Below are 72,089 nucleotides of genomic sequence, written 5' to 3'. Positions count from 1 at the left end.
TCAAAAATCCAGAGGAGGTTTTAAAATGATCTAGTTAGGTTCTTGAAGAAATCTGATCGACTGATGGCTTGTCGATTTCTATGGGCTAGAACTCTTAAAGCAAGGTGAAGGAAGAGTGCTGTCTTTGATCTAATTTTTATGTGAATCACTATTGGAGGGCGGACACTTGGACCCCTAGTAAAAATTAAGATTAGTGCTATAGGTATTCTTCTTATCCAAGTTTAATTTAATTATGCTTTGATTATTATAGTCAAGGATTCCTAGGCATTAAGATTTTCGGTGCGTCAGGTATTTTAAATGAAAATTTTAAACACCTAACCCTTCCCACTGCAGCACCAAAATCCAACAGTGGTATCAAAGCCTACCTTTATTTATAAAATCAAAGGTTAGAATATTTTCTTAATTATGATCAAACTTGGATTTTTGATTTGGTTCAAGTCGGATCAATGGTTGAACTTAATTGAACATCCAAACCCTAGCATGTCTTAGAGATATGTTTTAGATACATAATATTAAATACATAATGTATATATAAAATTTTTCTTAGTAGCCTAGTACTCGAATTGGGATTCATCACTAAGCCGTCCAATCATAAGAGCAAGTAGGGTTCAAAGACCCTCTCTTCCCATTCTATGGGATTATGTAGGGGTGCCACTGTGATATCTCAAGAAGAAAAACTGTGAAAAAAGTATTTTACATTAGTGCATCATTATGATTGGTTGAATTAGGATGTGTATGAGACCATTAAAGCCCTCATGAAAATCATATTAAGTCATAGTGTTGTGAGCTAGTAGCTGACCTATTTTCTTGAATCGATTAATCAATCTAAGGAGTGTTTTAAGTGCGGTAGTTCTTTAATTAGTTCCATTTGCTGGTCTGATCAATTTTATTGATGTTGAAAAAAAGTAACGGAGGGACTCCCACCAATTTTAATACTTTTTTAGTCAATTAGATTAGTTTGAATTTTGGATAAAGGTTGCTCACTGTTTTGAACACTACATATGCTTTCCTTCATGCCTAGTCAATACCCTGTCAAAGTTCATAGTAGGTTTGTTGTGATATCCATAATGCTTACTATATGAATTGATGTGGGATTGTTTTGGTACATATTATATGCTTTATGACATATTTGGATATGTTGCTTTATTGTGATATCTATAAGGATAGTATTTTTCAGATATGGCTGTATGAAAATGAAAGATCTGACTTAACTAGAAAATACTATAGTTTGTTATGATATCTACAAGGCTATGAGTGTTTTTAGAGGCAAGGATTATATTGAGAATTGCATGAAATACAATTGGATAGGTTTTTCTACCTTTAAACTCATTGAGGTTTATTATGTATTCACAAGATTTTATTGAGTGATTAGAGTCTCAACCCCATTAAAAAACTAAATTAGGATTTCTCGTTTATCATAGGAGAGGGCTATGGTATCCGATAAAATAGTGAGAGACATAACTAGTTAAAAGATCTCATCTAGTTATGCATGTCAAATATAAGTGGTCTGCTTATACTGTTATTTTTATTTATATAAATTTAAATCTGTATTATAGCTTTTTTATTTTCACTTTATGAAATCATAAATAAAAATATGTTGACATACCTAGATCAGTCAGTAATAATGTTTATAAAAATAAGGAGGCAAAACAGGTCTACTTGGATATTATCTGTTCATTTTGTGGTAAATTTAGATATTGGAAGAATAATTACAAGAATTATCTTGTAAGATTGAAGCAGAGTGCAAGTATAGTATCAAAAAATATGTATATGATACAGACCTATTTTTTATTGAGTGGCTTAGACTCTGATCTTGGGTACTGGATACTGCTTGTAGATCGTATATTTGTAATTCATTACAGTGACTATAGAATATCAAAGATCTGAAAAGAGGTGACCTTGAGCTTTATGGTGCAAGTGGAGAATCCATTAGTACAGAGACTGTGAAAACCTGTATGCTATATTTATCTTTGGATAAAATTTTAAAATTAAAAGACTATTATTATATGTTGAAGGTCTTTAGAAACATTATTTCTATACCTTTGTTATTAAAGTAAGGTTATGAATAAGGCTAATAGGAAACGAATGCTCCATTTTCTTTTTTAATGAATTTTATGGTAGTGGTTATATTGATAACAATCTTTTAATTCTTGCACTCAATAAAAATATTTTTTATATTAAAAAAATATGAAAAGAAAGAGAAAATATGTGAATATCATATATCTCCGGCATTACTGCCTTGATCATATTAGTGAGTCAAGGATAAATAAGTTATACAAAGAAGAATTTTTTAACCGATATGATTATGAATCATTAAGAACTTATGAATCTTATCTCATAGGTAAGATGATCAAGACTCCATTTTCTGGACATGAAAAGAAGGCAAATGAGTTGTTAGCCTTAATATATACAGATGTATGTGGACCAATGACAACTTAAGCCAAAGAAGGATACTCCTATTTTATCACCTTTACAGATCATCTATCAAGGTTCGAATATGTGTATCTTATGAAACATAAATTTGAAGCCTTTGATAAGTCCAAAGAGTATGAAAGTATGGTCGAGAAACAAATTGAAAAAAGTATTAAGGTTCTTTGTCTGATCGAGGAGGAGATACTTATCCAGTAAATTTTTTGATCATCTTAAGAGTAAAGGTATTCTCTCTGAATGGATTGCTCCTTATACATCCCAGTTAAATAGTATAGTAGAAAAGAGAAATCACACTTTCATGGATATAGTGCGGTCCATGATATGCTTCACTGATCTCCCAATGTCTTTTTGGGGATATACCGTAGAGACTGCCGCATATATTTTAAACAAAAAAAGAAGCCTAATCTTAAACATCTTAAGATTTGAAGCTGTCTTGCTTATGTCAAAAATATTTTTGGATATAAGCTTAGTGCTAGATCAGACAGGTGTAGGTTTGTAGGGTATCTTGAGGAAACTAAGGGATACTACTTCTACCATCTTACCGAATAAAAGGTATTTGTTAGTAGGTATGTCACTTTCTTAAAAAATGAATTCATCTAAGAAGGAGGCAGTGGGAGGAATATTGAACTTACGAAAGTTCAAAATCTACAAATCGATCTAGAAATACCTGTGATTGAACTACAAGAAGATCCTCAATCAGAAGTACCCAAGAATGAGGTACATCCATAATACACACATCTTCTCTGAAGATCAGATAGAGTGTGTCAAGTACCTCTGAGATATAGTTTTGCCATTAAGAGTGACAATTAGATCAACATCATTCTGGATGATGATCCACTGACCTATTCAAAAGCTGTCATAAATAGAGACTCAGACAGATGGCTAGAAGTAATAAAATTCCAGATGGACTCGATGTATACCAAGTGTGGACCTTGGTTGATATGCCTGAGGGTGTGACCCCAATAGGATGTAAGTGGATCTTCAAAAAGAAGATCAAAGTAGATGGCCAAGTAGAAACCTACAAAGCTAGGTTGATGGCAAAGGGTTTCAGATAAAGGTAAGGAATTGACTATGATGAAACCTTCTCAGTGGCTATGTTCAAGTTCATTTGGATTTTGCTTGCTATAGCGGCATACTACGACTATAAGATCTGGCAAATGGATATCAAGACCACTTTTCTCAATAGTAATCTTGAGGAAGAGGTCTATATGACTCAGCCAAAGAAATTTATCTCAAGTGGAAGGGCAAATCAAGTATGCAAGCTAAAGAAATCCATCTATGGATTGAAGTAAGTTTCGAGGAGTTGGAACATCTGATTTGATAAGACAGTCAAAGAGTAGCTTTATCAAAAATGAGGATGAATCATGTGTGTATAAAAAGTGGGAGTACTGTTGTCTTCTTGGTTCTGTATGTTCGATGACATACTGCTCATTAAGAATGATATCTTAATAATGCAATCGGTCAAGACTTGACTATCGAATAAATTTTTCATGAAAAACTTGGGTGAAGCATCCTATATACTGGGTATAAAGATCTATAAAGATGGATCTAACAGAATGTTAGGCTTATCCCAGTTACGATACATAGATCTAATATTAAAGAGATTTAATATGGAAGCAAGTAAGAGATGTTACCTGCTTGCAAGTCATGGTATACGTCTCTCTAAGAAAATGTCCTCAAACACAAGAAAACAAAAAGAGGATGAATGAAATCTCTTATGCTTCGACTGTGGGATCAATTATGTATTCCACGCTATGTATCAGACCTGATGTAGCTTATGCTTTAGGCATAGCTAGTAGATTTCAGACTGATCTAGGAGAGGATCATTGAAAAGCTGTGAAAAATATTCTGAAGTACCTAAGAAGAACTAAAAATATTTTTCTCATATATGGAGGAAGATCAAAGTTGAAACTAGAGGGATATATAGATTCTAGTTTTCAATCTGATCTGGAGATAGCAAGTCAATATCAGGGTACATGTTTATCCTAAATGGTGAAGCAATGAGTTAAAAAAAATTTTAAGCAACAGATAGTAGCTGACTCAACCACTGAGGCAGAATACATCACTGCTAGTGAAACCGCTAAAGAAGCTATTTAGATGAAGAAGTTCATCATAAAATTAGGAGTCGTTCCTGAGATTGAAAGACTGGTACCACTCTATTGTGATAACACTGGGTCGTTATTCAAACTAAGAAACCTAGGTCTTATCAAAGATTCAACCACATCCTCAGATGCTTCCACCTCATTTGAGAAATTATGGAAAGACAATATGTTATCCTTAAACGAGTTGACACAAAGAACAATGTAGTAGATCCATTCACTAAAGTCATACTACAGTAACTATTTGATCACCATCTTGATTGTATAGGATTGAAATACAAAGGTGATTAGCTTAAGTGCAAGTGGGAGATTGAAAGAAGAGTGTCCTAGAGCCAATCGAAAGTATGTTGCGATGGAACTTTTCTTTATAATTTTTCAACTCATATAATGATATTTATTATTTGATAATAAAATGAGATATTGATTCATCATTTTAGCTATATCTTATTATGTCTAAGATTATAATGAATCACAAAGATTAGGGCAATGATTTTAAGAGACATGAATGGGTCACGCTAGTGAGACCTAAAACTCTAAAATCTTAATCTTAAATATTCTTGATCGTAGGAGCATTGAGTTGGAGATCAATATTTCGGATAGACTGGCACATCCTTTGTATGCTCGATGGCAAGGGTGGCAGATCTCACTAGCCACTTGTATGTGGGACACTAATATAAGGATGTGTGTACTCATTTAGAAATGATTCCACTGAATTGACTCGATGACAGAGAACATCTTATGGAAGCCTTACTTGTATGTCAAAGATGGTTCTCTAAGTAAGAGTTGTGTACGTGATCCTTAGACCTGAGATCATCATGACATCTTGTGCACATGAACCCATATTTTGATTCATACCCAGATATGGCATTAAGATATATACGGGATGTTCTGAATACGGTGGAGTGTGTATGAAGGTTATGAGTAGATAAGCATAGAATCTATCACTCCTAGTAAGAGAAGATCGCATCCTGTGTATTCTCATCCCTAGATGACTCAAAAAAAATCTTTTGGCCAAAAGCAGGAAGGAGATTAAAAAGAGTTTCTAATACTTTATCATTGGAGTCATCATTGATTAATCAAGAATCAATATGTATATATGTTTGGGTTTGACATAATTCCATACTCATAATATATTCAGGATGCAGGGATGATTGAAGGATTGAATTGCATGGTAACTTACTACTGAAAGATATATTTGACATTTTCATCAAATTTTATATCTTCTAGATAGTCATGATATATTGCTAGACATCAATCTTGACTTGTAGGTTTGATCGAATTAAAGAGTTTATTTCGATCGTTAATTAGAAAGGATTCTAATGGTTTAACTTGGGTTAGCTCAATTGGATCTAAATTGGTTAGATTGGAATCTAATCAAATTAGATCAACTTGTACCTAAATCTACTGCTAGCTAGATGTAGAATTTAATAGGTCACATATATAAGAAAATTGATCAAGGATCCTTTTGATAAGATTGATTGGAGTTTTGGATTCAATCAGGATCTCTGGTAAGCATGCTAGCATGTGTAGAAACCCTAGCTCTTACGGAGATCAATTTGGTCTCAAACCTTGCAAATTAGCTAATCTAATTTGGTGTGTACTTAGGTTAGGTTATGCCACCTGGAGGCAGCCCAAAGTGGGGCATCTGAAATCTTCTTAATGCCAAAAACCAAAAGTCCAAGTTGTGAAGGACTCTTGGTGCAAAATTGAAGAGCGCACGTGCTCATTTATTTTGGCATGCAGAAGGACCAAGAGTCCTTCTGCTTTGGGTCTCTAATTCATATGGCAATGAGATCTTAAACTCTCTTGCACACTATTTAAAGTATGAAAAAAGCTTTTAAATGGGCATGGAAATTCTTCTGGAACTAAGCCGCGTGCGTGAGAAGTTTTTGGATGCGCAAAGAGATGTGAAGAATCCTTCTTCTTTAAGGAATCTTAGGTGCCATATTTATTTGATATTTTTTCTTGATTAGGATCAGATTTAAATGCTAATTCAATGAGATAACTCTAGAAATTTATCAGATGAATTAACTGATGCTTTGATACCCATTTACTGGGTATGTGTGCGCACGATAGAGGAAGGACTCATGCATCTCCTTGCATTAGAGAGTCCTTCTACTAATCAAATTGGATTTAAATGGAAAGATCCTTTTCAAATTTTATTCCTCATTTGATCCACTTTTATAAGGATAATTATCTAGAATTTTTCTATATATATTTCATGGTCAAATGGATGTCAAAGGCGACCCCTTGCACGTGCGCATGTGGTGATAAGAAAAGAGGGTGGATGGATGTGAATTTAAATCCTTTTGAAGGAAGTGTCTCCCCTTTTCTTATCTAATATCTTGAAATCAAAATTTAATCTTCTTGCCACATGATAAGTTCTGGATTTTTCTGATTTTTGATGGGATGTGAAAGCATCCCTCTTTGGACATGCGCGCGGGTTAGAATTCAGATCGATGTATCAAGGCTGAAGAGTCCTTCTGTCTATAGACTCTTAAATCTTTGATATATGTAGATCAGATAAGGCATTTGAAATGGAGCATGTCTTCTCTTTTGATGTCCCCCTGACATCTATAAATAGGTGCCATGTCGGATATTTCAGACATTCAATTTGCTTTCCATTTTTCTCTCGGTTGCTCTCCTTTTTTTCTTACATCCCCTCTTAGTTTTAGGACAAGGCTGTAGCACTTAAGACAAAGCCTAATTAGGTCTAAACAAGGGTGGAGAAGGTGTTAAAGAAGGGAATTCAAAAATTCAGAGGAGATTCTAAGAGGATCGAGTCAGGTTCTTGAAGAAATCTGATCGACTAGTGGCTAGTCGAGTTTTAAAGGCTAGAACTCTTGAAGCAAGGTGAAGGAAGAGCATTGTCTTTGATCTAATTTTCATGTGGATCACCATTAAAGAGTGGACACTTATCTGCCTTGTAAAAATTAGAATTAGCGTTACAGGTATTTTTCTTATCTAAGTTTAATTTAATTATGCTTTGATTATTATAGTTAAGGGTTCTTAGGCATTAGGATTTTTGGTGTGTCAGGTGTTTTAAATAAAAATTTTAAATATCTAATCCTTCTGTTGTACCACCAAAACTCAATATTATAATTAAAATAATTCATAAAAATCTATTTATTTTTTTTCATGAAATCGGATCACAATGATAACCCTATACATTATAAGAAAACCCATCGAATAGGAAAAAGAGAAATTAATCTCTTCAATCTTTTATGATCAGATGCTCTGGTGATCTCATCAATCAAAATACTAAACTACTAAGATCTGAAATCTAATTTCATATGCAATCACATCAATATGTAATTTTTGATGAAATAGTTTATGTCATGAACATGATCTTGATCTTATCAATCATGTTCTTCATCTAATCTAATTAGATTTGATGCATTATATACATCATATCAGATTTGAAACACATCTTCTACTAATTATAAAATATTAATTTTAAATTTGATATTATATAAAAAATTAATTAGATGCAAACATGAATGCATAAGGAATAAATTTTTGATAAAATCTGTTTTGGTGTAGTGCTGATTTTCAATAGTGTTCAGATCTCAATATCCATCAAAATAGATCCAATTTAGATCTAAAATAAGATTCACTTCTTAATAAAAATAATATATTAAAATTCTATAAAACTAAATTTAAAATAAATTTTAATTCACATTGCTATTCCATCAAAAATTCAATAATAACAAAATTCTGTTATAACAAATTTATAACAATCTTAATCAACCATTGATTAGGATCATCTAATCTAATTAAAATCAGATCAAAAATTTTATTTAAATAGATTTAAATCAGATTTAATATCTAACATAAAATTTTAATTATATATAATATATAAATAATCTAAAAAAATTTAGTTATGTATGCATGTATCAAAAGCCTACTTTGATACCAATTGAAGGAAAGAGAAACTGTTTCTCTTTGGATAGCCCAGATTGCATCTAAAAATTTTTTACAAATCTATATAAATAAGGATCAAATTTTTATCTGAATAGTAGTAGAATAGGAGATCAAATCTCAAAGATCTAGAATCAACCTTCGTAGAGGCCTAGAAGTTAGATCCTCTACTTCGCATGCACGTTAGACAACGCAGGAAAGTGGGATGAACTCCAATCAAATCACCTTCGCAACCTAACCAAACAAGAGATGAGAGGTGCCGGTGTGACATCTTACACCAGCAAGGAAGATGCCCAAGATGGGTCCCATGGCAAGGAGAAAGAGGGGCAGCCACAAGGGAGACACCAAGGGAGAAGGAAGAGCTTCTCTCTTCTCATGCATCTCTCTCTTTCTCTCTTTTCTCAATCTGATTTGTTTGCTATGCATCTATAGGTAGAGATCCTCTCTATTTATAGATGATTCTCATAACCCAATAAGTATAGGACTCTAAATTCAAACATACTTTGAATCAGTCCATTACTCATGAAAGAAGGACTCCTACATGAGATAGAATTAGAACCATACCAAGCACCCGCAATGCATCCATTCTCACACCCATATGAGATGCCCATAACTAGCACCATTTCAGGTGCTGGTCGGTCCACAGGAGAGAAATTTTAGTACAAGTAGGATTCCTAATATCTCATCCAAAATGGGTCTGATTCGAATCCAATTCAAAGTGGTTCGAAATAATTTTGAAAGGCTATCAATCCCAAACCAAACTCTTTAGGACTTTTGCACCAAGTCTAACTTAGATTTTTGAATCCAAATAAGTCTAATTGAATCAGATCTAATCTAAAATTAATCAGCATCTAAATCTAATCTCTCATATACTTTATAGATCATAGATCAGAAACTGTTCATCCTCGGGATTGAACCTGAACCTCATGTGTAGTACTAGCTAAACATTGTCAACTCTTCAATCCCGTTTGACCCATAATTTAATTCTCAATCAAGTTAGCTTATATGTTCAATCAAATCAAATACTTCTAAATTGGATATATAAACATAGATCAATATTTTCCTACAGTATCTGACTTATGTGCGTAACTCCATAGGTTCAAATACTAAGCTAGTAACATAGAAACCAATTCCTGTACTAATCGAGATACTATCTAGCAATGATTTTTGATGTCCAGATAGATCGAATTATCATAAAGAAATATTTCAGAATCTATGTATATAGTTACCATATAATTCATCTTTTTGATCTTGAATACTCTGGGATGATCTTAGGTTAACTGTCAACCGAGATTGCTTCATCCATATTGTATTTCAACCTTTCAAATCCATCTCATGGATTAGCCTGACTAAGACTTTACTAAATTGAAATAAAGTGATACATCAACTCCTATAATTTGGAGAGATCAATCTCATCTTGATCCATACACAAACTTTGCAAGTACTTGACTGCACTCAGTAGTCTTTCGTCACTGCATTAGAAATCCAGATAGTTTGACATCAAAGCACAGTGAGTTGCTTGCAAGTCACTATGGCGATCTCAGGTCTGAAAGATACTTATACCCATATCTTTACGAGCAGTTCTTGATAGCAAAATACTTAGCAAATAAGTCACTTGTTTAGTGATGATGTACTCCTACATCTCATCTGTATGCCATACCAATGTCACCACACTTCTTGGTTAAGAGGACAACCAATCCATATGGCATACAATGACCTCCACTCGATAAATATCATCATCCTGTAATGACATATCATTTGATCATGAATATATTTAAGAATAATATGATAAATTCTCTCTTTATCATTCACTAACATAGTTCTAAAGACTTCATCACAGCATAAGAGTTCTACAAGGAAGATATAACTTTTGTGATGAAAAATATCAGAATAACTTTTATTCATTTATCAATAATTCATATACAAAGATGAATTCAATCATCACATGATTAGTTTTAAGACATAATTTCCAATAGTCCAAGTGTCCGCCCTCTGATGGTGATCCAAATAAAAATCAGACCAAAGACAGCGCTCCTACTTCATCTTGCTTCAAGAGTTCTAGCCTCTAGAACTCGACTAGCCTCGTATCGATCAGATTTTTTCAAAAATCTGACTCGACCCTATTAGAACCTTCTCTAGACTTCTGAATCTCCTTCTTTAGGACCTTCACAACCCTAATCTAAATCCGATTAAGCTTTGTCTTCAATCCCAAAGCTTTGTCTTAAAACTAAGATGGGTTGTAAGAAAGAAAGGAGAGCAACAGAGAGGAAAAAGGAAAGCAAATTGAATGAATTGAACTCTCGATGCGCACACCTATTTATAGGTGTCAAAGGGAAGCCCAAATGTAAGGACATGTCTTACTCAAAAGTCCTATCTAATCTATGTATCAAACAAATAAGAGTCTTCAGATAGAAGGACTCTTCTACCTAATACGTCGATCAGCACATTCCTCCCATGCGTGCGTGCATTCAGAGTGCTTTTGGCAACCTTCCTCAATTCAAAAAATTCCATAAATTTCCACATGAAAAGAAGATCAAATTATAATCTTAGATCGCCTAATAAGGGAACCAAAAATCACATGGAAGGATGTCATCTCGCATTTCTTCATGCGATCCCTTTTCACCATGCACGTGCATGTGAAGAGGTGCTTTTGGCATCCAAATGATCTCCAGATATGTCTGAAAAAATTTTAGATAAATATCTATATAAAAGCTGATCAAAAGAGGAACATTATTTGATAAGTGATGTTCCATTTTAATCAAATTTGATCTATAGAAGGACTCTTCAAAACACGAGGAGTCGTGAGACTTCACTGCACGTGCGCAAGTTCCCTTCTTCTTTCCAATTTTTCTCTGCCCCATATTTTTTAGAAAAAATATATCTCATACTTTGAGATATGTACCATGAGGATGGAGGGTGATGTGAGCTACCACACACATCTGAATCTAAGCCAGAAGGACTCTTCCTTCTGCTCACGCCAACATGCGCACGAGTCCTCCTTTTTGCGCCAAGAGTTCTCATCCAAGAGGACTCCTGTAAATTGGTGTTAACTTGAAATATGGCATCCCTTTTTGGGCTGCTTTCAGGTGGCACAACCTAATCCAATTGCTCACCAAATTGGGTTAGCAAATTAGCAAGGTATGAGAACAAATTGATCTCGTAAGGAGCTAGGGTTTCTACATGTGGTAGCATGCTTATCAGTAATCTGATTGGATCTAAAATTTCAATCAACCTTATCAAAAGGGTCCTTGGCCAATTTTCTCATATGTGTGACTCATTAAGTTTCACATCTAGTCAGTAATAGGTCTGTTGGGTTCCGATCATGCAGCAGAAATCAAATTTTAGAATTTTTAAAAACAAACAAATCAATTGCTTTAATAGTTAAAACTATCGAACCAAAATCCAAACCCTAGAATCACCTTGCTGATGTCAATCAAAACAAAAATAAGCATACAAAAAGATAGAATTTTATGCTTTCACCAAAAAGTAATATGACACTATGGTGATCTCCACAAGACTTCAAAGTAGAAGCCCTCCAACAGTGATCCATACGGAAGTTGGCCAATGTCCTTCCTAACCAGTGTGCTGCCGCAACCTTGTCTTCTCAAGAACACTGTCGGCTTTAAACTCAAAGTATGATCACACCAAAATCTAGTTGTCTTTGATCTTGCCACCAAAATTATACCAAGAAGATACTCTACAGATGTCTCACAACTTAGGATTTGATTTTGGACTCCAACATATCAAAAAATCAAACCCCAAGGCTAACTAGCAACACTTGTTAATTCTCTCACCACCCTTCTTTCAACTTTTGCCTCTCAATTTTTTCTTGTTTTTTCTCAAATTTTTCCAAAATTTTTTTTTCTCTTTTACATGCCACATAGCTCTAATTTTCATCTAAAATCAAGCACCTGGTCCATATGGGACGCCCCATATAAATAGGTGAAGAAGGGATGTGAGGAAGGACCAAGGGACACCAACTTTTGGTGCTCCACCTTCTCATGCAGTGAAATAAATCATCATAATTTATTTTGGTATAGAATAGCCTTCACATAGAAGGACTCCTCCTCTTCTACACCTCATAAATATTTTATATAAAATTAATATGAAATAAATAGAGTTCTGGATGAGAAAACTAGGCGATAAGATAAGATAAGAGCCTTAATTAAGATCTTCATCTTCTCATGTTAATTAAGAGTGGGCGGCATAATTATTTTGGTGCGAAACCTGCTGGGCATAGAGGACTCCTTCCATACTTAAAATTGTTCCAAGTTGGATAAGAACCCAATTAAATTGGACCCAATCTCATTAGGTCAAAGACAACTGATCTAGTTTAGTTCAAACACTTTGAACTAAACCAATTTAAGAACTTGGGTTAATATAATATGCTAGCATATCAAATTAACCCTTAAAATTTATATTAAATCCTAATTAAAATAGATCAAGATCAAATCTCAAAGTGTGTGACCCATTGGATTTCAAATTTAACCTGTAGTGGATACAGACTTTCGACGTAACCCTAATCCGATTAGATTAGATCAGTCCAAGAGTCCCAATCAAGTAGGACTTTTTCTAATTAATTCTCAAATTAAACTCTTTTAATTCTGATAAGTCTACAAGTCAAGATTGACATCTAGCAACATATTATAACAATCTGAAAGATTTAAAATTTTGATAAAAAATTATCAAAATATCCTTCAGTAGTAAGTTACCATGTAATTCAATCCTTCAATCAAACAACATCTCAGATGAGCTGTGGGTATGAAAATATGTCAAACTCAATTACTTATCTATATGTATCTCGATCAGAAGGTGATGATTCAATTAATGATACATTAGAAATCTCTTTCAAATTATCATCATGCTTTGACCAAAGACTTCCAGAATCATCGACCTATGGATCACATAGGATGTTCGCTCCCCTTATTAGGAGTGACTGATCCCTTATTGATTACTCACAACCTCCATGCATACTTCATCACATCCAAAATATCCCATGAAAGGATCAGAGAACTAAGTTAGGGAGGGAACCAAAATATGAATTTATGTACACAAGATACCATGGCGATCTCTGATCCAAGGATCACTTACACAATTGCCACTAGAGAATCATCAGTTGACATGTAAATAAGACTTTATCAGATGTTCTCTCGTAGGTCTATTCAGTGAACTCATTCTCTAATGAGCACCCACATCCTTATATTAGTGTCACCACACAAGTGGTTGTGAGATCAACTACTCTCATCTCTGAGCATACATAGGATATACCAGTCTTACCGGTATCATTGATCCCCGACTCAATGAACCAATGACTAGAAATATTTTAGATCATGGCTATCAAGATTTCAGGTCTCATTGGCGTGATCTCATTACAGCCCTAAAACTATTGTCCAGACCTATAGAGTTTATTATAATCTTAAAAATAATAAGATTCAGCATATAATGAATCAAAAATATCTATTTTATTAAATATTAATGTCAATTACATGAGTTTGGAAGATAAATTACAGAAAACATCTTATCACATCTAGTATACGATTGGCTTATAGGGTATTATTCTTTCAATCTCCCACTTGCACTAAAGCCAATCGCCCCTATACTTGATGCCCATGCAATCAAGGTGGCGATCAAACTGCTACACTGACAAAGCCTTAGTGAATGAGTCTGCTATATTATTCTGGGTATCAATTTACTCCACGATCACATTGCATCTTTCGACTATCTCCTGAATGAGGTGGAATTATCTTAGGATGTGCTTAGATTTATGATGAGACCTCGATTTTTTAGCTTGAGTAACTGTCCCAGTATTATCATAATAAAGGAGCACTGATTGTTCAATCTCTGGAACCATACCCAATTCTGAAATGAATTCTTCATCCAGACAGCCTCCTTAGTAGCCTCACTAGCAGCAATATACTCAGCTTCAGTGATTGAGTCAGCAACAGTTTGCTGTTTGAAATTTTTCTAACTTACTGTACCACCATATAGGATGAACATATATTCAGATATAAATTTGCTATCATCTGGATCAGATTGAAAATTAGAATCAGTATAACCTTTCAGTTTTAAATCAAATCCATCATATATGAGAAAAACATCTCTAGTCCTTCTCAAGTACTTAAGTATGTTTTTCACAGCTTTTCAATGATCCTCCCCGAAATCAGCCTGAAATCTATTTACAATGCCCAAGACATAAGCCACATCAGGCCTGATACATAACATAGCATACATTATTGATCCTACAGTCGAAGCATAAGAATAGAACTCATTCTATTTCTCTCTTCAGGTGTCCTAGGAGACATCTTTTTAAAGAGTTGTATGCCATGACTTATGGGCAAGTAATCTCTTTCACTACCCTCCAACACAAGATCTATGTACCTAGACTGAGACAAGCCAAGCATCCTTTTTGATCTATCCCTATAGATCTTTATACCAAGCATATAGGATGCTTCACCCAAGTTTTTCATGAAAAATTTTTGCGATAGCCATGTCTTGATCGATTGCAACATCGAGATATCATTTTCAATGAGTAGTATGTCATCCACATACAAGACCAAGAAGATAATAGTACTCCCACTAGTTTTTTTGTATACACAAGGTTTATCCATATTTTTCATAAAGCCAAACGATTTGACTTCTCATTAAAATAGATGTTTTAGTTCCTCGATGCTTATTTTAATCCATAAATAGATCTATTCAGCTTGCATACCTGATTTACTCTTCCAACAGAAATAAATCTCTCTGGCTGAGTCATAAAGAGTTTTTTCTCAAAATTTTTATTGAAGTAAGTAGTCTTAACATCCATCTACTAGATCTCATAGTCATGGTATGCAGCAATAACAAGCATTATCCGAATAGACTTTAGCATGGCCACCGGTGAAAAGGTTTCTTCATAATCAACACCTTATTTTTATCTGAAACCTTTTGCCACCAGTCTGGTCTTATAGGTCTCTACCTGTCCATCCACTCCAATCTTTCTTTTGAAGACCCACTTGCAGCCTATTGGGATCACATCCTGAGGCGCATCAACTAAAGTCTAAATTTGGTTGGTATACATAGAGTCCATTTCAAATTTCATGGCATTGAGTTATTTATCAGAGTGTCTACTCATGACAGTTTTCGAATAGATCGTGAGATCATCATTCTCAATGATGTGGGATGTGTTATCATTCTCAATGACAAACCTATACCTGAGTGGTGCATTACGTACTCTACTTGACTTTCAGAGAGAAAGTGTGTAGTGACTGTGTCTCAACAATGGACACATCTGGTCAAAAATCATTTTATGAATCTTGGATGGATTGTAAATTTTGAACTTCTTCAAGTTCAACAGACCTCCCACTGCCCCCTTCTTAGATAAACTCTTTCTCCAAGAAAATGGCATACCTACCAACAAACAGCTTTTGTTGAATAGGGTGGTAGAAGTAGTATTCTATACTCTCTTTGAGATAACCCATAAATCTGTATTTTTTTGATCTAATATCCAGCTTATGTCTATAATATTTTTTACATAAGTCGTGCAACCACAAATCATAAGATGTTTAAAACTGAATCTTTTTCTTTTTCATATCTCATATGGAGTGCTAGAGACAGATTTAGAAGGTACTTTGTTTAAAACATACGCTGTGACTTCAAGAGCATATCCTTAAAAGGAGATCGAAAGATCCGTGGAACACATCATGAACCGCACCATATCTAATAAGGTGCAATTCCTCCTTTTCGCAATTCTATTTAATTATGGAGTGTAAGGAGGTATCCATTAAGAGAGAACATCATTTTATTTTAAATAATCGAGAAATTCACTAGTCAAATATTCTCCTCCTCTATCAGATCGAAGAGTTTTAATACTTTTACTACTTTGTTTCTCAACCATTCTTTGATACTCTTTAAATTTATCAAAGACTTCAGATTTATATTTCATTAAATATATATATCTAAATCTACATATATCATCAGTAAATATGATAAAGTAAGAGTATCCACCTCTGGCTTGAGTCGATATTGGACCACAAACATCCGTATATACAAAATCCAAAATGTCACTCACTCTTTCTCCATATCCAATAAATGGAGTCTTGGCTATGTTACCCATGAGATAAGATTCACAGGTTCTATATGATTCAAAATCATAAAGATCAAAGAATTTATCTTTGTACAACTTGTTAATTCTTGACTCATTTATTGACAGTGCTAAAGGTATGTGATATTCACATCCTCTCTCTTTCTTTTCTTCATATTATCTACATGAAGTACATTATCATTAAGTGATAAGAACAAAAGACCATTATCAAATAAGCATTTTCATAAAATTTGTTAGAAAAATATATGAAATAACCATTATTCTTTACTTTTATTTCAAAATCTTGTTTTAATAATAATAGTACAAAAATAATATTTCTAACGATATTAGGAATATAATAACAAATCTTCAGTTTCAAAATTTTGTCCGAAGATAATTTCAAAATTCTGGTTCCCACGACTTCAACCTGAATTGACTCTCCACTAGCACCGAACAGTTAGAAGTCACCTTTACTCAGACTCTTTATTTCCTATAGACCCTACAATAATTTGTAAAGGTGTGAGCCACAGACGGTATCCAATACTCTAGAATCTGAAATTGAAGTACTTAATGATAAATTAGTTTATATCATATACAAACCTTTAGCTACATTTGGTATTCCTTACAATTCTTTGTCCAATACCCTCCTTGCCACATTGATAGCAAGTACCTTTGGCGGAGACCTTCTTCGCCTTCTTCTTGGAGATGTCAGCCTTAGAGTTTAACTTTTTCTTGGAACCCTTCTTGCTTTTCTTCTTGTTGATCTTATCGACAAGAAGAATCAGAGCCTTTTCACCCTTGAAATGGTTCTCTACTATTTTCAACATATTCAGCAGCTCAAGCAGACTGATGTTCAGTTTGTTCAAATGATAATTTATGACAAACTGAGAGGAGTCAGAAAGAAATGGCAGGATCAAATCCTGACTAAGTCACTATCCATCGCAAAATCCAATTATCCCAGATGAGTGATCAAATCAATCATCTTCAGGACATGTGTTTGCACAAGGTGCCTTTAGTCATGCGGTCACGGAACAACTACTTAGATATTTTATATCTAGCAGTTCAATTTTGTTCCCCATATAACTCCTTAAGATTAAGGAGTATAGAGAAAATATCCATGTCCTCATGCTGTCTCTGAAGCTCATTGCTCATCGAGGCAAGCATGATGCATTTGACAGTCACACTGTCATCCTTCCACATCTTATATGTGGGCCTTTCCTCCTCGAAAGCATCTTCCTCAATTGTAACGAGTGCAGGTATATCCAATATGTAGCAGACTTTTTTCTGAGTGAGAATAATTCTAAAATTTCTTAACCAGTCCACATAGTTCGATCCGATCAATTTATTTGCATCTAGCATGCCTCTAAGTAATAGTGAGGATGCCATATGTGCAGTTAATCTACAATAACAAGAACACAATATAAGCGGACAACTCCTGATGATATACACAACTAGATTAAGACTTTTGTCTAATTGTATCTTCCAATATTTTAACGTACTTCATAGCCCTCAAATATGAAAAATGAGAAACATCCTTATATTTCTTAGTGGGGTTGAGATCTCTAATCCTCACAAACACCTTGTGGATAGCACAACAAGTATTCATGAGTTCAAGAGTAGGTAACTCTTTACCAATTGTACCTCACACAATTCTCAATATTTTTCTCTCTTGTCTTTAGATCACTTATAGTCTTGTGGATAGCACAATAAACTATAGTATTCTAGTTAAGTTAACCCTTCAATCCCATATGGTCATATTTAAACAATGTTGTCTTTGTGGATAGTACAATAAAGCAACACTATTCAAATATGCCATAAGCATCAATATGCACTAAGTCAACATCATATCAATTTCTATAATAAACCTTATGGATAGCATAACAAGCTCACTAAGATCTTGACATACTCTATTGACCAAGTTTGAAGGAAGGCCATTATAGTGCCTACATCACTAATCAATCTTAATTCGAAATTCAATAAAATCAAATTGGCCAAGTCAGTAGGTGGGAGGCTTCTCATAACTTTTCTTAAACACCAACAAAGTTGGTCAAGCCAGCATATGGACCAAATTAGAAAATCACCTTTCATACTTCCTAGACACCAATTGATCAAATGAATTCGACATTTGAATTGAAAGTAAATCCCGACATTACAACTTAATAAAATTTTTAAGAGGATCTTTGAATTGGTCTCGGCACATCCTAACTACAACTATATAAAATGTGCTAAATATATTATGCAATTCGACATGCTTTTATAAGTCATAATAACAATCATATAATCATATCAAAAAATCATATAAGGGTGTATAAAATGACTTATGTCAAGCATATCAAATAAGAAAGCGAACCTTAATTAAATTAGGCATGCATAACATCCTTAACAATAAATCGATTTAAGCATCCAGCAACCATGAAATAATAAATTTCAAATTATCATAAATTTATAATTTTAATAACTAAAATTTAAATACATAGTTCATATAAAGTCAAAAATAATTTTTGATTTTAAAGGCTGATGCTATAAATCGATGCAATATTTTTGGCAATATATGAACAAAAATGATTTTATACTACAATTTTGTACTTGTTTGATCGAATCTAACAAGGATGGTTTTGATACCAATGTTGAGTTTCGATCATGCAGTGAAAATTAAATTTTTAAATTTTTAAAAATAAATAAATCAATAGCTTTAATAGTTAAAACTATCGTACCAAAATCTAAACCTTAGAATCACCTTACCGATATCGATCAAAATAAAAACAAGCATGCAAAGAGATAGAATTTTATACTTTCACCAAAAAGTAATATGGCATGATGCTGATCTCCATGAGACTCCAAAGTAGAAGCCTTCCAATGATGATCCACATGAAAGTTGGCCAAGATTCTTCCTAATCGGTGTGCTATCGCAGCCTTGTCTTCTCAAGAACACTGCCGGCTTTGAACTCGAAGTATGATCACACCAAAGCCTAGTCGCCTTCAATCTTACCACTAGTATCATGCCAAAAAAACACTCTATAGATATCTCACAACCTAGGATTTGATTTTGGGCTCCAATACATGAAAAAATCAAACCCTAGGGCTAACAGCAACACTTGCTAACTCTCTCACCACCATTCTTACAACTTTTGCCTCTCAATTTTTTTTTGTCTTTTTCTCAAATTTTTTTATTCTTTTACACACCACTTAGCTCTAATTTTCATCCAAAACCAAGCACTTAGTCCATATGGGATGCCCCATATAAATAGGTGAAAAATAGACATGAGGAAGGACCAAGGGGCCCAACTTTTGGCGCTCCATCTTCTCATGCAGTGAAATAAATTACCGTAATTTATTTTGGCATAGAAGAGCCTTCACATAGATGGAGCCCTCTTCTTCTACACCTCATAAATATCTCATATAAAATCAGCATGAAATAAATAGAGTTCTGGATTAGAAACCTAGACGATAAGATAAGATAAGAGCCTTCATTAAGAAGGACTCTTCATCTTCTCACATTAATTAAGAGTGGGTGGCATAATTATTTTGGTATAAAACTTGGTGGGCACAGAGGATTCTTCGACACTTAAAATTATTCCAAGTTGGATAAGAACTCAATTAAATTAGACCCAATCCCATTAGGTCAAAGATAACTAGTCTAGTTTTGCTCAAACACTTTGAACTGAACCAATTTAGGAACTTGGGTTTATACAATGTGCTAGCATATCAAATTAATCCTTAAAATTTATATTAAATCCTAATTAAATCATATCAAGTTCAAATTTCAAAGTGTGTGATCCATTGGGTTCTAAATCTAGCCAACAGTGGACTCAGACTCTTGACATGACCCTAATCCGATGAGATTAGATCAGCCCAAGAGTCCCTATCAACTAGAACTCTTCCTAATTAATTCTTGAATTAAACTCTTTTAATTTTGATAAGTTCACAAGTCAAGATTAATATTTAATATTTAGCAACATACCATAATGATCCAAAAGATTTAAAATTTTGATAAAAAATTATCAAAATATCCTTCAATGGCAAGTTACCGTGTAATTCAATCCTTCAGTCAAACAACATTTCAGATGAGCTGTAGATATGAAAATATGTCAAATCCAATTACTTATCTATATATATCTTGATCAGAAAATAATAATTCAGTTGATGATATATCAGAAACTCTTTTCTAATTATCATCCTGCTTTGATCAAAGACTTTCAAAATCATCGATGTATGAGATCATATAGAATGTTCGCTCCTCTTATTAGGAGTGATTGATCCCTTATTGATCACTTACAATCTTCATATATACTTTACCACATCCACAACACCCCACACAAGGATCAGAGAATCAAGTTAGAGAGTGAACCAAAATATAGATTCATGTACACAAGGTACCATAGTGATCTCAAGTCAAAGGATCACTTACACAATCCCACTAGAGAATCATCAGCTGGCATATAAATAAGACTCCATCAGATATTCTCTTATAGGTCTATTCAGTGAACTCATTTTCTAATGAGCATCCACATCCTTGTATTAGTGTCACCACACAAGTGGTTGTGAGATCAACCACCCTCATCTCTGAGCATACATAAGACATATCATTCTTACCGATATCATTGACCCTGACTCAATAAACCAATGATTAAAAATATTCTAGGTCATGGCATCAAAGTTTTAGATCTCACTGACGTGATCTCATCACGGTCCTAAAATCATTGTCCAGACCTATGGGGTTCATTATAATCTTAAAAATAATAAGATGCAGCATATAATGAATCAAAAATATTTATTTTATTAAATATTAATGTCAATTACATGAGTTTGAAAGATAAATTATAGAAAATACCCTATCGCATCCAGTATGCGATTGGCTTGTAGGACATTATTCTTTCAAGGTCCAGGTGCAACTTGATTGAGTTTGATTAAATTCCAATCTAACCGATTTAGGTCTAATGAAGCTAACTCGAGTTCAACAATTAGAATTCTTTCTAATTGATGATCGACTTAAACTCTTTAATTCGATCAAATCTACAAGTCAGGATTGACGTCTAGCAATATATCATGACTATCCAGAAGATATAAAATTTGATGAAAATATCAAATATACCCTTCAGTGGTAAGTTACCATTTAATTCAATCTTTCGATCATCCCTGCACCCCAAATATATTTATGAGTATGAAATCATATCAAACTCAAACATATATTTATATTGATTCTTTATTAACCAATGATGACTCCAATGATGAAGTATTAGAAACTCTTTCTAATCTTCTCTTGCTTTTGGCCAAAAGATTTTTTTCGAGTCATCTAAAGATGAGAATTCATAGGATGCGATCTCCTCTTACTAAGAGTGATCGATTCCATGTTGATCTACTCATAACCTTCATATACTCTATTATATTCAGAATATTTCATGCATATCTTAATGCCATGTTTGGGTATGAACTAAAATATGAGTTTATGTACATAAGATTCCATGGTGATCTCGGATCTAAGGATCACTTGCACAACTCTCACTTCAAGAACTATCTTTGACATGCAAGTAAGGCTTTCATAAAATATTCTCTGTCATTAAGTCAATTCAGTAGACTCATATCAAAATGAGCACCCACATCTTTGTATTAGTGTCCCTACACAACTGGCTAGTGAGATCAACCACTCTCTTCATCGAGCATGCACAGGATGTGCCAATCTTTTCGAAACACTAATCCCAAATCAATGCTCTTATGATTAGAAATATTTAAAATTAAGATTTTAAAATTTTAAGTTTCACTAGCATGATCAATTCATGTCTCCTAAAATCATTATCCGAATCTTTGGGGTTCATCATAATCTTAGACATAATAAGATGCATCTAAAAAGATGAATTAATATCTTATTTTATTATCAAATAACAAATATCATTTCATGAGTTTGGAAAATTACGAAGAAAAATCCCATCACAATATACTTACGATTGGCTTTTAGGACACTCTTCTTTCAATCTCTCACTTGAACTAAAGTCAATCACCTTTGTATTTCAATCCCATACAATTAAGATGGTGATCAAATAGCTGCTGTGGTATGATCTTAGTAAATAAGTCTGCTATATTGTTCTTTGTGTCAATTCGTTCAAGGACAACATCTTGTCTCTCCATAAATTTTTGAATGAGGTGGAAGCATCTGAGGATGTGCTTGGATCTTTAATAAGACCTAGATTCTTTAGCTTAAATAATGGCTTCAATGTTATCACAATAGAGTAACACCAATCTTTCAATCTTAAGAATGACTCTTAATTCCATGATGAACTTCTTCATCCAGATAGCTTTTCTAGTGGCTTCACTAGCAGCGATGTACTCTGTCTCAGTGGTTAAGTCAGCTACTATCTGCTGCTTGAACATATTTCGTTCATCGATGAGTCAGCGATGCATAAGAGATTTCGTTCATCTTCTTCCTCTCCTCTAGTATCTTAGGACATATTTTATTAGAGAGACGCATACCATAACTTGCAAGCAGTAACCTCTCTTATTTGCCTCCATATTAAATCTCTTTAATACGAGATCTATGTATCGTGACTGAGATAAGCCTAGCATCCTCTTAGATTTATCTCTATGGATCTTTATACCTAGTATATAGGATGCTTCATCCAAGTTTTTCATGAAAAATTTATTCGATAGCCAAGTCTTGACTGATTGCATCATTGAGATATCATTCTCAATGAGAAGTATGTCATCGATATACAGAACCAAGAAGACAACAGTACTCCCACTTGTCTTCTTATACACACATGGTTTATTCTCATTTTTGTTAAAGCCAAACTCTTTGACTATCATATCAAATCAAATGTTCCAGCTCCTCGAAGTCTGCTTTAATCTATAGATGGATTTCTTTAGCTTGCACACTTGATTTGCCCTCCCACTTAAGATAAATCCCTCTAGTTGAGTCATATAGACCTTTTCTTCAAGATTACCATTGAAGAAAGCAATCTTAACATCCATCTATCATATCTCATAGTCGTAGTATGCCGCTATAGCAAGTAAAATCTAGATGGACTTGAGCATAGCTACTGATAAGAAGGTTCATCATAGTCAATTCCTTGTCTTTGTCTGAAACCCTTCGCCACCAACCTAGCTCTGTAGGTTTCTACTTGGCCATCTACTCCGATCTTCTTCTTGAAGACTCACTTGCACCCTATTGGGATTACATCCTCAGGCACATCAACCAAGATCTACACGGTTGGTGTACATCGAGTCCATCTCGGATTTTATGGCTTCCAACCATCTGTCTGAGTTTCTACTCATGACAGCTTTTGAATAGATCAGTGAATCATCATCTTGAATGATGTTGATCAAATTATCGCTCTCAATGAAAAAATCATATCTCAGAGGTATTTGGTGCACTCTATCTGACCTTCGGAGAGAAGATGTGTATTGTGGATGTACCTCATCCTTAGGTACTTCTGATTGACAATCTTCTTGTGGTTCAACCATAAATATTTTTGGATTGTTTTGTAGATTCTAAACTTTCGTAAGTTTAATATTCCTCCCACTACATCCTTCTTGGATGAATTTATTTTTCAAGAAAATGGCGTGCCTACTAACAAATACCTTTAGTTTTAGTAGGGTGGTAGAAGTAGTATCAATTAATTTTCTTTAGATATCCTACAAATCTACATCTGTCTGATCTAGCGCTAAGCTTATGTCCAAAAATATTTTTGACATAAGTAGGATAGCCCCAAATCTTAAGATGTTTAAGATTAGGCTTCCTTCCCTTCTATATCTTACATGGTGTGCTTACAACACAGACTTTGAAGACACCCTGTTTAAAATATATGCGGCAGTCTCTAGGACATATCTCCAAAAAGATATTGGAAGATCAGTGAAGCACATCATAGACCACGTCATATCCATCAAAGTGCAATTCCTCCTTTCTGCTACACCATTTAATAAGGGTATATAAGGAGAGATCTATTCAGAGAGAATACCTTTACTTTTAAGATGATCAAAAAATTTACTGGATAAGTATTCTCCTTCTTGATTAGATCGAAGAACTTTAATACTTTTTTCAATTTATTTCTCAACCATACTTTGATACTCCTTGAACTTATCAAAGACTTCGAATTTATGTTTCATAAGATACACATATCCGAACCTTGATAGATCATCTATAAAGGTGATAAAATAGGAGTATCCTCCTCTGATCTGAGTTGTCATCGATTCACATACATCTGTATGTAGTAGGGCTAACAACTTATATGATCTCTCTCCATATCCAGAGAATAGAGTCTTGATCATCTTACCTATGAGACAAGATTCGTAAGTTTCTAATGATTCATATTCATACGGGTCAAAGAATTCTTCTTTATATAACTTGTTTATCCTTGACTCACTAATATGACCAAGATGGTAATGCCAGAGATATGCGATATTCACATCTTCTCTCTTTCTTTTCAAATTTCTTTTAATATAAAAAATATTTTTATTGAGTGCAAGAATTAAAAGATTATTATCAATATAACCACTACCATAATATTCATTAGAAAAAAAAATGGAGCATCCATTTCCCATTAACCTTATTTCATAATCTTGTTTTAATAATAAAGGTACATAAATAATATTTCTAATAATCTTTGGCATGTAACAATAGTCTTTTAATTCTAAAATTTTGTCTGAAAGTAAAACAAGCATACAGATTCCCACAGCCTCTACGCTAATGGACTCTCCACTTGCGCCATAAAGCTTAAGATCATCTTTTTTCAGACCTTTAATATTCTATAGCCACTGTAATGAATTGCAAATATGTGGTCCACAGGTGGTATCCAATATCCAAGTATCAGAGTTTGAGCCACTAAATAAAAAATAGGTCTGTATCATATACATACCTTTTGGTAACATACTCGTACCCTGCTTCAATCTTGCAAGATAATTCTTGCAATTATTCTCTCAATATCTAAATTTACCATAAAATGAACAGATAATATCCATGAAAACATCTTTTGCCTTCTTATTTTGTAAATATTATTACTGACCGATTTGGGATCAAAAATATCCAGAACATCAGAGTTCTTCTCCGATACGAATCTAATTTGCAAGTTCCTCAACCAATCCACATAGTTTGGATCAATCAACATATTTTTATTTATGATTTCATGCAGCAAAAATAAAGAAACCATAATGTAGATTTAAATCTATATAAATAAAAAATAATAATATAAGCAGACTACTCATGTTTGATATATATAACTAGATAAGATCTTTTATTCTAGTTATTACTCTCACTATTTTATTATATACCATAGCCCTCTCTATGGTAGACGAAAAAATCTAAATTGATTTCTTAGTGGGGTTGAGATCCTAATCCCTCAATAAAGCCTTGTGGATATCATAACAAATCTTAATGAGTTCAAAGGCAAGAAAACCTATCCAATTATATCTCATGCAATTCGCAACATAATCTTTGTCTCTAAAAACACTCATAGCCCTATGGATATTACCACAAACTATAGTATTTTCTAGTTAAGTCAGATTCTTCATTTTCATACAGCCATATCTAAAAAATATTATCCTTGTGGACATCACAACAAAACAACATATCCAAATATGCCATAAAGCATATAATATGCACCAAGACAACCCCACATTAATTTTCATAGCAAGCCTTGTAAATATCACAACAAATCTACTATGATCTTTGATAGGATATTGACTAAGCATATGTAGTGTTCAAAATACTGAGCAACCTTTATTTAAGATTCAAACTAATCCAATTGATTAAAAAAATATTAAGATTGGTAGGGTCTCCCCATTAATTTTTTTAGACACCAATAAATTGGCCAGGCCAGCAAACGAAACCAATTAAAGAATCACCACACTTAAAACACTCCTTAGACATCAATTAATTATTCGATTCAAGAAATAGGCCAGCTACTGGTTTACAATACTATGACTTAATATAATTTTTATGAGGGCTTTAAAGGCCTCATGCACATCCTAATTCAGCCAATCATAACGATGCACTATTATAGTTGTATCTTTATAAATGTAACAAATAATCATGGCATCTAATAATATCTCTAAGATATGAAATCATAATCATACAATATAATTATAATATAGTAACTTAAGCATATCTTATGCATGAAGTACTAATAACATATATCAATGCAAAATACTCTTTTCGTGGTTCTTCTTCTTGTCACCATCACAGTGGCACCCCTACACACCATAAGAGTATCCCATAGTATGGAAAGAAAGGATGTTTGAACTCTACATGCTCTTATGATCGGACGGTCTGATGATGAACTCCAATTCGAGTACTAGGCTACTAAAAAAAAAATTTATATATACATCATACATTTAATATTATGTATCTAAAACATATCTTTAAGGCATGCTAGGATTTGGATGTTCAATTGGGTTCAACCATTGACCCAACTTGAACCAAACCAAAAAACCAAGCTTGATCATAATCAAGACAATATTCTAACCTTTGATTATATAAATCAAGGTAGGCTCTGATACCACTGTTGGGTTTTGGTGGCATAGCGAAAGGGCTAGGTCTTTAAAATTTTCATTTAAAACACCTGACGTACCGAAAACCCTAATGCCCAGAAATCCTCGACTATAACAATCAAAGCATAATTAATGTAAACTTGTATAAGAAGAATACTGATAGTGCTAATCTCAATTTTCATGAGGCATCCAAGTATCCACCCTCCCATGGTGATCCACACAAAAATTGGATCAAAGACAGCGCTCCTCCTTCACCTTACTTTAAGAGTTCTAGCCCTTAGAACTCGACTAGTCTCATATCAATTAGGTTTCTCCAAGAATCTGACTTGACTCTCTTAAAACCTCCTTCGAACTTCTGAATCACCTTTTTTAGGACCTTCACAACCCTTGTCTCGACTCGATTAGGCTTTATTTTAATCTCAAAGGTTTGTCCTAGAACTAAGATGGGTTGTGAGAAAGAAAGAAAAGCAATGGAGAGAAAAAAGGAAAGCAGATTGAATGAATTGAACTCTTAGCATGCACACCTATTTATAGGTGTCAGAGGGATGCCCAAATGTAAGGACATGCCCCACTCTAAAATCCTATCTGATCTGCATATTAGACAAATAAGAGTCTTCAAACAGAGGGACTCTTTTGCCTGATACATCGATCAGCACATTCCTCCCGGGCGCATGTGCATGAAGAGTGCTTTTGATGACCTTCCTTAGTTCAAAAAATTCCACAATTTTCCATGTGGAAAGAAGATCAATTTTTGATCTTAGATCACCTGATAAGATAACCAAAACTCATACAAAGGATGTCTTCTTTCATTTCTTCATGCGATCCTTTTCACCATGCATGCGCAAGTGAAGAGGTGATTTTGGCATCCGATTGATCTCCAGATATATCTAGAAAAATTCCAAATAAAAATTCATATAAAATTTGATCAAAAGAGAAATATTATTTGATAAGTGGCATTCCATTTTAATCAAATTTGATCTACAAAAGGACTCTACAAAATATGAGTCATGAGACTTCACCGTGTGCGTGTGATTTCCCTTCTTTCCAATTTTTCTCCACCCCATATTTTCCAAAAAAATACATCTCATACTTTGAGATGTGTACCGAAGGATGGATGATGATGTAGGCTACCACATGCATTTGAATCCTAAGCCAGAAGGACTCTTCCTTCTGCTCACACCAACACGCGCACGAGTCCTCCTTTTTGCGCCAAGAGTCCTCATCCAAGAGGACTCTTGTAAATGGGTGTTAACTTAAAATGTGGTGCCCCTTTTTGGGCTGCTTCCTAGTGGCACAACCTAACCCAATTACTCACCAAATTGAGTTAGCAAATTAGAAAGGTATGAGATCAAATTAATCTCCTAAGGAGCTAGGGTTTTTACACGTGCTAGCATGCTTATTGGGAACCCTAATTGGATCCAAAATTTTAATCAACCTTATCAAAAGGATCCTTGATCAATTTTTTTATATGTGTGATCTATTGAGTTTCATATCTAACCAGTAGTAGATCCAGATGCAAGTTGATCAAATTTGATTAGATTCCAATCTAACCAATTTAGGTCCAATCGAGCTAATCCGAGTTCAACAATTAGAATCCTTTTTAATTCGCGATCGAAATTAATTCTTTAATTCGATCAAATCTATAAGTCAAGATTGACATCTAGCAATATCTTGGCTATTCAGAAGATATGAAATTTGATTGAAATATCAAATATATCCTTCAGTGGCATGTTATTATGCAATTCAATCCTTCGATCATTCCTGCATCCTGAATATATTCATGAGCATGAAATCATATCAAATTCAAACATATATTCATATCGATTCTCCATTAACCAATGATGACTTCGATGATAAAGCATTAAAAACTCTTTCTAATCTCCTCCTGCTTTTGGTCAAAAGATTTTTTTTGAGTCATCTAAAGATGAGAATCATAGGATGTGATCTTCTTTTACTAAAAGTGATTGATTCCATGTTGATCTACTCATAACCTTCATCACACTCCACTATATTTAGAACATCCCATATGTGTTTTAATGCCATGCCTGGGTATGAACCAAAATATGGGTTCATGTGCATAAGATTCTATAGTGATCTCAAGTCTGAGGATCACTTGTACAACTCTCACTTAAAAAACCATCTTTGACATGCACGTAAGGCTTCCATAAGATGTTTTCTATCATCGAGATAATTCAGTGGACTCATATCCAAATGAGCACCCACATCCTTGTATTAGTATCTCTACACAAGTGGCTAGTGAGATCAACCACTCTCTCCATTGAGCATACACAGGATGTGCTAGTCTTTTTGGAATACTGATCTCCAAATCAATGCTCCTACGATCAGAAATATTTAAGACTAGAATTTTCGGATTTTAAATCTCATTGGCATGACCCATTCATGTCTCCTAAAACCATTATCCTAATTTTTGGGGTTCATCATAATCTTAGATATAACAAGATGTAGCTAAAATGATGAATCAATACCTCATTTTATTATCAAATAATAAATGTCATTTCATGCATTTGAAAAATTACAAAGAAAAGTCCCATCGCAACATACTTGCGATTGACTTTTAGGGCACTCTTCTTTCAATGACGTACATGATAGATCCCACTACTGAGATATATGAGATTTTACTCATACGTTCTCTCTTCTGAGGGATTGTCAGACAATCTTTCTTAGAGAAAGAAATTCTTTGGTCTATCGATAGATAGCTCTTTTTGAAATTCTCTATGCTGAACTTTTTCAACATCGTATTAATGCATATGGATTGAGACAACTCAAGCAATCTTCTAGAACTATCTCTATAGATCTTCATCCCTATGATATAGGATGCTTTTCCTAAATACTTCAGGGAGAACTGTGATAACAGCCATAACTTTACACTTTATAAAGCTGGAATATCATTTTCTATTAACAGTATGTCATCCACATATAGTACAAGAAAGATGGCTACAGAATCGTTAGTCCACTTGTAGATGCAAGGCTCTTCTCTATTCCTAATGAAGCTATACATTTTTATTGTCTTATCAAAATGCATGTTCCAACTCCTAGATACTTGCTTCAGTCCATAGATGGACCTATTTAGCTGTATACTTTAGATTCATCTGAAGAGGTGAACCCTTCAGATTGTATCATATATACCTCTTCCTCCAACTCTCCATTAAGTAAAGTGATTTTGACATCCATTTATTAGATCTCAAAATCTAAGTGTATCGCTATCGCAAGCATGATTCAGATGGACTTGAGCATTGTCACAAGAGAGAATGTCTCGTCATAGTCAATACAATAATGCTGACGATATTTTTTGATAATTAGATGGACTTTATAGGTCTCCATCTTTTCGTCCGCTCTTCTTTTCCTCTTGAAAATCTATTTTACACCCTATAGGTTTAATCCCTTTGGATGGATCAACCAGTGCCATACACCATTGATCTCCATGGACTCCATCTCAGATTTCATAAATCAAGTCATTTCTGAGAGTCGAACCTTTGCATAGCATCCATGTACGTGATCGAATCCTCATCATTCTCATCTAGTTCGATAGGATCACCATCCCGAACTAAGAAATCATAGTATCTATCCAATTGATACGATACTCTATCGGATCTCCTTAATAGTGCCTCCATAGGCTCTGGATTTAATTATTCGATCAAATCTGATTTTATATGTGCCGGTATTTCTACCTCACGAATTTCACTAAGTTTGATTTTAGTAACATTAGTTTCTTTCCCAAGAAACTTCTTTTCTAAAAAGACTATTCTGTTGCTAGCAAATACCTTTTATTCTTCAACGAGGTAGAAGTAGGACCCTTTAGTTTTTTTAAGGTACCCTACAAATAAGCATTTATCGGATTTAAGTCCAAGCTTATCTATCTTTAAATACTTTACATAAGCCAAACATCTCCAAACCCTAAGATGTGAGAGCAATGGCTTACGTCCTGACCATATCTCATATAGTATTTTATTTACAGACCTGCTCGAGATCTTATTACGTATGTAGCAGGTAGTTTCAAGAGCATATCTCCAAAAAAAAATTGGCAGAGTCACAAAGCCCATCATAGATCGAACTATATCTAACAGTGTTTGATTCCTCCTTTCTGACAGTCTATTATATTGTGGTGTTTCAGGAGGGATCCATTATGTGAGAATCTTATTCTCTTCTGATATGTCAGAAAATCACTGGTGAGGTATTCACCTCCTCGGTCTGACTGAAGAATTTTAATATTTTTTTCAGTCTATTTTTTTACTTCACTACGAAATCATTTGAATATTTAAATAATTCAGATTTATGCTTCATAAGGTAGACATACCCATACCTCGATAGGTCATTAGTAAATATAATATAGTAATAATATCCTGCTCTAGCACCTATGTTCATAGGTCCACATACATCAGTATGTACTTGACCTAGAACATCACTGGCTCACTCATCTTTTTCTTTAAAAGATGACTTGATCATCTTACCAAGAAGATAGGATTCACAAATTGGTAATGATTCACAATCATTAATTTTAAGGACACCCTCATTGATTAACCTGTTTATCTTGTTCTTGTTTACATGACCCAGTCTACAATACTAAAGATAGGTATTGCTGACATTATCTATCTTAGGGCATTTATTCGATGTGTACATTACACCAATAAATTGTGATAATAAATATATGCCATGTTTCAATTATCCTCGTATGATTTTAGTATCATTCATAATGTATCACAAAAATCATCCTTTATTAAAAATTTAAACCGAGTTTGACCAAAAGGCCTATAAAGATGATATTCATCATAAAAGAAGAACAATAATGATACTCATCTAACATGATACTATTGGACTTGAAAATAAGCTGTATAGTTCCTAAAGCTAGAACTGGAACAAGGCTTCCATCTCCAATATTCAAGAACCACTAGCTTTCTCTAAACTTCTTACGAACTTGAAGTCCATGCAATAAATTACAAATATAAATTAGACTTTCGGTATCTAATACCCAGATAGTGGTATCACAGATAAAAAAATTATAAGGAGTTATCATATAAGTACCTTGTGAAGCAATAGATTGCTTGCTTCTCCTGTTCTTTGGCCTGTTTGGGTCAAGGAAACCTATATATGCAGGATAATTTCTCTTCTAATGATCCAACTTCTTGTAGAAGAAGTATTATGCCTGGCTCTTGTCAACTTTTGACTTTTTATCCTGCTTCTACTTTGGATCAACAGCACGAACCTTTTGCACCTTCTTCTTCTTTTCTCTCTTGGAGGAACGACGACCTACAGATGATCCTCCCACAACATGCACCGGCTCCTTCTGGAGCTGATGGTCTTTCTAGAATATTTGCAACAATCCTAGCAAACTATGATAGTTTACTACAGGCTTAGTCATTCTATAATGACTCAAAAAAGATAGATAGGACTTCGGTAGCGAGTTTAAGATGAAATCTTTGCCCCACTATTCATGTAAAAGAAAGCCAAGTTTACTCAAGCATTCTATCTGCTCAATCATGCACAATACATGATTTGTGATTGATGTTCGTTCTCCCATACAAAGATTGAACACAGTGCAAGAGGTCTTATGTCTCTCAGCATCCTCAGGGGTGCCGAAAGACTCATTCAACAATTGAATCATCTCTTCAGATTGTGTATCCTCAAACTTATGGCTAAATTCATCATTCATAACTGTCCTAATGACATAACACATAGTAATGCTGTCACTGAGCCACTTCATATAAGTATCTCTCGTAGCACAAGGTGCATTGGCAGTAAGTTCTTCGGATGCGGGATTCGTAAGCACGTACAAGATCCTTTCATACTTCAGGATGATCATAAGCGTTCGATACCAGCTATCGACATTTGTTCCGATAAACTTGATGCTGTCCAACAATGATCGGAGCGATAATGTATTGGCCGTAGCTAAAAAAAAAATCAAAAACCTATTAATATATAAATTATTTAAATCCTAAAGGGATGGACTTTAGTCTAAAAGTCCTCCTATTATTTTATACGAATTGACAACCTCTACCTCCAATTCGAGAAAATACATTAATCCCTTAGCGGATACTAGAATCCAAACAAACTACATTCGAGTCTGAGTGTGGCTCGACCAATCTTAGTGCATCCATGGGTAGATTTTTAACCAATTATTTTATCAAATAATTTCTAGCAATTAGATTTTATCCTAGGCATCTCTTCAGCAGCCGTTTGGCATCTTCACTGAAAATTTTGGTTAGATCCAACTATTAACATGACTACACCAAGTGCATCCAATAAATGAATACCCAAGCTCGAGTGTGGCTCGGCCAACCTGACCACTGATCTGAAAGGCACAACAAGGTGGTCATATGATGAATCATAATTTCAATACCCAATAGACACCAGATGTGTGATGCCTCCAATGCCTATTTAAAATGCTGGACACATTATTATGCATCTTAATAGGAGGCTATGAACTAGTTATCTCCATAACTATATCATTTTAAGGATCTAATAATTTAAAAACTTTGATTTAATGATTTGAGAATAAGAGAAGAGATTGATCTGTGAATCATAAATCCTCCCACCGACTTTATCAAGTCATGAAGAAGACTTGATACAAGCTGGTCTAGAGATACCTAAATCAGTCACGCTGATTTACCTCAATGATATGGACCGGCTCGAATCAATCAGTGATCTAATCAAAATATGATCTATCAAATTGGCCAGATAAATGAGATCGATGGAAGGATCTGCCTCGACTTGCCTTAGATACCATCGAAATGATTAAGTGGACTACCAATTAAAAACCACTGATCAAATTATCTTGTCATATTGCCAAACTTATCTTAGACACCAATTGATCGACTAGTTTCAATTCAGTCAGCCAAAGGACTTAGGCTAAACCTTTGAGCCATGATCATGGTTATTAGATGTATGTCCTAGAAGCCAATATGGCTGACATATTATAATAAAACTAAGATATAATTTCGTACTTAATACATTGATTTGATCAATAAAAAGACAAATTTAATTTTCATTCAAGTTTGATGTGTCTTTAAATTGTTTAAAGAATTAATATTTCGATACATATTCTCAAAGTGTTGAGAATTAGAGACATATATTTAATTCTCAAATACTCTCGATCATAGTATCATCATGAGACAGTGATCGATCCAGATAGATCGATGCATAGATCACTTCCTTCGAAGTAGATGAATCTCTGTTCTACAGTATAGAGACACTGAGTGACGAGTGCCAATAGTTATTAAAGAACAACTAGTATTGAGCATGATCATATGAGAGATCACTTAAATTTCTACTCGATCATCAACAATTATCTCGATGCTATAGTTGTATGAATGGTTCTTTGATCTGCAATAGTATGACTACTCGCAGTGAGGCTGCTGGAGTTTGACTGATACATAAACATAGTCTCAATGAGCCCTTATAGAGGATGTTGGTGACAGTTGATCCACTGTATGAGTAAGGTACGTATCAAAATAAAATCTATCGATCTTGATAGAAAGGAGTAGCCCTATGAAATTTGAGAGATTAAGTCCGAGAGTCTGTGGCCACAACAGTGTGATTGATGAAAAAGAATTTTTATAAGGATCACAATTAGACTTGAGCTGATCAAATCTATCATATGACCGATGATGAGGTTTGATGATTTATCCATGACCTTCTATCTAGTCGAGACTCATGATAAAGGAACTGAATCATACGTGAACTATATCTTAAGATTTTTTTTTTGATTCTACTAGATTGTTATTACATACTGCTAGATGTCACTAATAGATTGTGAGAGCTTACTAGGATTGCTCAGGATCGACAATCCTTGATGAGTTAGAGTGAAATTATTTCAACTTATTAAAAAAAGTTTCAATGATACTATGATAGAGATCATTATATATCTCATTACTAGATAGAATTGAACTTATGGGGTCATACAACAAAGAAATTAAATCTGAAATAAGTAATTGGGCTTATAAAATTTTAATTGAGTTTAAAGAAATTCTGTTGGGTTCAGAGAAACCCTATTGGATTCAGGGTAACCTTGCTAGCATATGGTTGGACCCAATTTTTTCTCTACGTTTGAATTTTTTATTTAATAAGATTAATTTAAATTTAATTATCTACTAATAATCTAAATGAATTAGATTCATTGAGCTTCAATTATTGGGTGCTTACAATTTTGGATCAAATTAATTAAGGGTTCAAGCCCTTAATTAATTTTCTCTATAGTTTTGATTAGGCGCCACTTGATTTGATCAAGTTGGACATGCCCACCCATTAGAGGATGTGTGGGATTAGTATGGGGCATCCCATGGGTGCCATGTAGCATGTATATTTGTGGGTGCAAAGACTCCAATAGTTGGCACCTAAAGGATGTCCTAAAGAGAGTCAAATAACTAAAGGAATAAGGATTCCTAATACAAGTAAGAGTTGTATTAAGTAGTTGTTTAATTTTGAATAGGATTCAAACCTTATGCCTATTTAAAGGGGCCTTCTCTAAAATCTCTAAGCAATTAAACCAGCAGCCCCACGTTTCCTTGAAGTGCCCACGCCCCCTCTCTCTTCTCCCTTGAAGAGCCAACACCCAAGGTTGGGCGTCCTCCATCTTCCATGCCCAAAGGTGTTTGTGCATCTCCCTTTACTTGCTGGTTTCTAGTCCTTGATTGCTTTATAGTCAAGGAAAGAAAAACAAGAGAAGAAGAGAAGAAGAAGATCAAGGAAAGAATCAAAGAGTTGATTGTGATCCAAACTTTGTTCAACTTCACAGGCTGATTTTTTTTAGAGAAAAAAAATCAATATCAAAGAGAATTGTTCCAGACTGATCCTGAGTAGATACCCGTAGAGGTCAGGCACTTGCATGGTTAAGAGAGAACTAATTCTCTTTTAGATCCAGATTTGAAAAAAGTATTTGTGAAACAGGTATGTGATTCGATTACATATTCAATTTCAGCATATATTCAATTTCAGCATATGAAGTAGATCCTAATACTTTATATTTTAATACATGTATGATGTTGATTAAAAGATATTTTAATCTTCTATTCTATTACGTTGCTTAGAAAATTTTTTTTTGAAATATATATACATGCCCCGACATAAAAAAATCTAATAGTGGTATCAGAGCCATGGATTTCATATGCATGAAATTGATATATATATTTTGAAAAATATTTCAAAATCTGATTTTTTCTTGATACATGAGATGTATAGATGAGTATTTTAAATATAAAATTTATTTTAGATTTAATTTTAGAATATGTAGTTGATATGTGAAAGTATGAATAGATCTGAATTTTATTCTAGAATAGTTTCTAGTTCATAATCATGTGATATGTAGTGCATGTATAAATTTAAAATTTAATTTGACATGATTCATAATTCATATATGAAATATATGATTGCATATTTAGATCAAAAAACTATTTTCAATATGATTCATGATTTGTATATGAAATATATGATATCATGTTATGATTTGAATTTTATTTAGATCTGAATTTTATGCATATATATGAGATATATATTTGTATGTTAAATCCAAAAATTAGTTTTATGATTTAAAAATATACTTTTTATGTAAAGAATTTATATCTAAAATTTAGTTTTAGAATCTAAAATTTGTGTTTGTGTATAAGAATTTTGGTTATGGAAAAATCAAAAATATGGTCAGGTAATTAGATTGCATCTAGGATTTTTGATTTAAATATAATGGATTTAATTTGATTAAATAATTGATCAAATCAAATCAAGTATTGATTAGAACTAGATCAATTAAGTTATATGATCATATAATTGTTGTTGATCAAATCGATTAAATCTCATATATAGAATCGATTAACTTAAGGACCTAATTCAGCTCGATGGCCTGAGCCTGATTCACTTGAGCTAACCTATTTGGATCAATTGGCCTATTGGTGTCTAAGATAAGTAATTGAGAGATGATTATTTAATTGATTTCATTTGCTGATCTGACCAATTTATTAGTGTCTAAGAAAAGCAGCGGGGGGACTCCCATCGATCTCCACTTACCTGATCAATTTGGAAAATTGAGTCTTAAATGAGGTTACTTGGTAATTTGGTTTAGCCCATGCTAATTAAATCAGTCATATGATGACCAATTAGATGAGATTTAAACCTAAATCTCTCCATAAATATAAAGTCCATAGGTCTTCCATCATTGTAGATATGCGGGCGTGCTACTAGTATTGATTGTTCTCGACTGGTCACAGTGGTTCAGTTGCACCGGAAGCACACAACCACTCTATTAGCAAAGAGTTACTTCAGAGTAAGGATGGGATTGGGCCCAATAACTATTAGGTGAAGGACCCAATGACGGTCTTGCAGCTACTTATGAATGGTGGGTTGAGCTTAACTAAGGAGTGTGGCCAATAACTGTTAGGTGAGCCCATATTATGACTTAGAGACCAAGTTGCTGCAATATGCTTAGAGAAGTATTTAGGTAAAAAATTATCTACACATCGGTGTGCATGTTACCAATAACTGTTAGGTGAGGTACATGATATCAGTGGGACCATAGCACCCACTAGGAATCCAATTGTCGTGTTAGAGTTTTCGTTCCCCATCCAGAGAGTGGAAGGATTCAAAAAAATTTGTGAGAGCTATTGTTTGTATCTTAAAATTTCTATAAGCAAATATAATTTTTAAGTATAAAGTCTAACTTGAATCTCTACTCTCACAGTTAAATAATGTCAGTCTCAAATCCTCTAGTCCGTATCTTTGAATCCAATCGTTTGACTGGAACAACTATAAAGACTGGTTAAGCAACCTCAGGATTATCTTGACTTCTGAAAAACTAGGTCATATACTCGACTAGGAACCCCTAGTATTATCAAATTGTCTTACTGCTTAGCAAAGAACTACTTATGAAAAGTAGATGGATGAAGATAGTCGAGTCAAGTGCTATGTGCTGGTATCCATATCAAATGAGTTGTAGAGCCAGCATGAGCATATGCTCACTGCCAGGACTATGATCACTCACCTACAAGAGTTGTATGATGAGCAAAGCCGTACAACATGCTTCGAAGTATCTAAGAGACTCTTCAATTTGAAGATGCGTGAAGGACAGTCAGTCCATGAGCACTGTATGACAGTGATCAAGGACATTAAGGAGCTTGAAAAGTTCGTGCTTGATATGCAAAAGGAATTATAGATGAATTTGATCCTTCAATCACTTACAAGTTCATATAGCTAATTTATTATAAATTTTCATATAAACAAACTTGATTGTACTATATCCAAACTGATCAATATATTGGTCACTACAGAAGGAACCTTGAAGAGTTCAAGGGATACTGTTCTCGCTATGGAATGGACTTCTTCCAAAAGAAAGTCTGGTTGGAAGAAGAAGATTAAATCCGCTAAGAAGTAGAAGAAAGAGAACAAACCAAAGAAGGACATTCCAAAGAAGGCTAAAGCAAAAAAAAAGTGTTTCCACTATGATACTGAAGGCCACTGGAGGAGGAACTGTCCACTCTATCTGGAGAGCCTAAAACTAAAAATGGTGATAAACTGAAGGTATGCTCGTAATTAAATCTAACCTTATTATTTTTTCTACTTCTAGTTTGGTATTGGACTCTAGTTCGAGTACTCATGTATGTACCTCAATGCAGAGTCTAATAGAAAGTTGAAAGTTAAGGGAAGGTGATATAATCCTTCGAATCCGTAATGGAGCAAAAGTTATTGCAGAAGCCGTTGGCACTTATTCTCTTCGATTACGATCGAATTTTAGATTAGATTTAAAAGACTGTTATTTTATTCTTATAGCTAGTCAAAATTTGATTTCCATATTTATGCTAGCACAGGATGGTTTTGAATTTAATTTTAATAAAGATTTTTATTTTATTTATTTATGAAATAAATTGATTGTATGAGATCTTTTAATTGATAGTCTATATCACTTGCATGTTGATGCGAATGAGAATTTGAACAAGTAAATAGTGAGTGCCGTAGGTCAAAAGAGATCCAGAGATAAAATTAATCAGAAGTACTTGTGGCATCATAGACTAGGCCATATTAGAGAGGACAAGATAAACAAACTGAAAAAAGATGAGATCCTTGGCTCCTTTCATTCAGAGTTGTATCCAGCTTGTGAATCTTGTCTTCGAGAAAAAATAGCCAAGTTGCCCTCTGTAGGATATAGGGAAGGGGCCACTGAGTTATTTGCCCTATTACACATCGATGTGTGTGGGCCCTTTGATATGCAGATCAAAGATGGTTACAGCTACTTCATCACTTTTATCGATAATCTGTCTAGGTATGGGTACGTGTATCTGATGAAACACAAGTTTGAAGTCTTTAAAAAGTTTAAAGAATTTAGAAATGAAGTAAAAAATAAACAAGCAAATATGTTAAAGTTCTTTGATCTGATCGAGGAGGTAAATACTTTATTTAAAAATTTTTGAGATATCTTAAGGATAATGGCATAGTCTCTCAATGGATTTCATTCGAAACACCTCAGCTCAACAGAGTCTCTCAATGGTCAAGTCCATGATGAGCTTCCCTGATTTATCCTTATATCTTTGGGGATATATCTTATTAACTGTAATTCACCTGTTGAATAGGGTTCCATCAAAATCCATTCTTACCACACCATATGAGATATGGTACGGTAAGAAGTTGAATCTAGATTATCTTAAGACTTAGAGATGTCCTGCCTATGTCAAGAGATAAATAGCTGATAAATTAGAGGATAGATCGGTAATAGTTTATTTTATAGGATATCCAAAAGAATCAATGGGATACTACTTCTAATTTTTACAAGATCATAATGTAATTGTGAGTCAGAACGCCATATTCTTAGAAAAATAGTTTATCCAGAATGGTGGCAGTGGGAGGTTAGTTGAACTCGAAGAGGTCTCTAAAGAGTAAAGAGTTATAGATCCTCAGGAACCCATTATTCATGACTAGTAGTTGATGTTCCTCTACCACCTCGTAGATCTAGCAAACCTCCTAAAAGGTACACAGATATGCTTATGGAGGAAGTAAAGAAAATATTTTTTATGGGAGATAAGAGTCATGGTGATATCCTAATACTTTTGATGAGACGATATCTGACATCGATTTTGAAAAATAGTTAGATGCAATAAAGTTAAAAATTGACTCGATGCATTCGAATCAAGTATGAACCTTAGTGGATCCATCCGAGGATAAAGTACCCATTGGGTGTAAATGGATCTATAGAAGAAATAGATGCCGATGGCAAGGTAGAGACCTATAAAGCTAGGCTTGTGGTAAAAGGTTATAGCCAGTGCGAGAGCATTGACTATCAAAAAACTTTTTCACAGTCCATCCACACTCTGCTTGCTATTGCAGCTTATTATAATTATGAAATCTGATAGATGGATGTGAAAACTGTATTTCTGAATGAATATCTTGAGGAAGATATCTATATGGAGCAGCCTTTGGATTTCACATCTGGTGATGATGATCACAAAGTCTGCAAGTTGCAAAGGTTTATATACGGATTAAAGCAAGCTTCTTGAAGTTGGAATCTTTGTTTTGAGGATGCAATCAAATCATTTGATTTCATCAAGAATGAAGAGAAACCTTGTGTATACGAAAGGAACAGTGGAAGCACAATAACATTCCTCATATTGTATGTAGATGATATTTTTTTCATTGAGAATGATAAACCAGTCAAGAGCAATCAACCCCGAGAAATGCCCGCACATCCACAATGGTGGAAGACCTAGACTTAATATTTTCTTAGGGAGATTTGATTTAGGTCTCATTAAACTTGACTTGACATAGTCATAACAATTATGACTAATCTAGTGGCATGGGTTAGCTCGAATTGTTAGCCACCTCTAATCAGAACTGAGTCGACACATATGGCCAGGTAAGTGAGACCGATGGAAGGGATATGTCACTAACTCGACAAGAATGCATTCAAGTTGAGTAGCTCCCAATTAAAAATCAGTCGGTCGCATCTGCCCAACTTATCTTAGACACCAAATTGTTGAATCAGAACTAATTGGGTTAGCCTACAATCCAGGCTCTAACCTCTAAGCCAAATTAGGTCTTAACTTGATCGGGTCACATCTAAATGTGATTCGATCTTGATCCAGACTTAATCCTATTAGGCTGGTCAATTATTATCTTTCATGATCCCACCTAACCAACTCTTGATTCGGTTTGATCAACCGCTAGACCTAATTGAGCTACCCAAGCCTGAACCCAATTTTATGAAAATATCTTAGATCTGAAATTCTCAATTTTAGACCTAACTTAATTTCATAAACTTAATTCATTAATTAAGTTTGGGTTCATAAACAAAGCATGTAAAATAAATCCTAGGATTTCAGGATCTAGGGTTTTACAAAAAAATTAGTTTTGATTTCTGATTAACGATGAACGCGTGGCACCCCTACATGTCATATGAACACCCCATTGAATGGGAAGAGAGGGTCTTAATCCTACTTTATTCTTATGACTGGACGGCCATGAGGAACACCTTAATCAGAAATATAAATTTAACTACAAAACCAGTTAGATCTAAATTAACATATCACATATATAATTTAAGATCTAACTAATACATGCTTTGCATACATCTCATGTATCAAAAATCAATCTAATTAACATACTTTCAGATCTGATACATCACATATAATATCTGAAAAATAAGATTTAAATTGAACTATTCAAAATTAAATTTATTCTAGACAAGTTACTAGAACAATTCTATAACTAGTCTAGGCATGCAGCAGATCAATTTTATGAAAAAAACTAAAATTTTATTTTTTATTTTTTAATCTAATATAACACTTATAACATCAGAAAAATAAAGAATAAATTAGATTTAATTCATATTTTAATCTCATTAAAATATAAAACTTAAGACCATTCATGGATTCAACTAATCCTAGTCTAGTCATGCATATTGTGCATGTTAATTCTTCTTAGATTTAATTTTAAATATTTTGATTTCAGATCTTATCACATCTGATGTGATATCTAAAATCATTAAATATTAAATAAATTAAAATTAGATCTAAATTAGATCTGAAATAGAGCCAAAAACCTGGCTCTGATACCAGTTGAAGGAGGAAAACTGTTTTTCCTCGTAGAATCTTCCAGATTTCATCAAATTTGGGGTGAAATAATTTAAAAAAAAATATTCTATATATTTTAGATCTAATTATATAGATCTAATTTCATTATCTGATATTTAAAATCTAAAATTAAATCTAAAATTATGATGAAAGAAGAAGTACCTCAAGGATAATCTGATTACCCTGTAGATGATCTCTACACAGCCCGAGGTTCTGATGTAGCCACGCAAGCGCCTGGCCTCTACCAATATCTACTTGAGTAGGATCTAAAATATCTTCTCCTCATGAATATATGCTTCAAAAATTAAATCTTTATCTAATTTGAAAGTACTTCAGAACTCCTTCTGAAGTTGGAGCAGCAGCCTGTCGAAGATGTCCTGCAGCCTTCTGTTCCAGGCATCACCACGCCTTGGATCTTTGCCAGATGGACGTCCAACTCTTTGGACGTGAAGAGGGGGGGAAGGAGAGTAGGGAGGATATGGAGAAGAGGGGAGGGGGTAGCAGCTATTGGGTTTTGTGCATAAAATAATTTCTTCCACGAAACCCTAGGTGCAGCAGGGTTTATATAGACCCTGTATGCTGCGCAATGCCACATCATTCAACCAATCAAAAAATTTCAATAAATTTTGAAAAAATTTAATTGGTGGAGTGATGTCATCTGATGATATCAGATAAGAACCCCCACCCTCTCTCCTCAGTTGGCACCAACATTGGATAAGCTCAATCAAGGTGGCGCCAAAGAGGCCATGTTTATCAGGACTCTTTGATTCTTATCCATTTGGGGCTCCCACTTAAATCCAATTGGGCTCATGCTATATCTTATTATGGTACTCAATTTAATTGAGTTTTGACATGTGGACATCACAAAAATCTTCCAATGAGCTCTCTTCAGTTTAAGACCCATATGTCAACTTTTGATAGATGTCCTAAAATGAAATTGACAGGTGCTAGGAATTAGCAGGTGTTGTCTTAAATTCATCTCATGAATTAAGACAAGCCTTTTCTGAGTTAGACAAGCTTTATTTAGACTAAAAAAAACTTTTCTAACATTCTCTGGATGAGTCAAATCATATTTGGCTCAATAGAGACAGAAAAGATTACACGTGGAGAAAGTTAGGCTCAATCGAGTTCTAGCATGATTTCCTTGAACCTAATTGGATCTAATTCAAATCAATTGAGTTAGCCCAATTGATGACATCCAAACCCTAACCCTTATTTGTGTGACCTAGTTAGGTTCAATTTTGTATGGTAATGAGACATGTCGTGATCTCATCATCGACATCATCGAAACTCCTTTCGATGGACCAGAACTCTTCTGATTCAGACAATTAGAATGATCGATCATCAATATCATTCTAATTGCTCTCAAAATCTATCAGTGATACCTAGCAGTATGTGGTGGCAACCCATCAGAACTGAAGACGAACATCTCGGTGTAGCTACCTGTGTGATTGAGTTCCTCTATCATGAGTTTCGACTGAATTAGGATTAAGGTGAACTCGTCAAACCCAACATCAGTTATATGAGTTAATCGATCGATCTGAATTCGATGTGAAACCTTAATGAAAAACTCTTTTCCATTATTTCACTCTGCTATGGCCATAGGCTTAAGGACTTGATCTTTCAATTATCATAGGACTACTCCTCTCATCTACCGAGGTTGATAGATCCCATCTTGGTGCGACCTAGTTCCTACAATGAATATGCTACAGCCAATATACACCTCAGGATTCTGAATGGCTAGGAGATCGAGTTATGGTGTAGTCAAACTATAACACACTCAAGGTAAATTATCGATGCACCTCAGGTCAAAGAACTAGACACACAACTGCAGCATCGAGCTAGTCATCGACGAGAAGGTAGACTTCCTTATGACTGCTTGATATGGTCACGCTCAGTACTTTCGTTCTCAAGGAATATCTGTACTTTCGCTCCGATGTCTCCACACCGTAGACTCAAGACACACCTATCCTAAGGAAGCAATCGTACACCAACCTTCCAGATCGATCACCATCCTCGTGATGATTCTATGGTCAAGAGCTGTTTATGAGTTAGTTATGTAAATTCATACCTTAAATTTTCAACTCTTGAAAATATGAATTTATATTTCTACTAACTCAAAAGATGTATCACAGACACAATGTGATAGAAGAACAATCCTTTTATTCATTTATAGTTAAAATTATAAATTTGCCCTTAGATTTGTACAGGAATGTGTCAGCTGATCTGGCATCTAGGGCACACATTAACAAATTCTCACTCGACCTAATACCAATTGGCTACATATCTAAGTCCTATCTTCTCAAAGTGGGTTTCGATCTTCTATTGGCCTAATGGCTTAGTCAGCGGGTCTGCCACATTATCTGTAGAGTCGACTCTCTTGACCTCGACATAACCCTTTTCAAGGTGTTAGGAATAGTGTCCTAAAGCCAATCATCAGCCCGTTGACGGTTGTGCTCATTTTTGTATTTGTACATGAATTATGAATTAATAAAAATTATTTTGATATTTTTCATCACAAAATATTTCATCTTCTAATGAACTCCTATGTTGTAGTGAAGTCCTTAAATTATTTAGACTCGATAAAGGAGGATTTGTCGTTTAGTCCTTAAATCTATTCGCGACCAAATGATACGTTGTTATCAAGGACGACAACGTTTATCAAGCATAGGTCGTTGTGTGCCATATAGGTTGGTTGTCCTCTTAACCAATGAGTGTAAAGACACTGGTATGACATACAGGTGAAATGTAAGAGTACATCTGCACTGAACGTGACCAACTCTGAAGCTATTTCTGCTGTCAAGATTTGCTCCGATGGAATATGGGTATAAATATCCCTCCGACCTGAAACCCCCACGGTGACTTATAAGCAACTCACTGCACTTAGGCACTGGACTACCTGAATTTTTAATTTAGTGACGGAAGGCTGCTGGGTGTAGTCAAGTACTTGACTTGTCGGTGCGTGTGTCAAGATGGGATTGACCATTCCAGTTTAGGAGCTGTGTACAGTCGTGTTTCAATTTAGCAAAACCTTGACCAGGGTAGTCCTTGTGAGGAGTCACAAGACTGTTTGAGTTAAGCACGATTCGGATGATCTGATCAGGGTTGACAGTTTAACCCTGAGTCGTCCTAAACATAGAGGTCAAAAAGATGAATTATATAGTAACCATATTCATGTAGGTTCTGAGTATTGCGATTGCGACCATTCGACCTATCTGGTCGTCGGATACCATTGCTAGATGGTCACTTCGATTAGTACAGGAATTGGTTCCTGTGCTACCGGCTTAGGTTCGAACCTGCAGGGTCACACACATTAGAGGTTCTTATCTGATCTGATGGCTGATGTAGAATTCTACATGTTTGGGACTTAGTGATCGAGAATCAAGATTCTCTGATCATGAGTTCCACACATTATGGGTACCGGGGTCAAGAGTCCTACTGGTTGGGATTTTTCGATCAGGGTTACATATCGATGAATTCTAATACCCGATTACCCATCAGATTTGGATCAATATTTATGAGAGGTTTAATTAGTGATTTGATAGCTAATTAACTCAATTTGATTGAGTAATTATTTTTCGATCACGTCCAATTGAATTGGATTTAGTTGGGTTTGACCCAATTAGGTTAAGAGTTGACCTAATCGTTGAGATGGTTTGGTCCCTATTTGATCAGAGGTTGGGCTTAGTCAATTCCTAATTTGATTAAAATTTTATTGAGCCTAATTAAGCCTAATTAAGTTGAGTTTAAATTAGTCTAATTGGACCTAACTTATTTGGTTCAATTAGGTTGGTTTAAATAATTAAACCACCTTGACCCAATCTCCATGCGCCACCTCACTTCCATTGCCCCCATTTGGATTCATGAGAAGGAACTTCTCATAAATTTTTTCCTCACGCCAAGCCCTCTCCACGCCCCACTTTAATGTGCCAAATGGATGGATAAGGATGATTGGTTGGCCATTCAAATTCAAAATAAAGTTTGAATTTGAATGGGCAATCAATCTTTGTACCTTATCTCTTTTTTTATGCCCTATTTATTACATGAGAAAAAATTTCTCATGAAATTACTCCATGCACAATTTAAGCCACGCCTCATGCTTTAGTGGATAAGAGATGAGTTGGTGTCTATTTGAATTCAAAATTTGATTTGAATTCAAATATGCAATTACTCATCTTTATCCTTTCTTTTGGATAAGACATTTGATGTTGTTATAAAAAGAGGAGAAGAGTGGGGCATGCAAAAAGAAGTATTTTGGAGAAAAATTCTGGGGTGTGAGAAGTCTTGTGCGTGAGAAGGAAGTCCATATCCTTCCAAGAGAAAAAGAAAGAAAAGAAAGAAAAGTGGGTGCAAGGTTTTCGGTGAGTTTTCTAGAGTTTTAGCCTGGGGTTCGGGAAGTGAGAAAGTGAGCTACGAGTGTCGTGAGCCTAAAAAATCTTCAGGAGATCTTCAACATCCTCTCAAGTACGTCTGTTGATGATTCGGAGCATCCAAAGGATCGACAGACATAGATCGAAGGAGTTCGATCAGTATCCGCTGTCAAAAGGGCTCTATAATGAGCTAGCACTCGTGAGGAGTCGATCAGACCGGAAGCTTCGTGTGGATGATCTGCAGAGGCCAGACATACTGTGTGGCTATGTCGTGATGATCAGACTCTCTCGATGGTGATCAGATTGTGGCGATCTACTACCCGCACAAAGGTATTGTATTCTAAACACATTACAGTAAAGTGTTTACTGTTCGAATTTAAATTTTAAATTTAAATAAATGTATACTATATATCATATTTAGATTCTAGTGTAGGATAAATTCATGTTAATTAATTAGATTAATTAATATTTTTTATCTGTAAAATCATAATTTTGAAAAAATTTCAAAATTACCATTTTACCCCTGCACTGAATTTTTTCCACATATGGTATCAGAGTGGGTTCTTAGATATGATATATATATTTGCATGTGTAGATTAAGTTGTAATCTAAAAGTTTAAATTTGAAATTTAAAATTCAAAATTTAAAATTTAATTTTGAAAGTTGTTCGAAATTCAAAATTTAAAAAAATTTGAAATTCAAAATTTGAAATTTGGGTGAAATTTTAAATTTGAAATTCAAAATTTAAAATTTAAAATTTGAAATTCAAAAATTTGAAATTTAAAATTTGAAATTTGTTTGAAATTTGAAATTCAAAATTTAAAATTTGAAATTTGAAATTTGAAATTTAAATTTTGAAATTGGTATATTTAGATATACTTGATCAAAGTAGCAAGTAATCGAATTGGGTTGGTTGCCATGGCCGTCCGGTCATAGGAGAAAAGTAGGGTTTAAAGGCCCTCTCCTCCCATTCGATGGGGTCTCCTATGGCGGTAGGGGTGCCACTGCAATTATATCCCATGCAGATGAAGTAGCGAAAGGAATTAATTATAAAGGTTCAATTGTGAAATTTATCATGAATGTGTTAGATTAGATCTAAAGGAATATTCATGATTTATTTTGATTGAGTTATTTTCTGTTATGTAATTAGCAATAGGATTGCTATTTATGAAACGTGCTGATCTATTTGTGAAATGAGTCAACATATTTGGTGAACAGAAAATAAAATCTTTCAAATTTGAAAATTATTTTCGAAATGCCAAACCCTGACCCATCAACCCAAATACTTAATTAAAAGAATTAAGTATTGTCTAGTAGGTCCAGAATTGTGAATTAAGACCTAAGACAATTGCATAAACTTGTGGGTCAATGGGTTAGATGGATTAGGTCCATAATTGGGTTAGACCTAAGGTTAGCTTAAAGAAATGAACTAAATTAGAGTCATTGGTCAAATCTAATCAAAAGTTGAATTAGATTAGGTCAAGAATACTCTAGACTCAACTCCAATAGTTGTAGTTGAATGGGTCCATGTCTTTAACTAGACCAAGATGGACTTAATTCATGGCTACGTGGTGGAACCCTATTTAATAAGTTGATCAAATTAAAACTAATGAACCGGTTGATGTCTAAGGTAAGTTTGGCAGTTTGACCAGTGGTTTTTAAGCGGGAGCTACTCGCAGTGATTCGATCTCTGATGAGTTAATGGCTTATCCCCACCACTGATCTCACTTACCTGGCCAACCTGGTGAATTAGGTTTTGATTAGATCACTTGGTGATTAGGGCTCACCCATGTCATTAGGTAAATCAGTTTGACTGATTTAGGTACTCCTAATGCCAGCTTTAATTAAATCTTTTTTTTTAATCTGACTTGGTGAAGTCAGTGGGAGGATTGAAATTGGCTGGATATTTTCTTCTCATCTATCCTTTAATAAAATCCTCAAAAATTATTAGGTCCTAAAAATGATTAAGTTATATTGATAACTAAGTCATAGCCTCCCATTAAGTGAGTGATAATGAGTCCATTAGTTTAATAATCATTGGAGGCCCAAAGGCCTGATGCTTATTGACTAATGGAATTATCATTCATAGTATGATAATTTGGTTTGAGTCTTTAAGATGGTGGTTAGATTGGCCGACCAAAGTCGGGCTTGATCATTTATTGGTCCGATTCACCAAATCAAATCATGTTAATGGTTGGACCTAACCAGATTTTTTCAGTGGAGGCCAAAGCCTACTGATTAGGTTCTGGGGCAAAATCAATTACTAGAAGTTATTTAGAGAAACAACTGGTTATGAACCTACCCATAGAACCAACCAAAGTTGAGCTCGTGTGTAATCTGTGTGGATTCTAATACCCACTAAGGAATTAAAGTAATTCCTCGAATTGAAGGTTGAGGCTACCAGTTCGTAAAAATACTGGGAGAAACTTTAAACTAAAGTCCAAGTCTTTAGTATTTATAATTTATGTACTAATAGAGGTCTGGTTTTTCTTTATGCAGCTATGGCCACTACCCTGTCCCTCCAGTCATTATTAGATAATGACAAGCTCATGGGACCTAATTTCGATAGCTGGTATCGAAAATTAAAAATCATCTTGGAGCATGAGCGGATCCTTTATGTAGTAACGGATCCGACACCTGAGGAGCCAGTCCCGAACGTTAAAGGGACGGTCCGAGACACTTATCAGAAATAACTCAACGACCACACCACCGTTCGGTGCATTATGCTGGCGGCAATGAATGATGAGTTCAGCCACAGGTTCGAGAACGCCCAGCCACAGGAGATGCTTCAAATATTGAACGACTCCTTTGGCACGCCTGACGACGTTGAAAGGCAAAAAACTAGTTGTGCCATTTTTCATGCTCAGAAGAGGGATGGAGCCTCAGTCACTGATCATGTACTGTACATGATCGAAATGATTGAGCGCCTAACTAAACTGGGCTTTCCCCTGCACGAGCAGCTCGATAAGGATGCGATCCTTAATTCATTGCCCAAGTCTTTCCTCCCCTTCCTTACTCATTTTCAAATGACAAAGCCTGCAGTGAACTACCACGGTTTGTTGGGGTTGCTGCAGAACTTTGAGAAGGATCACCAGCTCCATAAGGAGTCGGTGAATGTTGTGGGAGAGTCTTCTTCTAGTCGTCGACCCTTTGAGAAAGGGAAGAAGAAGAACAAGAAGAAGAAGAATAAGAAGGTGCAGCTGCATGCTGGGACATATGCACAGGGTCAGACCAAGAACTGCAAGCCCGACCAGAGCCAGGCGGAGTGCTTCTTTTGCAAGAAGCAGGGGCACTGGAAGAGGAACTGTCTTCTATACATTGCTTCCCCGGACCCGAACAGGCCGAAGAAGAAGCAAGGTACTTATATGATAATACCTTGCAACTTATCCATTTGTGATACTACTGACTGGGTATTGGATACCGGAAGCTCTTATCATATTTGCAATTCGATGCAGGGTCTGCAGGTCAGTAGGAGATTTGATGAAGGCGAGAGATTCCTGAACGTTGAATATGGAAGCAAAGTTTCAGTTCTAGCATTAAGAATCATGAACCTTGTAATCAATGCTCGAAACATAATTCTGAGTGAATGTCACTATTGTCTAAGTTTTTTATTAAATATTATTTCTGTAGGCCATTTGGCCATGAACAGTTATCAATTTTTAATAAAAGAAAATGTTTGCAATATCATTTTGAATGGTGTTACAATGTTTGTTGGACAACTTAATAATGGAATTTACTTTCTATCACAATCTGTTAATGTGGTTCAAACCTCCAGTAAATGCTCTAGAATAGATAATGTGTCAGAAGTCTACCTTTGGCACTGTAGGCTAGGTCATATCAATAAGAACAGGATAAACAGGTTGGCTGAAGAAGAAATTCTTGAAGTAGGTGATTGTGAATCACTTCCAACCTGTGAGTCCTATCTTCTTGGTAAAATGACCAAATCACCTTTTACTGGAAAAGGTGAGCGAGCCAGTGAACTCTTAGGTTTGGTACATTCTGATGTATGTGGACCCATGAGCTCAAGTGCAAGAGGTGAATATTTCTACTTCATAACCTTCACAGACGACCTATCGAGGTATTGGTATGTCTATTTAATGAAGCATAAATCGGAGTCATTTGAAATGTTTAAACTATTCCGAAATGAGGTAGAAAAACAAACTGGAAAGTGTATTAAAACTCTTCGATCTAATCGAGGAAGTGAATACCTTTCCAATGATTTTCTGACAGATCTTGGGGAGAATGGGATTCTCTCTCAATGGACTCCTCCTGGAACACCACAGCATAATGGTGTATTTGAAAGGAGGAATCGGACCTTATTGGATATGGTTCGATGCATGATGGGATTTGCTGGTCTACCGATCTCCTTCTGGCGATATACGCTCGAATCGGCTTGTTACCTTCTAAATAGAGTTTCGAGTAAGTCTGTAACCAAAATGCCATATGAGATATGGATAGGACGTAAGCCAGTACTCTCGCACCTTAGGGTTTGGAGGTGTCCGGCTTATGTTAAGCGTTTAATTACAGATAAGTTTGGACCTAGGTCTGACAAATATAATTTTATAGGGTACTCAAAAGAGACCAAAGGGTATTACTTCTACCTAGCTGATAAGCAAAAAGTGTTTATCAGCCTTAAGGCAATCTTTTTGGAAAAGGAGTTCCTTGGTGAATAGACTGTTGCCTCTAAGGTCGAACTAGACGAAGTTCAGCAGGTGGAAAAACTGACACAAGTTGCTGAACCTGAATCGGATTTGGTTAGATCAGATCCAGAGCCCATTGTTCAAGCACCCTTAAGGCGATCTGGTAGAGTACCACGTCAACCGGACAGATACTATGGTTTTTTGGTCCGAGATAGCGATCCTATCAAACTTGATGAAAACGATGAGGATCCGATCACCTACATGGATGCAATGCAGAGATCCGACTTTGAGAAATAGCTAGAGGTCATGAAATCTGAAATGGAGTCCATGAAGGTCAACGATGAGTGGACATTGGTTGACCCACCCGAAAGAGTAAAACCCATAGGGTGTAAGTGGGTCTTCAAGAGGAAGAGAGGCACAGACGGAAAGGTGGAAACTTATAAAGCCCGTCTGGTTGCCAAGGGATATCGTCAACGTTATGGTATAGACTATGATGAGACGTTTTCTCCTGTGGCAATGTTCAAATCCATTCGGATTATACTTGCGATAGCTGCCCATCTGGATTATGAAATCTGGTAGATGGATGTGAAGACAGCTTTCCTAAACGGAGAGCTGGATGAAGAGGTGTATATGATACAACCAGAAGGATTCACATCCACAGATGAGTCTAAGGTGTGCAGGCAACAGAGGTCCATTTATGGACTTAAGCAGGCATCGCGGAGTTAGAACATACGTTTTGATAAGACGATCAAGACGTATGGCTTCGTTAAGAACGGAGAAGAGCCATTCATTTATAAGTGGGTTAATAGTCCAGTAGTAGTATTTCTTATATTGTATGTGGATGACATTCTCTTAATCGGAAATAATGTCCATGCATTACAGGAAATAAAGATTTGGTTGTCGTCACAGTTCTCCATGAAGGATCTGGGAGAAGCTTCCTACATTCTAGGGATGAGGATCTATAGGGATAGATCTAAAAGGTTGCTTGGTTTATCCCAGTCTACGTACATAGACACTATGCTGAAGAGGTTTAGCATGGAGAATTCCAAGAAAGGCTATCTACTGATAGGCCATGGAATTTCTCTCTCGAAGAGAGATTGTCCGACAACACCTCAAGAGAGAGAGCGTATGGGTAGGATTCCATATGCTTCGACAGTGGGATCTATCACGCCATGACATGTACACGACCAGATGTGGCATACTCACTAGGGATAGTGAGTAGATACCAATCTGATCCAGGGGAGAATCATTGGAAGGTTGTTAAAATCATCCTGAAGTATTTAAGAAATACAAGGACCAGTGGCTTGTTTATGGTGAATCAGACTTGAGACTTATAGGGTTTACAGACTCTAGTTTCCAGTCTGATCACGATAACAGTAAAAGTGTGTCGAGATTTATTTTTACCCTTAATGGTGGAGCTATCTGCTGGAAGAGTTCCAAGCAACACACAGTGGTGATTCAGTTTGTGAGGCAGAGTATGTCGCAGCATCAGATGCTGCCAAAGAAGCGGTGTGGCTGAGAAAATTCATCACCGAGCTCAGAGTAGCACCCTCCCTTGTTGGTCCATTCTGCTCTACTGTGATAGCTCTGGAGCCATTGCTCAGGCTAAGAAACCTAAGGCACACCAGCAAACGAAGCATATTCTGCACCGCTACCATCTCATCCGAGAAATTGTGGATCGAGGTGACATCGATCTTCAGAAGATCAACGGGAAGGAGAACCTGGCTGACCCATTCACTACAGCCATTGCGGTGAAGGAGTTCGACAACTACAAGTCGAAGATGGATATTAGATACTGCACCGATCGACTTTAGGCCAAGTGAGAGATTGTTGGGAATAGTGTTCCAAAGCCAATCGTCAGTCTGTTGACGGTTGTGCTCATTTTTTGTATTTGTACATGAATTATGAATTAATAAAAATTATTTTGGTATTTTTCATCACAAAATATTTCATCTTCTAATGAACTCCTATGTTGTGGTGAAGTCCTTAGGATTATTTAGACTCGACAAAGGAGGATTTGTCGTTTAGTCCTTAAATCTGTTCGCGACCAAATGATACGTCGTTACCAAGAACGACAACGTTTATCAAGCATAGGTCGTTGTGTGCCATATAGGTTGGTTGTCCTCTTAACCAATGAGTGTGGAGATACTGGTATGACATACAGGTGAGATGTAAGGGTACATCTGTACTAAACGTGACCGACTCTGGAGCTATTTTTGCTGTCAAGATTTGCTCTGATTGAATATGGGTATAAATATCCCTCCGACCTGAGACTGCCACGGTGACTTGCAAGCAACTCACTGCACTTAGGTACTGGACTACCTGAATTTTTAATTCAGTGACAGAAGGCTGCAGTCAAGTACTTGACTTGTCGGTGCGTGTGTCAAGATGGGATTGACCGCTCCAGTTTAGGAGCTATGTACAATTGTGTTTCAATTTAGCAAAACCTTGGTCAGAGTAGTCCTTGTGAGGAGTCACAGGACTGTTTGAGTTGAGCACGATTCGGATGATCTGATCAGGGTTAACAGTTTAACCCTGAGTCGTCCTAAACACAGAGGTCAAAAGGATGAATTATACAGTAACCATATTCACGTAGGTTCTGAGTGTTGCGATTACGACCATTCAACCTATCTGGTCGTCGGGTACCATTGCTAGACGGTCACTTCGATTAGTATAGGAATTGGTTCCTGTGTTATCGGCTTAAGTTCGAACCTGCAGGGTCACACACATTAGAGGTTCTTATCTGATCTGATGGCTAATGTAGAATCCTACATATTTGAGACTCAGTGATCGAGAATCAAGATTCTCTTATCACGAGTTCCACACATTATGGGTACCGGGGTCAAGAGTCCCACTGGTTGGAATTTTTCGATCAGGGTTACATATCGATGAATTCTGATACCGATTACCCATCGGATTTGGACTCAATATTTATGAGATATTTAATTAGTAATTTGATCGCTAATTAACTCAATTTGATTGAGTAATTATTTTTAGATCAAGTCCAATTGAATTGGATTCAGTTGGATTTGACCCAATTAGGTTAAGAGTTGACCTAATCGTCGAGATGGTTTGGTCTCTGATTTGATCAGGAGTTGGGCTTAGTCAATTCCTGATTTGATTAGAATTTTATTGAGCTTAATTAAGCCTAATTAAGTTGGGTTTGAATTAGTCTAATTGGACCTAACTTATTTTGTTCAATTAGGTTGGTTTAAATAATTAAACCACCTTGACCCAATCTCCATGCGCCACCTCACTTCCATTGCACCCATTTGGATTCATGAGAAGGAACTTCTCATGAATTTTTTCCTCACGCCAAGCCCTCTCCACTCCCCACTGTAATATGCCAAATGGATGGATAAGGATGATTGGTTGGCCATTCAAATTCAAAATAAAGTTTGAATTTGAATGGGCAATCAATCTTTGCACCTTATCCCTTTTTTTACGCCCTATTTATTACATGAGAAAAAGTTTCTCATGAAATCACTCCATGCACAATTTAAGCCATACCTCACGCCTTTAGTGGATAAGGGATGAGTTGGTGTCTATTTGAATTCAAAATTTGATTTGAATTCAAAATTTGATTTGAATTCAAATGTGCAATTACTCATCTTTATCTTTTCTTTTGGATAAGAGGTTTGACGTTGTTATAAAAGGAGGAGAAGAGCGGGGCATGCAAAAAAAAATTTTTTGGAGAAAAATTTTGGGGCGTGAGAAGTCTTGTGCGTGAGAAGGAAGTCCATATCCTTCCAAGAGAAAAAGAAAGAAAAGTGGGTGCAAGATTTCCGATGAGTTCCCTAGAGTTTTAGTCTGGGGTTCGGGAAGTGAGAAAGTGAGCTACGAGTGTCGTGAGCCCACAAAATCTCAAAAAATCTTCAACATCCTCTCGAGCACATCTGTTGACGATCCAGAGCATCCAAAGAATCGACAGACATAGATCGAAGGAGTTCGATCAGCATCCACCATCAAAAGGGCTCTACAACGAGCTAGCACTCGTAAGGAGTCGATTAGATCGGAAGCTTCGTGTGGACGATCCGCAGAGGCCAAACACACTGTGTGGCTATGTCGCGATGATCAGACTCTCCTGACGGTGATCAGATTGCGGCAATCTACTACCCGCACAAAGGTATTGTGTTCTGAACACATTACAGTAAAGTGTTTATTGTTCGAATTTGAATTTAAAATTTAAATGAATACATGCTATATATCATATTTAGATCCTAGTGTAGGATAAATTCATGTTAATTAATTAGATTAATTAATATTTTTCCACTGTAAAATCGTAATTTTGAAAAAGTTTTAAAATTACCATTTTACCCCTGCACTGAATTTTTCCCACACGAGGTAATCACGGATCAGATGGAATCATCGCTCGATGTGCTTGGACTTCTGAATTATTATCGCAGTAAAGAGGTATGGCATCCGATGACAACACTCCAAGCTCTGCGGTAAACTTCTTGTACCAGAATACCTCCTTTGCAGCTTCTGATGCAGCAATATACTCTGCCTCCATAGTGGAATCAGCAATCACCGTCTGCTTAGAACTCTTCCAGCTGACTGCACCACCATTGCAAATGAACAAACTTCCAAATGTCGACTTTCGATCATCTATATCAAATATAAAGTCTGAGTCTGTATATCCCTAAATCTGCAGTTCTCTATTCCAAAGATTAGAAACATATCCTTAGTCCTTCTCAAGTACTTAAGGATACATTTCACAGAAGTCCAGTGCTCTTCGTCTGGATTCGACTGATATCTGCTTGTGACACTCACAGCATGGGCTATATCAGGTCATGTACATAGTATGGCATACATGAGGCTCCCTATTGCCGAAGCATAAGGGATCTTGCTCATGCGTTCACTCTCCTCAGGTGTGCTGAGGCACATCTTCTTGGAGAGATGAATGCCATGTCTAAAAGATAATAAACATCTTTTGGAGTTTTCCATGCTAAATCTTTTTAGCACCTCCTTTATGTACATCTTCTGTGAAAGTCCGAGCATCCTATTTGGTCCATCTCTATAGACCTTAATACCCAGTACAAAGGATACCTCTCCAAGATCTTTCATAGAGAACTCCTTAGACAACCATACTTTGACTGAGGTCAACATGAAAATGTTATTCCCAATTAGGAGGATGTCATCTACATACAATACGAGGAAGACAACTGCGCTCCCACTGACCTTTTTGAACACACATGGTTCCTCCTCGTTCTTGATGAAACCAAACATTTTGATCACATCATTGAAATGAGTATTCCAACTCCGAGATGCTTGCTTAAGTCCATAAATGGACCTTTGCAGCTTGCAGATCTTGTGATCATCATCACTGGATGTGAAACCAAGCGGCTCTTCCATATAGATATCTTCCTCAAGATGTCCATTTAAGAACGCCATTTTCACATCCATCTGCCATATTTCATAATCAAAATAGGCTACAACAGCAAGCAATGTGCGGATGGATTTTAGCATGGCTACGGGCGAGAAGGTATCCTGATAGTCAATGCCTTCGCGCTGACTACAACCTTTCGCTACGAGCCTAGTCTTGAATGTCTCCACATTTCCATCGCACCTATCTTTCTCTTGAAGATCCATTTACACCTAATAGGTACAATTCTTTCGGGTGGATCTACCAAAGTCCAGACTTAGTTTGAGTGCATCGAGTCAATTTCTGATCTCATTGCCTCTAACCAATTCTCGGAGTCGATATCTGATATCGCCTCATCATAGGTCTTGGGATCATCACCATGAACCCTATTTCCCGTGAGAAATATTTTCTCTACATCCTCTTGTATGGTACCTGAGTACCTTTCAGGAGGACGAAAAACCCTAGTCGATCTACGAAGTGAAAGAGATTATGTTAGGACTGGTTCTGATTGATTAGGTTCCTCAGATTCTTTAGCTCATTGCTCTTGGGAGACATTCTCCTTGAGCTTAATTATTCTTCCGATGCCACCATCTTGAATAAACTATTTTTCAAGAAAAATAGCATTTCGACTCACAATCACATTGTGGTCTTTTGGAATATAAAAATAGTATCCTAATGACTCTTTAGGATATCCTATGAACCGAGCTCTAAAAGACCTGAACTCTAACTTGTCCGCCTGCTGTCTCTTGACATGAGTCGGACAGCCCCAAATTCTGAGATGATTCAGGCTTGGCTTCTTACCATGCCATATCTCATATGGTGTGGTAGGAACGGTTTTAAAGGAAACCCTATTCAATACATAAATTGTTGTCATGAGTCAATGTCCCCAAAGAAATTCAGGGAGGTCCGTAAAGCTCATCATGGAACAGACCATATCTAATAGGGTCCGATTTCTCCATTCTGAAACCCCGTTGAGTTGAGGCATTCCAGGTGGAGTCCATTGAGAGACTATGCCATTATCCTTAAGATAGTCTAGGAACTCCAGACTAAGGTATTCACCTCTTTGATCTAATCGAAGAACCTTAATAGGCTTTTCTGTTTATTTTTCTACCTCATGTCTGAATTTTTTAAATTTTTCAAAAGCTTCAGACTTGTGTTTCATTAAAAATACATACCCGTACCTAGATATATTATCGGTAAAGGTAATGAAGTAGATGTAGTTGCCTCTAGCCGGCACATCAAATAGGCCGCACACATCCGTATGTACTAGGACAAATAGGTCTGTGGTCCTTTTCCCATATCCCACAAAAGGAAGCTTGGTCATTTTTTCTTGATGGCATGATTCACAAACTAGATATGACTCGAAAGTCAACGGACTCAATAGTCCTAATTTCTTCAATTTGTTAACCCTGTCTTCCGCTATATGACCTAGCCTTAGGTGCCATAGATACCTATCATTTAGACTATCTCTAGGCCTTTTAATTCCTATGGCATTCACATTTTGTCCGATATTAAATACAGATACATCAACATGTAACTGATAGAGACTGTTAATAACAAAACCATTTGCAACTTTATTATTTTCATAAAAAATATTACAATGATCCTTATGAAAGCTAATCACATAGCCTTCTAGTGCTAAACATAAAACAAAAATCAAATTCTGCTTGCTGCAGGTACATAATAACAGTCTCTTAAAACTAAATCTAATCCTAACGGTAATCGCAGAGGGTAGGTTCCCATGGCTACGATAGCAACTCTTGCTCCGTTTTCGATACGTAGGATCATCTCCCCATCCCTCAGCCTTCTGCTCTCCTCACGACCCAGCATAGAAGTGCACAAATGAGCACTAGAACTAGAGTCAAGCACCCAACTGGATGCAGAAGAAATCGTAAGATTAGACTCTAAAATGAGCATACCTCCAGAAGGACCATCCTCCTTGTTCTTCAGGGTGGCTTGATACTGAGGACAGTTCCGCTTCTAATGGCCGTCTGATTGCAGTGGAAATATTTTTTCTTATCAGCAGCCTTCTTCTTCGGTTCTGTCTTCTTCTTCTTGCCATCCACCTTCTGCTTCTTCGCACACTTCTTTTTTTTTCCAAAAGACTTTCTCTTGGAAGAAGTCCGCTCCACAGTAAGAATTGAGCTTTTTGAACCCTTCATAGAAAGTTCAACCGTAACCAGCATGTTCATTAACTCGGCTAAGGTACACTGCATCTTATGCATATGGAAGTTCATGATGAACTGACCATATGCATCGGATAAGGACTAAAGGATCACATCAATCTGAAAATCCTTATCTAAGATGATACCGAGCTTCTCAAGCTCCTCAAGATCCTTGATCATTGTCAAACAATGATCTAGGACTGACTGCCCATCACGCATCTTGGTCTTAAAAAGTCTTTGACAGACTTGATACTTGGCCGCGCGACTCTGTTCACCAAACAACTCTTATAGGTGAGCCAACATTTGGTGGGTAGTCAAAATGTTCTCATGTTGGCGCTGCAAGTCATCAGACATTCACCCAATATGTAGTACCTTGCTTTGTTATCATCATCTGTCCATTTTTTCAGAGATGCTCTCTGTTCAGTAGTCGGACATGCTGGTATAGCAGGTGGATCCTGGTCGACATGAGTCAATTTTTTTTTGAATCCAGAAAAATTCTGTAGTTCCTCAACCAGTCCTTGAAATTGCGTCCAGTCAGTCTATGGGTGTCTAGAATTTTGGTCAGGAGGTTTGAGGCAGACATGTTTCCTGTAGAGAGTCAAAAGTTTCTAGTTAGATTTTGTAATCAGACTCAACCAATTTATTTAGAATTTTTATTTTTAAACAAATTAGGCTCCCACTATTTTCTCAGATCCCTACACTCCCTTGGTAGAGAGATGTGAAAATCTCCGTGATCAGTGATTTTTAGTGGATGGTGCGGTCTCACCGACTGGCTCACCACCTCACCTAATAGTTATTGATGATGGGTCAATCGATGAGTGGACAACTCTTGTCCAATGATTCTCTAATCATGGTGCACCCAAAACTTGATCTCTAATTCATGAAGCTCACCGTGTCCGGGATATTGCTCCAATCTTTAGTTAAGTCAGACTCACCATTTGCACGAGCTAGATTCCTGATTGGGTCCCTCACCATATCCGAAATATTGAGCCCAACCCATCCTCTAATCCGTAGCATCTAATGCCTAATGGATATGGTTGCATCTTTCCGGTGCAACTGAGCCACTGTAACCAGTCAAGAACAATCAACCCCAGAAAAGGCCCGCACATCCACAATGGTAAAAAATCTAGACTTAATATTTTCTTAGGAAGATTTGATTTAGGTCTCATTAAACTTGACTTGACATAGTCATAATAATTATGACTAACCTAGTAGCATGGGTTAGCTCGAATTGTTAGCCACCTCTAATCAGAACTGAGTCGACATATATGGCCAGGTAAGTGAGATCGATGGGAGGGATATGCCATTAACTCGACAAGAATGCATTCGAGTCGAGTAGCTTTCAATTAAAAATCAGTCGGTCGCATCTGCCCAACTTACCTTAGACACCAAATTATCAAACCAGAACTAATTGGGTTAGCCTACAATCCAGACTCTAACCTCTGAGCCAAATTAGGTCTTCATTTGATCGGGTCACATCTAAATGTGATTCGACCTTGACCCAGACTTAATCCTATTAGGCTGGTCAATTATTAGCTTTCATGATCCCACCTAACCAACTCTTGATTCAGTTTGATCAACCGCAAGATCTAATTGAGCTACCCAAGTCCGAACCCAATTTTATGAAAATGTCTTAGATCTGAAATTCTCAATTTTAGATCTAACTTAATTTCATAAGCTTAATTCATTAATTAAGTTTGGGTTCATAAACAAAGCATGTAAAATAAATCATGGGATTTCAGGATCTAGGATTTTACAGAAAAGTAAGTTTTGATTTCAGATTAAGGATGAATATGCGGCACCCCTACACGTCATATGTGTGAGAAAATTCAGTGCAAGGGTAAAATGGTAATTTTAAATTTTTTTCAAAATTATGATTTTATAGCGGAAAAATATTAATTAATCTAATTAATTAACATAAATTTACCCTACACTAGGATCTAAATATGATATATAGCATGCATTCATTTAAATTTGAAATTCAAATTCGAACAGTAAATACTTTACTGTAATGTGTTCAGAACACTATTATCTTTGTGCGGATAGTAGATCGTCATAATCTGATCACCGTCGGGAGAGTCTGATCATCGCGATGCAGCCACACAGCATGTCTGACCTCTGCGAATCATCCACACGAAGCTTCCGATCTGATCGACTCCTCACGAGTGTTAGCTCGTTGTAGAGCCTTTTTGACGACGGATGCTGATCGAACTCTTCGATCGATGTCTGTCGATTCTTTTGATACTCTGGATCATCAACAGACATGCTTGAGAGAATGTTGAAGATCTTCCTAAGATTTTGTGGGCTCACGACACTCGTAGCTCACTTTCTCACTTCCCAAACCCCAGGTTAAAACTCTAGGGAACCACCGGAAACTTTGCATCCACTTTTCTTTCTTTTCTTTCTTTTTCTCTTGGAAGGATATGGACTTCCTTCTCACACACAAGACTTCTCACGTCCCAAAATTTTTCTCCAAAAAACTTTTTTTTTTGCGCGCCCCACTCTTCTCCTCCTTTTATAACAACGTCAAACATCTTATCCAAAACAAAAGATAAAGATGAGTAATTGCACATTTGAATTCAAATCAAATTTTGAATTCAAATGGACACCAACTCATCTCTTATCCACTAAGGATATGAGGCATAGCTTAAATTATGCATAGAGTGATTTCATGAGAAACCTTTTCTCATGTAATAAATAGGACATAAAAAAAGGGATAAGGTATAAAGATTGACCGCCCATTCAAATTCAAACTTTATTTTGAATTTGAATGGCCAACCAATCATCCTTATCCATCCATTTGGTACATTAAAGTGGGGCGTGGAGAGGGCTTGGCGTGAAGAAAAAATTTATGAGAAGTTCCTTCTCATGAATCTAAATGGGTGCAATGGAAGTGAGGTGGCGCATGGAGATTGGGTCAAGGTGGTTTAATTATTTAAACCAACCTAATTGAACCAAATAAGCTAGGTCCAATTAGACTAATTTAAACCCAACTTAATTAGGCTCAATTAGGCTCAATAAAATTCTAATCAAATCAGAAATTGACTAAGCCCAATCTCTGATCAAATCAGAGACCAAACCATCTCGATGATTAGGTCAACTCTTAACCTAATCGAGTCAAACCCAACTGAATCCAATTCAATTAGACTTGATCCAAAAAATAATTACTCAATCAAATTGAGTTAATTAGTGATCAAATCACTAATTAAATCTCTCATAAATACTGAGTCCAAATTTGATGGGCAATCAGGCATCAGAATTCATCGATATGTAAACCTGATCGAAAAATTCCAACCAATAGGACTCTTGACCCCGGTACCCATAATGTGTGGAACTCGTGATCAGAGAATCCTGATTCTCGATCACTGAGTTCCAAATATGTAGGATTTTACATCAGCCATCAGATCAGATAAGAACCTCTAATGTGTGTGACCCCGCAGGTTCGAACCTAAGCCGGTAGCACAGGAACCAATTCTTGTACTGATCGAAGTGACCATCTAGCAATGGTACCCGACGATCGGATAGGTCGAATAGTGGAAACCTACGTGAATATGGTTACTATATAATTCATCCTTTTGACCTCTGTGTTTAGGATGACTCAGGGTTAAACTGTCAACCCTGATCAGATCATCCGAATCGTGCTCAACTCAAACAGTCCTGTGACTCCTCACAAGGATTACCCTGGCCAAGATTTTGCTAAACTGAAACACGACTGTACACAGCTCCTAAACTGGAGTGGTCCATCCCATCTTGACACATGCACCAACAAGTCAAGTACTTGACTACACCCAGCAGCCTTCCATTACTGAATTAAAAATTCAGGTAGTCCAGTGCCTAAGTGCAGTGAGTTGCTTGCAAGTCACCATGGCGGTCTCAGGTCGAAGGGATATTTATACCCATATTTCATCAGAGCAAATCTTGATAGCAGAAATAGCTTCGGAGTTGGTCACATTTAGTGTAGATGTACCCTTACATCTCACCTGTATGCCATACCAGTGTCTCCACACTCATTGGTTAAGAGGACAACCAACCTATATGGCATACAACGACCTATGTTTGATAAATGTTGTCATCCTTGGTAACAACGTATCATTTAGTTGCGAACAGATTTAAGGACTAAACGACAAATCCTCCTTTGTCAAGTCTAAATAGTCCTAAGGACTTTACCACAACATAGGAGTTCATTAGAAGATGAAATATTTTATGATGAAAAAAGCTAAAATAATTTTTATTAATTCATAATTCATGTATAATACAAAAATGAGCACAACCATCAACAGGCTGATGATTGGATTTGGGATACTATTCCCAACAATCTTCCACTTGGCCTAAAGCCAATCGGTGCAGTATCTAATACCTATCTTCGACTGTAGTTGTCAAACTCCTTCACCGTAATGGCTTTAGTGAATGGGTCAGCCAGGTTCTTCTTTCCATCGATCTTCTGAAGATCGACGTCACCTCGATCTACAATTTTTCGGATGAGATGGTAGCAGCGCAGAATATGCTTTGTCCACTGGTGTGCCTTTGGTTCCTTCGCCTGAGCAATGGCTCCAGAGCTGTCACAGTAGAGTAGAACTGGACCAACAAGGGAGGGTGCTACTCCGAGCTCGGTGATGAATTTCTTCAACCACACCGCTTCTTTGGCAGCATCTGATGCAGCGACATACTCCGCCTCGCAAAATGAATCAGCCACTGTGTGCTGCTTGAAACTTTTCCAGCAGATAGCCCCACCATTAAGGGTAAAAATAAATCCCGACACACTTTTGCTGTCATCATGATCAGACTAGAAACTAGAGTCTGTAAACCATATAAGTCTAAAATCCGATTCACCATAAACAAGCCACTGGTCCTTAGTAATTTCTTAAATACTTCAGGATGGTTTTAACAACCTTCCAGTGATTCTCCCCTGGATCAGATTGGTATCTACTCACTACCCCTGGTGAGTATGCCATATCTGGTCGTGTACATGTCATGACGTACATGATAGATCCCACTATCGAAGCATATGGAATCCTACCCATACGCTCTCTCTCCTGAGGTATTGTCGGACAATCCCTCTTCGAGAGAGAAATTCCATGTCCTATCAGAAGATAGCCTTTCTTGAAATTCTCCATGCTGAACCTCTTCAGCATAGTATCATGAACGTGAACTGAGATAAACCAAGCAACCTTTTAGATCTATCCCTATAGATCCTCATCCCTAGGATGTAGGAAGCTTCTCCCAGATCCTTCATGGAGAACTGTGACAACAGCCAAATCTTTATTCCCCGTAATGCAGAGACATCATTCTCGATTAAGAGAATGTCATCCACATACAATACAAGAAATACTACTACTGGACTATTAGCCCACTTATAAATGCATGGCTCTTCTCCATTCTTAACGAAGCCATACATCTTGATCGTCTTATCAAAACGTATGTTCCAACTCCGTGATGCCTGCTTAAGTCCATAAATGGACCTCTATAGCCTGCATACCTTAGACTCATCTGTGGATGTGAATCCTTCAGGTTGTATCATATACACCTCTTCATCCAGCTCTCCATTTAGGAAAGCTGTCTTCACATCCATCTGCCAGATTTCATAGTTTAGATGGGCAGCTATCGCAAGCATAATCCGAATGGATTTGAGCATTGCCACAGAAGAAAATATCTCGTCATAGTCTATACCATAACGTTGACGATATCCCTTGGCAACCAGACGGGTTTTATAGGTTTTCACCTTTCCTTCTGCACCTCTCTTTCTCTTGAAGACCCACTTACACCCTATGGGTTTTACTCCTTCGGGTGGGTCAACCAATGTCCACACATCGTTGACCTTCATGGACTCCATTTCGGATTTCATGACCTCCAATCATTTTTCAGAGTCGGATCTCTGCATTATATCTATGTAGGTGATCGGATCCTCATCATTTTCATCAAGTTCAATAGGATCGTCGTCCCGGACCAAGAAACCATAGTATCTGTCCGGTTGATGTGGTACTCTACTAAATCGCCTTAAGGGTGCTTGAACAATGGGCTCCGAATCCGATCTAACCAAATCCGATTCAGGTTCAGCAACTTGTGTCGATTTTTTTACCTGTCGAACTTCATCAAGTTCAACCTTAGAGGCAACAGTCCCTTCACAAAGGAACTCCTTTTCCAAAAAGATTGCCTTAAGGCTGATAAATACTTTTTGCTCATCAGCTAGGTAGAAGTAATACCCTTTGGTCTCTTTTGGGTACCCTATAAAATTATATTAATCAGACCTAGGTCCAAGCTTGTCTGTAATTAAATGTTTAACATAAGCCGGACACCCCCAAACCCTAAGGTGCAAGAGTACTGGCTTACGTCCTATCTATATCTCATATGGCATTTTGGTTACAGACTTACTCGGAACTCTATTTAGAAGGTAACAAGCCGATTCGAGCACATATCCCCAAAGAGAGATCGGCAGACTAGCAAACCCCATCATGGATCGAACCATGTCCAACAAGGTCCGATTTCTCTTTTCAGATACACCATTATGTTGTGGTGTTCCAGGAGGAGTCCACTGAGAGAGAATCCCATTCTCCCCAAGATATGTCAGAAAATCATTGGAAAAGTATTCACCTCCTCGATCAGATCGAAGAGTTTTTAATACACTTTCCAGTTTGTTTTTCTACCTCATTTCGGAATAGTTTGAACATTTCAAATGACTCCGACTTATGCTTCATTAAATAGACATATCCATACCTCGATAGGTCGTCTGTGAAGGTTATGAAGTAGAAATATCCACCTCTTGCACTTGAGCTCATGGGTCCACATACATCAGAATGTATCAGAGCCAAGAGTTCACTGGCTCACTCACTTTTTTCAGTAAAAGGTGACTTGGTCATTTTACCAAGAAGACAGGACTCACAGGTTGGAAGTGATTCACAATCACCTACTTCAAGAATTCCTTCTTGAGCCAACCTGTTTATCCTGTTCTTATTGATATGACCTAGCCTACAGTACCAAAGGTAGACTTCTGACACATTATCTATTCTAGGGCATTTACTGGAGGTTTGAACCATATTAACAGGTTGTGATAGAAAGTAAATTTCATTATTAAGTTATCCAACAAACATTGTAGCACCATTCAAAATGATATTGCAAACGTTTCTTTTTATTAAAAATTGATAACCGTTCATGACCAAAAGGCCTACAGAAATAATATTTAATAAAAAGCTTGGACAATAGTGACATTCACTCAGAATTACGTTTCGAGAATTGATTACAAGGTTCATGATTCCTAATGCTAGAACTAGAACTTTGCTTCCATTCACTTAGAGATCGTGTAGAGGAGCCGTTGAGGAGTCTTTTCCCCTCATCCGGTCTTAAACGACCAAGTCTTCGTTTGTGTCAGGACGAGGTTCTCCTCCTGTTCTCGACACAGTCAATTTCAGCTCATGTTAGGATGAGGTTTTCCTCCTGTTCCTAACAGAGCTGTGGGGGTACATAAGGGCCGTTACGAGGGCCTCTCCCCCCATTCGGTCTCTTAATAATCAGGTCTTTGACTTTGCTCATGTTAGGACGAGGTTCTCCTCTTGTTCCTAACATGGCTGTGGGGGCGTATAAGGGCCGTTGCGAGGGCCTCTCCCCCCATCCGGTCTTTAATAACCAGATCTCGACTTTGCTAATGTTAGGATGAGGTTCTCCTCCCGTTCCTAACATAGCTGTGGAGGCGCATAAGGACCGTTGCGAGGGCCTCTCCCTCCATCCGGTCTCTTAATAACTGGATCTTCGACTTTGCTCATGTTAGGACGAGGTTCTCCTCTTGTTCTTAACATGACTGTAGGGGCGCATAAGGGCCGTTGCGATGGTCTCTCCCCCCATCCGGTCTCTTAATAATGGGTTCTTCGACTTTGCTCATGTTAGGACGAGGTTCTCCTCCTGTTCCTAACATGGTTGTGGGGGCGCATAAGGGCTGTTGCGAGGGTCTCTTCCCCCATCCGGTCTCTTAATAATCGGGTCTTCGATTTTGCTCATGTTAGGACGAGATTCTCTTCCTGTTCCTAACATGGCTGTGGGGGCACATAAGGGCCGTTGCGAGGGCCTCTCCCTCCATCCGATCTCTAAATAATCGGGCCTTCGTTTGTGTCGGGATGAAGTTCTCCTCTTGTTCCTGACACGCTTAGTTTCGATTGTCTGAAGGAGCTACTCCCTGTCGTTATAAGCTCATGTCAAAAGAAAAGATATGCGAATATGAAATTTTTTTTAAGGCAAAGTTATCGGTAATACATTCGTAAATTTTTCGAATTCCATGGTCGTGGAAGGTCCGCTTCTCTGAGCTCTTTTAGATAGTATGTTCCGGGCCGGACTACCTCCCTGACTTCATACGGGCCTTTCCAGTTTGGGGCAAGTTTTCCTTGGTTCTGAGGTTGTGAAATAGCGGCTCGCCGAAGTACTAAGTCCCTCGTTCTGAAGACTTTGCTCTTGACCCGGGAGTTGTAGTAGCGGGCTGCTTTCTACTTATAGGCTGCCATCTGAACTTGAGCTGTCTCCCGCTTTTCTTTTAACAAATCGAGATTGGCCTTGAGATCCTGTGAGTTGCGCTGCTCGTCGAATGCCACGACTCGCGCCGACGGAAGCTTGAGTTCAATTGAGATAACGGCTTCTGTTCCGAAGGCTAAGGCAAAGGGGGTCTCCCCCGTGGGCAGTCTTTGGGTAGTTCAGTATGCCCATAACACATGATAAAGCTCGTCTGCCCAAGTTCTCTTTGCTTTTTCAAGTCTCACCTTGATTCCTTGCAATAGAGTCCTGTTAGTCACCTCGGCTTCGCCGTTTGCCTGTGAATGGGCTACTGACGTGAAGTTGTAGGAGATGTTTAAGTTCTCACAAAATTCAGCAAATCTTGCTCCAGCAAATTATCGTCCATTATCGGTAATGAGAGTTCTAGGTAAGTCGAACCTACAAACGATTAACTTCCAGACGAAGTCCTGCACTTTAACTTTTGTGATTTTCGCCAAAGGTTCGGCTTCGACCCACTTGGTGAAATAGTCAATTGCCACCAAGAGGAACTTTCGCTGCCCGAACGCCATGGGAAAAGGTCCATGGATATCCATCCCCTATTGTGCAAACGGCCATGGGGCACTCAAAGGTGTAAATTCGGAGGCGGGTTGTCTTTGGATATTCGCATATCTCTGACACCGATCACATTTTCTGACATATTCAATGGAGTCGTGGTACATTGTAGGCCAGTAATAATCTTGTCGGAGCAGTTTGTGGGATAAAGATCTGGTCTCCAGGTGACTTCCGCAGACTCCTTCATGTACCTCCCACAAGGCAAAGTCGGCTTTAGAAGGCCGGAGATATTTCAGGAGGGGCAAAGAGTACGACCTCTTGTATAGCTTGCCCTCATAAAGGATATATCGGGAGGCCTGGTTTCTAAACTTCCGAGCTTCTTTTGTATCATGAGGAAGAACCCTATCTTTGAGGTATGCAACCAGTGGGTCAATCCAGCTGGATTCATGGTTGATCTCCATTACAAGCTGCGGTTCTTCCGTACTTGAACATTTCAGAACTTCGAAGAGGACTTCCTTGGGTAGTTCAGCCGGAGCCAGTGTAGCCAACTTAGAGAGAAGATCGGCCCTGATATTTTTTACTCTTGAAATCTGCTTGATGTCAAAGCTGTCAAAGGCAGGGATGATCTCTTTTACTTTTTCGAGATACTTGGCCATACTGTCCTCCTGAGCTTCATAGTTTCCACTGACTTGTCCCACTACAAATTGGGAGTCACTATAGACTTGGAGCCGATCTACTTCTAATTCTTTGGCGATCTTCAGTCCTACTGCAATCAGAGCTTCATATTCTGTTCCGTTATTTGTCGCAGAGAATTTGAAGCGCAGCGCGTACTCCACGATAATTTCTTCCGGATTGACCAAGATCAGGCCCGCACCTGCGTCTGACATGTTGGAGGAACCGTCCACATAGAGGGCCCAAAAACCATCAGGGAGATCTGTTCTTTCCTTAGGAGAGTTCGGCTGGAGCCCTGGGTTGTCAGCTTCACCTCGTTCAAGTTCGACTTCTTCCAGGATAGTGCATTCCATGGTTCGCCGTACCGGGCTGAACTGTCCGGTACGAGGCGTACCGAGCCGGACCGGTCCCTTACTGACCGGTCCGGTTCGGGCCTGTTTTTCAGAAAAGGACCCCGAACCACCCGATTCGATGCGGTTCGAGCCCATACCGCCTGGAATCGGGCGGTACGGCTCGGTTCTGGACCGGTTCGGGGTGAACCAAACCGTACCGCCCAAGGGAGGGGGGAGGGGGGAAGGTGGGGGCCTTTTCATGTGGTTGGAGGGAGAGAGGGGGAGAGAAATGGGTGTGGCCCACTTCACATGGGGGGAGGGCCCGGTGCTTTAATAAGCACCAAGCCTTCGGTGTTCTTTGAGAGTTCTCAGAGAACATCCATGGCCGTAGATAACTTAATCGTTGAGACCTCCAAAAAATTAGAAAAGAAGGCAAAATTTTGTGAAATTGGAGGAGTGATTTGAGAAGAGACTGATCTTTGGCCGGAGTTAAGATAATCTGTTATTTTGTTAGTAAATATATTTTTTTATTTTTGTTGTTAGAAATGGGATAAAAATGAGGTAAAATAAAAATAGAAGAAAATCATGCCAAAATCTTATGATTTTGGTATGATTTAATTATATGTGATAGATCTTTGGAAGATCTACATGATGATATCAAAATTATTAATTTTTGTTAATTATATATATTTTAAATATTTTTAAATATTTATTTATTTAAAAATAAAAAAAATTAAATTTTAGGAAAAAAATAGAGTTTGGGAATCATGTTTAGAATGATTCAAGCTACTTAAATCTAATTTTAAATTTTTTTTTCAAATATTTGAAATAAAAAATTATTTTCTTTAATTATTTAAATTAAAAAATTTAATTATAAAATAAAAAATATATAAAAATAATGTTATATTTTAGTTAATTTAAAAATATTATTTGAAGCATATAACATATTTATTTTAAATTTATAAATTTTAAAATAATTATTAAAATTATTTTAAAATTATATATAATTATTTTAATTATCATAAAACTATCGTGTTTTGTTATACTAGCATATATTTTAATTATATATATATACTGCGGATGATCTTGCATGTGGAGTAGGGTCCATGGATGTATCTGGATCATCCTCGTATTATGGATCCAATTATCCATAGCCACCTTATGATTCATATGCATATGGTGCATCCGAGGCATCATCTTCTAGTGGTTACTACCCTATGCAGTCTGGAGTATCTCACGGATCAGATTTTACTACTGGCATATTTGGATGGACTCCTCTACAACCGTACTATCATCTTGAAGATACTTCTCAGAGTCAAATTTTAGTGAGAGGTCTGAGATGTCTTACAATCCAGAGAGGATGCCTTATGGGATGATGAATATTTGAGAGTACGGTGCAGCTTGGCTAGAGGGTTGGACTGATATCCCTTCAGACTATGTTGATGATCCAGACATCTACAAGCGTCACAGACACTCGATAAGAAATTAAATGTAGAGTATATCTTAAGGTTTGTATATTAGTGATTGCACTTTGTACTTAAATATTTAGATATATTTTAATACGTATTTTATATTTTTTTTCTTTAGTTTTAAGATGACATAGTTGAAATATAATGTAAATAAATATATGTTTGAAATTTTGGATCAAGAGTCTTTGCACCGCAACCTAACTCCAAATTGAATCCAAATATGTCAATAATATGCAATATAATGCCATATTGAAGTTGTATTTATCAATTATTAACTTCAAAAATCCAAAAAAAAATTTGAAAATCGAAAAAAATATTGTGTACCGATACTGTACCGGTTTGGGACCGGCATGCCGTCCGGTACCGGTACAGTGAATCTTGGTGCATTCCACTATGAAGTCTGCTAATATCTGGACTTTTATCATCGGTCGGGGTCGATAGTTGATATCGAATTTTGTGAGCTCGATCATCCATTTCGCTATCTTTCCGGAGGCATCCGCTCGATGCAGAACTGCCTTAATCGGCTGGTCGGTGAACAGTATTATAGTGTGCACTTGAAAGTAAGGTCGGAGCCTTCGGGCTGCAATCAACAGAGCGTAAGTTAATTTCTTTAACTTAGTGTACTTGGTTTCGGCGTCTCTCAATACTCGACTTATGTAGTAGATCGATCGTTGAATTTTTGCTTCTTCCTTAACCAGAACTACTGCGAGAGCCACAGGGGAGACTGCCAGGTACAGGAACAACTCCTTTTCAGGTTCAGGCTTTGCCAATAGTGGAGGTGAGCCGAGGTAGTTCTTTAATTCTTTGAATGCTCGCTGACATTCAGTGGTCCAATAGAAGTTCTTCGGCTGCTTGAGAGTCTGAAAGAAAAGTAGGCACCGTTCGGCTGACCTTGAGACGAAGCGATTCAGAGCTACTACTCTCCCAATAAGGTGCTGAACTTCCTTTATTGACTTCGGGGCGGTCATTTTCTGAATGGCACGAATCTTTTGCGAATTTGCTTCGATCCCACGCCCCGATACCATAAAGCCCAAGAATTTCCCTGAGGTTACTCCAAAAGCGCATTTGGTTGGATTCAGCTTCATCTTGTATTTTCGGAGGGCGCTGAAGGTCTCCTCAAGGTCGGCGACGTGGTTCATTGAGGATTTGCTTTTTACAAACATGTCGTCCACGTAGACTTCCATGTTGCGGCCGATCTGTTCTTTGAAGATCTTGTTCACCAGTCGTTGATAGGTCGCCCCTGCATTTTTGAGGCCAAAAGGCATGACCCTGTAACAGTAAAGACCACGGTCAGTGATAAAAGCAGTCTTTTCTTCGTCCTCTGGTGCCATCCTGATTTGATTGTAGTCGGAGAATGCATCCATGAAAGTGAGAAGCTCGTGGCTCGAGGTTGCATCCACTAATTGGTCAATTCTGGACAGAGGGTAACTGTCCTTCGGACAGGCTTTGTTCAGCTTTTTGAAGTCTATATACATCCTCCACTTGCCGTTCGCCTTCTTGACGAGAATCACATTGGAGATCCAGTTTGGATAGTTGACTTTTTTTCTCTGATGAACCCGACTTTCAGGAGTTTATCAACTTCCTCAGCTATTGCCTTCTGCCTTTCCAGTGCATGACCTCGAATTTTTTCCTTCATCGGCCGATGTTTGGGATTAACAGCTAGATGGTGTTCCATGACTTCCGCATCAATCCTCGGCATGTTCGTCGGAATCCAAACGAAAACATCCGCACTCTTTTGTAGAAAATTGATGAGCTGTGTTCGTACCTCTTCTCCCAGGCTGGAGCCGATCTTCACCATGTGCTCTTCATCCCCATCGTTCAAAGGAATTGAGACAAGATTTTCAATTGGCTCACCCTGTTCTTCAGCAAGGTCATCGTGGGTGTCTAATCCATCAACCGGACAGGGGTCAGACTGACCATTTCTTTGTAAGGCTATGTTATAGCAGTGTCTTGCTAGAATTTGATCTCCTCTGACCTCTCCGATCCCTTGGCTTGTAGAAAATTTTAATTTCAA

Source organism: Elaeis guineensis, chromosome 8 (assembly GCF_000442705.2).
Source record: "Elaeis guineensis isolate ETL-2024a chromosome 8, EG11, whole genome shotgun sequence".
NCBI lineage: Eukaryota > Viridiplantae > Streptophyta > Magnoliopsida > Arecales > Arecaceae > Elaeis > Elaeis guineensis.
Note: the sequence above shows the minus strand (reverse complement) of the source record.